Source organism: Sebastes umbrosus, chromosome 13 (genome assembly GCF_015220745.1).
Source record: "Sebastes umbrosus isolate fSebUmb1 chromosome 13, fSebUmb1.pri, whole genome shotgun sequence".
Classification (NCBI taxonomy): Eukaryota; Metazoa; Chordata; class Actinopteri; order Perciformes; family Sebastidae; genus Sebastes; species Sebastes umbrosus.
In genome coordinates, this window is record NC_051281.1 from 31,004,589 (window position 1) to 31,058,242 (window position 53,654).

The 53,654-nt window shown below is 40.2% G+C and overlaps 1 long non-coding RNA gene across 1 annotated transcript; it reads left to right on the forward strand.

Moving 5' to 3' along the window:
* The first annotated feature begins 9,306 nt into the window (after positions 1 to 9,306).
* On the forward strand, positions 9,307 to 27,506 carry LOC119499879. Its single transcript, XR_005209468.1, has 3 exons — positions 9,307 to 9,460; positions 27,013 to 27,152; positions 27,260 to 27,506. It is a non-coding gene; the product is annotated as an uncharacterized LOC119499879 (long non-coding RNA).
* Positions 27,507 to 53,654: the final 26,148 nt, after the last annotated feature.

Genomic DNA, 53,654 nt, shown 5'->3' on the forward strand with positions numbered 1-53,654 from the left:
GTGACAAACTTCTGAAACAACCAACTGTGTCAACCATAAACGTTAAACTTTACCGCCTGAAGCCGACTCACACATTAACTCTTAGCGGCTGTGTTTGAGTCTTTTAAATTGAAACCAGTCCTGCCTCAAATACTGTACATTTCCCAAAAGACAATTATAAATTCACTCTGCACATTCCATGTTAAGGAATACATTATCAACATCCCCCCTTTGCATTTCAAACAGTACTTTCATCCACTACAGTGTAGGACGGATTCGTACCCTCTGTTTTGATCCTTTTTGTATACATTGCAGATAAAGTTAGGTCATATTTACTACTAATCTAATTTTTTTCTTTTTTAAATTTTGTATTAAGTTTTCCAATAGATACACAACATAATGCAACATAACATATCACTCAATCAATATAGAACGAGTAACAAAGAAAACAGATCAAAACAAATCTGAGCTACAAAACATGTATTTCCTGATGATTGATTGACGAGCACTTTGTAAACGACATCCTTTCCTTTCCTACTGTAACACCCTCATTTTTATTTTTTTTTCCTGTGACAGATCCAGATGTTTTCCACTTTTCCACTATCAGTTTGTCATTCGGGCAGTCAGCAAAAACTGGTCAAAGGTAGTCCAGAGTCACTTTATCACCTCCCTCTTCCCCAGAGGAGCTCTCTGGTCCTGCCAGGCCATGGTAGTAATAATGCCTATTTCATTCACACGGAATTTACTCCAGCTGTCTGCCTGGCATTTATGAGTTTGTGAAGCAAAATCAAAATTAGTGAGCAATGAGCTTTTGCTAAAGTAATTTTTCTAACTCGATGAGCAGATTGCTGGCACACAAATGAGGACATGTGTAGTGATTCATTGTTTATAGCTGAGTAAAAACACATAAGACCATCAAAAACTCTTTAAAAAAATACATGAAAGCTGACCCATAGCCACATAATACTTAACTTTAAATATCAATTCACTAAGAGTAGCGCTCAGAGCAGCAATGTTGTTTAGCTGCTGCTTAAGAATTATGTTTGTTGGTTTGATAATTACAAATATTATTATTATATTAATTTATTAGCAATTAAAATACTGTAAATGCTTCATTTAATATTTAATATAAAAAGAATACAATTGCCATTCCAATATTGTGAATTATTTATTGTTTTGTGCCCCCAGACAGTTTTCCTTTGTGTTGAACTGTTGCTTAGTTCCATTGAGTTGCATGCATAATCTGTATTTGCTTGTGATAACCTGCACACTGAGCCAGGTGTAATTGTATTGGGAGCAGGTGTGTGGCACCCCACACCTGCTCCCAATACTCTCAAATGGGAGTGGGTGGAACCCCTTACCATATATATATATATACTATATATATATATTTATATATATATAGTATATATACTGTATATTGTAAGGTTGGCCGAGTGGCTAAGGCATACAAACTGAGAAAAATTCCAGTTAAAGGGACTGTTTGTAACTTCTTACAAGTATAAATCATTGCGGGTCGGTGTCCCATGCACGCTTGCGTGTGTCTACGCTGTTCAGACTCAGACTCCAACACAAACTACAGTGAAGCACCAAAACCTCTTGGTTGTATCTAGTGAAGCCCGTCTGTTAAACAGTGTTGGCCGCGGTCGGAGGACGCGGGGGAGACCGTAGCTTTAGTCTCCAGGACCGGAGTCTCTGCTGTACTCTGCTCCTCTGCTCCTCTGACTGCCTGCTTGCCTTCACTCACACACACACTTCGTTGACTTAATGGCCACAGGTGTCGCTGTTAACAAGCAATTTCTGATTCTCACAAGCAGTCACTTTAAGCAGTCCAGGTGTATTTATTTACAAAAGTGGAAACTGACAATCCAGAACAGAAATATGTACACTGCAGGCTTGGCGTTGATGAAAACAGTTTTTTTCTAAAATAATTAGCAAATTCAAAAAAATCGATAAAGATGCGGCATAGGCCAGTGTGGCTTGTTACTCACTGAGGTCCGATCTCCACTGAAAACCTCCAGGTATTCCAGCCTACTCCTTTATTAAACTGGGTCCTACTATAGCACATTGATAATAATTAGTAATCAATCACCCAACAGGAGAATAACATCTGGTCCAAAAAATAGGACAACATTTACAGTTAAATTATAAAGCATTCAATAACATTTTGAGGCAGGTCCTTATTCAAAAAACAATTAAAATGGCATTGCCTATTGTCACCCCAAAAACACCCCTCCAACTCTACCATACTTGGTACCTTCCCCGCGAACCCCCCTTGCAAAAGCCAATGGTACGCTCCTGTGCGGTTTCGGCAGTTCCGGGTCTAAACCAAAGAGCGCAACTAAAGCAGAGGAGAAATGGGTGACAAACAATTTACTTTTCTGACCAAACATTTTAACAATAAATGGAAATGTTCAGTAACAATACTTGTACCTGTGTGTTATTCAAAAATACATTTATGATTTGTTACACTATGACCCACGTTAAGAAATGTAATACTTAAGAAGATAAAGTACTGATACTCATGTGAAATCATGCTACGGTAACACTAAACACAGACACCTTCAAGCCGGCTTGATTTAATAATTGACGGATGTGGCGTTGCAGTGTGTGTGCGTGCATCTTACTTCATAGGGCACGGGCTAACCCTATATATAATTTAAGATACTATTCTATTCTTAGACTGCCTTTTTAACATCTGGCCAGGGAAAACAGATGGAAATTTGCCTTTGAGGCTAACTGTTGCTCAATAACAGTTAATTTTTCTGTTGATCAATGAGCACTGTCCCTGTCAAAATAATAAACTGAATAACCTATAGTGCAAATCAGAGATTTACAACTTGTATCTTTAGTTAAGTAAAAAGTACAAGATTAAATGTCTACTCTATGTGTCTTGTAATCCGAGCTTCTCCTTGCTATGTTTTCATTGCCGGGCCGGTCGCACGTTTAGTGCATGTGAGCTTGCCCCAATGGCTATAACTAATGGCCGCCGCTCTGCTCTGTGCACTTAAAGCAGTTACGGTGTCATTGCGTAAAGGTAGCGCCCACCCTCCGGTTCAATGTTAAAACAACACTTCCTGCTTTCATTTCAAAATAAAAGCCCTCAAGCTTTTTTTTTCTGTGGACAGAATTCCTTCATTTGTTAACACGAGGCTTTTATTCTGAAATATGTTCCGGACAGTGTTCTAGAACATGCAGTGACTTGGAGAGCTCCATGAATGAATATAATACGGAGTTTTAATTGTGGATAATTACTATTATTTACAAATTACCACACGTTTCTTAACCTTTCTTTGTCTAAAAAAAAATATTAATGACATTTATCATGAAATGAAATGGCCATTAAAAGCCAAACTATGTAGAAAGAAAGGGCTGACAGCAGCTGCAGAAGCAGACACGCAGCTGGTGTGAACACCCGACGCATGAATCACGCAGCCACCATGCCACGCAGCCATCATGCCACGCAGCCGCAACGCTTTCCTGACGTTCCCTGTATGTCCTGGGCATAAGTTTATGTGAAAAAAAAGTCTTTTTCGGCCCGATGACATCATGTGACGGACACAGAAGTTGTAGTACCGCCGTTTAGCCCACCGCTCTAAGTTTGCTTTAAGTACGGTACTTGAGGAAATGGACTTAGTGACATTCCATCAATGTGGTAATGCAAGGCAAACAAATGCAACAATTATAGAATAATGTTGAATTATGTAAATGAAACACGTTAATTATACATTTTACAAGCAATTAATTTGAACGTGATTATGGAATATAATGTCAGTCATCCGTACTGACCTGAAGAGTATTTGAGTGGAAAAACATGTAGCGGACACTTGGCGAAGAAAGGCCAGGGATAGATGGCATTCAAATGGCACCACAGTAATTTTCCAATTCCTGTTGACATTGCATATGTCATCACCAGCAATCTGGTGGTCTGGGCTCTTTCTATTGGCCAAGTCATTTTCATCATGCACCATGATGACTGGCACAGAGGTGTAAGTGGTGTACACTCCACATTGATCCTCTCAAGTAACAAAAGTGGCTTGGATATCCATACAGTGTCCATGCACACCTGATGCAGCACACCCATGAGTCATTATGATGGGGTTACAATGGAGCACGAAAAGATAGAAGGCAGCATCCGAATGCTTTGTCAGTCCATTCTCATGTTGAAGTCATCATTTCATGACTCATCACAAAAAGACATTTGCTGTATTCAAAACCACCTACTACATACTACTGACGGACGCAGTATGACTGTATACTGCAGTATACAGTACGAGAGTCAACCAAAACAGAAAGGTTGCCACACACCTGAACAATGAGTTAAAGCTTGCTATAAAGCTTAAAGACAATGACAGCTGCATATTTGATTCATAACTCATCACTATGAGTGATGCCCTTTCACACAGTCACTGTTTTCATATTGTCATATGTAGGCCAGTCTCCTAAGAGTTACATTCCCATACAATAAAACTGCATTGTGAATTACGTTTCGTAACGTACTTTGTCGTGGATTATGTTTCTTTTTGACGTATCACAAATATATTTGTGTATATTGTTTATTTTCTAACATAGAAAGAAATCCAACTTTACTAATTGATGAAGACCGCCTGAATGCCCCATTTTGTTTGCTCTGTTGGCCAATAGAAAGAGTGAAATCCAGACCCCCTGCAGCCTGCTAAGTTCCATAAACACCAGTCTGTTGTATTGTACTTTATTATATTGTCCTGGTTTATTCAGGATCTGTTGAGCAGAGGTTCTCAAACTTTTTGGGGTCAGGGACCAAGCCCCCAGGAAGTGCGCCGGTCGTTGATCTGGACTTTCGTAGCGGCAAAACAGTTGTACCGCAACTTCCATGTTGTCGTGATGCATTGGGCCCAAAAATACTTCTTCCTATAGACTTACATTGGGAAAGAGACGCTTGTGACTCAGTGGATATTTTTTTTTGAGGTGAATCAACTTCCCAGTATGAACACTCTAATAGCCCTTATTTAAAAAATATTTTTTAAAGCCGTAAAACGCACCAATTTCCTTTCCTCCATTCATGTGAATGAGACCCAAACCGTGGAGCACAAGCCGTGACGACGGCGTGACGTTGGGACCCCCGTGACCAAGTCATGTGACCGAGCATACCCAAGATGGCCAAGATCCGGGTACTTTTCCAGATGGAAGTCGAGCCATTTAGGCTTCATGTGCTAATGAGCAACTTTCATAGGAATTACCGGGGCCCCGCCTCCAACGCTGTATCCAGTTGTTTTAATACACCCATGTCAGGGACCTCTTACAGGGTAGACATTTTTTTTTTACAAGGACCCCCTCATAATCGAAATAATTAATCGACAATCATAATTAAGCATAATGCTTACTACCATTTGCCCTGTCCAATGAATCCAGACATTTAAAATGAAAAAGTGCTTCAATTTTAAAACAATAAATGCACTGCTCCTTTTTCAAATCACTGTCAGAAAGCTCTGAACAAATCATCATTTTCATACATCAGAAAATCTGTGATTGGAATGTTTGCCTTGGAGTGAGTGACGTGACTGATTCATGGCAAATTTGTTTTCTTTCAACTTTGTAGGAGGCTAAATTCTCCCATTCTACACCTGCCCCAGAATCCTTTTGTTTGATGTGTTTCCCATTCCGTCTGCATTTATTTCCCCTCACCCCCCCCCCCCCCCCTCCCTCTACAACTGTCTTGGTACCTGCCTCCTGTGGTGCTGCCCTTGCCCCTGTTCCCAGCAGTCCCCGCTCCTGACAGGTGACCTCACGGAGCATCGGTCACACACGGCTGGCTGTGTCCACACAGATGTGTCCCCACTCGTCCTTTTCTGTCCCGCATCCGGTGACGTGTGCCTCTGCCGTCTACCCGATGTCGCCCCGTGGGTTGCTGCCCCTCTTCAGTTCTAAGTCCTCTGCTGTCATCCTCCTCCTCCTCCTCCTCCTCCTAACTTCTCTTTACATCATTTCTTGTTCTTTCTTCTTCTTCTTCTTGCTTTTTGCAATAACTTTTGATCTGCTCCGGCTCACATGAAAATCTTCCCGCCATGTCAGCTTCTCAGGCTTCATTCTGTTCTACCTCCGTCACAATCCTTTTAATCTTTTCAAATCCCACCCACTCCCTTTCATTGTCTGTGTTCCCATTGTTTCCCAATTCTTTTGAGTGTTCCTTAAGATCTCGCTGCTCTCTCTCACCTGGTCTCTCCTCAGTCCAAAGATGAGCATTTGGCAGGAAACATACGATGATTTTCATTTGAATTTATAGAACATGCATCTCAGTTATTAGATTAGATTACACATGAATGGCCTTTGGGAATTTTGCAGAATGAAAAGCTTTTGGATTGTTGCAGATTGGCAAAGAGGAAGTTATAACTACATCTCATAATAATAATAGTCATAATTCTGTCTCGATCCACAGATTCCCTCAAGACCCAAAGTTATAATCAGTGAACAGTTCAGGTTTAAATGAGCCTCAAGTGGCTCCCTGTCAAGGATAAACAGCTGATGGAACACATAGAGCTCTCTGTATATTTGCCTCTGACTTTATTTTTTTTATTTTTTTGTTGTTCAATTTAATTTAAGGTTTAAGTAGGAGGTAAAGTTATTCAAAGCCAACATGATGTCAGTTCCATGATTATGCACCCCAAAGCTTTAATTTGAAATCTTATCTACACATTTAAATGTAAATTGTCAAAAACTCACAAATAAGAGCAACTTGTTGTCCCCATATTAGAAGCTATTAAATGAATCAGTATTTCTTTTATGATAGATGATATAGTGGCTAGAATACATATCGTGCAGCTCGCTGCTCTGCAGCACAAATCTGAGAGAAAACTAGGCTTCTGCTCCTCCTCATGGTTCTGTTTTCAGGCTTTAGAAAATGTAGCCTAGAGACGGGAGACTTTGACCAATCACAGGTCATTTCAGAGAGAGGGAGCTGTCAACCACTCGCAAACTCCAATCAAACGGTCAAACTAAGCAGCGCTGATCAAATATTAATTAATATTCTGTTACTGTAATGCTTATTGCTCTCCTCAAAAGTTTCAAGAAACATCTTGTAGTGCACTGTTTAGCTGTAAAATGAGACAGTTTGCTCCGGCTGGTGGGCGGTGCTTGGTATTTCCTCAACTGATCTCAACATTGCGGCCATAACTATGTTTTCATTGTTGTATAATCACCTGAAACTAAGAATCGTTGTGTTTTCGTTATCTTAGAATGAGTCCTTCATATCTACACAGTGAGCGGGTCCTCTTCACTGAGTCCGCCATGTTGCTCCTCCATGTTTCTACAGTAGCCCAGAACGGACAAACCAAACACTGGCTCTAGCGAGAGCTTTTCACGTTTTTATGTTACCTGCACCACTTGCTTGTGAAACTGCAGTTATACGAGCTGCAGAGGGCAAAACCGTGGTACCGCCAGCCGTCTTGACGCCCAGGACACACAGGGAACGTAAGGGGCGCGTGGCGGCTGCGTGATTCATGCGTCGGGTGTTCACACCAGCTGTGTGTCTGCTGCGTTTCTGCTGTGTGTCTGCTGCATTTCTGCTGCTGCTGCTGCTGTCAGCTCTTTCTTTCTACATAGAGTGTGCCTTTTAATGGCCATTTCATTTCATTATAAATATCATTTATATTTATTTTAGACAGAGAAAGGTTAAGAAAAGTGTGGTAATTTGTAAATAATAGTAATAATCCACAATTAAAACACCGTACTATATTCATTCATGGAGCTCTCTAAGTCACTGCATGTTCTACAACACTGTCCTGCACATATTTCAGAATAAAAGCCTTGTGTTAACAAATGAAGGAATTCTGTCCACAGAAAAAACGCTTGATGGCTTTTATTTTGAAATGAAAGCAGGAAGTGTTGATTTAAAAATAAGTCTTTACTTTTTTTTCATCTCTCTAACATATTCTACTGATAGACATGATGTCAATGTACAGTCAATAGATCACCTTCACTGTCCGTGACATATCCTACAGATGTCTAGACATGTCAACTGTAGTAATGTAGCTGATATGATGTTAATATACAGTCAATAGATCACTTTCACTGTCTGTTGTTGCTGTGAGACCTCTATTCTCTAGAAGAGACGCAACTGAGACGCGCGTGTGGCTGCTCTAACCTGTTAACGCGGACAACAAAATAAAAAACAACAGGTAACGCATCTGCCACGTTCTCCTGATGTTCCTGGTGTGTCCCGGGCTTTAGAAAGGGAGGAGTTAGCAGAGGAGTACTCAGTCGGTTGAAATCTGCAACCACTAGATGTCGCCAAATCCTACACACTTTACCTTTATTGATATAAAATAACATTTTAAATGATACCGTGTAGTTTATATTAAACATTTGAAAATGTTTTCAAAGCACCCTGACTAAACACTGAAGGAAAAAACTAATTAAGAATCCTTTAAAATTTGCTCTTCTGGTCTGAACTAGTCCAACTAATGAAGCATTTGTGGTTCTTTTATTCTACTTAAAGGGAATGGTGCAGTGTCAAATAAAAGCTCAAAACCATGATCTCTGAAAGAGAAGTATAAAACTTGAACTGAAAACGATGTGGATGAGAAGGTCTTTGTAGTAGTTTTAGCTTAATTTAATTTAGAACCATTTAAAAGCAAACCGCACATTTTTCAATGCAATAAAAAGCCACGAAAGAAACCCAGCATTCCTGCGAGGTCCCCACTTATACATTAAAGTACACTGATCATTGTTCAATAAACTAAGAGCCATGACCTCTCTGCCGACCCAAAAATGTGTGTTGATAACCCTCCAGCTGTTGCAAATGGATTGCACAAACAGGATGATAGTCAGTCTCGTTAGTGCTCGACCTCATATTCCTCCAGGAACACACACACACACACACACACACACACATACATGCACATTCCCTCCAACCTTGCTACAAATGGTACTTTTCTATAATTAATACTTTGATGCCAGTTTTAACAGTTGCCTGTGGTGCTGGTGGTGGTGGTGGTGGCGGCACGGAAGTCTAATCTGATGAACAAAGAAGAAGACAGGCTTAAGATTTTAACCTCCACTGCTCCAGTAAATATCCAGTGGCATAAACACAACCCCTCTCCCAAACAAATATTGAACCCCATACCACCATGCCTAATTAAATAATACCATTGGAACCCAAGGCAAGTTCATTGCTCAGACTCAGATTTGCATTTTGGAAAAAAACACACCGCGGTTCCCAGGTAAATAATCGGCATCTATTCTGTTTACACTCTTATTGGTTAGGAAGAATCTGAGAGCGACGACAGAGCTGGAAGGTGACCTTTTGAAAATCAAACACTTGGCTGGATTTGGAAAATAGAGGGAGAATGGTTGTGATTGTGGTGGTGTTGGGTGGGGGGGGTACATTGTGGGTAAGAGGGCGGAATTAAATTGCCCACAGAAGTCATCTCTTCCTCTCATATTTTCACTCTCTGCCTCTTTTGGAGCCAGGAAGACAGGCAGCCAGCAGCAGCAGCAGCACAAGGTAACCTTTCTCTAATTGATGTCTGTGTGTGCCCAGCGCACCAGGCAGCCATATTGTGAGGGAGTACAGAGTAGCCCAGGCCTCAGCATGTGGCAGGGTTCGACGGGAGGGGGTTGATGCAGCCGTGCGGTTTGAGTGATGCACCACAATCAGACGCCAGTGTAACAGGCACAGTCTGCAGAGGCGGCTTTAAATTCTCTACAGACTGTGAACTTTCAGTGTTTCACTTTAAACAGTGATGTTGCCACCCACCACCACTGTTATGTCTGTTTCCATATAGTCATTTGGGTTAGTCTTACAGCATGATGAATAGAATATATACTAGCACTGAACATATTAAACATACTGATTTAAGCATGTTCTTATTGCACTACAAATGAACAAAGTAGGCTGTGTGCAAGAAGCTGTTGCAAGACACTGCATTTAACGGTGCTAAAATATACCCTTTTTACACCAATAACCAGGGTTAACCTACTCTGGTCCAACCCTCCTTTTGTCAAATCAAACCAAGCCAGTCAACCTGGGTTGAACCCTGGTCAGGACAATTCAGATATGACCTGGGTCAGACCTGGTAGCAATGCATACCAATTAGCTCAGGTGCTAGAAATGGGCGGGGGGGTTACACCTCTGGAGGATTACAGAGAGAGGAGATGATAGTGACATCATCAATTTGTTCAAAAACATAAAATTTCACAGATTGATGCATGTTTTTGGGATACAGTGTAAATATAGTACACACAGCATTTTTAGCTTTATAAAATGTTTAACTGTGTTGTATATATGGAGCTGTAATGAATGCAAAAAACATACAAACATACAGATTTACAGTATCTATTCATCAACATGAACCTTTTTTCCTCTGTCTATCTACAGCACCCATTTATCATATATTAGACTACATTGTGTTATCTAATGTGATAATATAGGCTACATTTAACGGATTAGACACTTCTGAAGACTGAAATGTATATTTCACTCACTCCACCATCCCAGCAAAGATTTACTACATATAGTAGACCTACTAAAGTTTTTCAGCTGGACATGTGTCAACTGTTGGATAATGTAAGTTTGTTAGTATGTTTGCCTAACATAATAAAATAATATTATATTTCATTTAGTTTGCTAATTGCTTGATAATGTAATGAACTAGGACTGGGTTTCTTAACAGAGAGAACAGGCAACAGATGGATCTTTTAGCAGATTTATTTTGAAAGATAAAAGTTTAAAAAGGTAACGTAACAAATAGAAGATGTGTAAACACACTTTAAAAACAGATGCGCGTACAGCTGGCGGTACCGTGAGATATTATTAACACGGTGTGTTTCCGTGTAACGTAACGGCGGATGCCTCCCTCATTCGGCAGCCTTGTTATGTTCGTTACACTACGTTGTCCCTCACCATTCCGTCATCTACCGCTTTTTTCTTCCTCACCACGGACGTTCAGGACTAGAGCTCCCGCACCTCGATGTCTCGCCACACATCCGTGTAGTTCTCGCCCGCCGGTCACCTCCGGTGTGTCTGAAATCATTCCTGCTGCCGTCCTACAGTTTGTTTATGAGCTACGGCGACCTGAATAAATGAATGAATGAATGAATGAAAGACTTTATTTCTAACATATAATAAATAAAAACAGATACAAAATAATAACAAACAAAACAAGAGTTATAGTGTCCGAAAAGGAGTAGGTAGAAGAAAAACTTATATTACCCTACCCCTTTCACTTCTCCTCTATTAACTCATATATCATAGAATGATAATATAATATAATATAAAAACTATCCCAGATTTATTTACATCCCAAGTTGAATATATGAACAGCATCCCAAGTTTATTTACAACCCACAAATCCATACGGAGTTAAAAAGTATATAACCAACCTTTAACACAACTCTTCCTCAACCATATACCTCCCAAAAATATCTTTTTTGTATAGCTTTTTAAATTGATTTATATTTGTGCTCCCCTTCAACCCATCACCTAACCCATTCCACAAATCCACCCCACAGACTGAAATACACATACTCTTCTTTTTTGTACGAACACAATGCTTTTTAAAATTAAGTTTTCCTCTTAAATTATAACCCCCCGGGCGCCTGGGTTAGCTCAGTTGGTAGAGCGGGCGTCCATGTATTAAGGCTTGGTCCTGACCGCGGCGGCCCGGGTTCGAATCCGGCCTGTGGCCCTTTCCGCGTCCACTCTCTCTCTCCCCCCTTTCAAGACTCTATCCACTGTCCTGTCATAAAAATGGAAAATGCCCCCAAAAAAAATAACTTAAAAAAAAAAAAAAATTATAACCCCTGTCACAAAACATTTTTTGAATATTGCCCGGAAGTGAATTATGTCTTGCTTTAAACATAATTATTGCGGTTTTAAATTTGACCAAATCCATAAATTTCAATGCATGTGACTTCAAAAACAGTGTGTTCATGTGTTCCCTATATCCCACATTATTTACTATCCTGATTGCTCTCTTTTGTAGTATGCATAATGGTTGTAAGTAGTTTTTATAAGTTTTAATAGACCTGTGACAGTTACGTCACGGACTGTGCGGGATATTAGAGAGGCGAAGTCCCGCCCCTTACGGTGAACTTCATGGGACCTTATTTAAGAAAAAATATGTATGGTAGTCAACTGTGAGAGAGAAATATTTTTGATGTTTGAATGAATCACAGATTTGATGTTTGTCAACTTAAAACATAATTTTGCAAGTCAAGAAAGTCCTAGTTTGTCGTAGGTTTGTCGTAGCATCGTTTAGCGTTGTTTGAAACCGCGGAGTGATGAACGTTATCTGACCTGGTGTGTTTTATCCAGTGACTCCTGGTCTTTCTATCAGCCGGGAAGAGAAAGAACGAGCGAGACTCGTTGCTCATGTGAGTACATCGCAGAACGACACACACAGACATCGTAGCTTCGGAGAGAGATACGTCACTTACGCGACTTTTGGGTGTGTAGTCTTTCTAATTATATATTTTTACAGTCCAATACTTCAACAGTTTTACAACAAACTGAGACTTTCTTGACATGTACAATTATGTTTTAATTGACAAACATGTGTGTTTCATGACGCAATTCAAACAGGATCAAAACAAATATTTGTCTCTCGCCGTTGACTATTTATTTTCAAATGTCCATCTGTAGAATATGTTACGGAAATGAAAAAAGTAAAGACTTATTTTTAAATGAACACTTCCTGCTTTCATTTCAAAATAAAAGCCCTCAAGCGTTTTCTCTATGGACAGAATTCCTTCATTTGTTAACAATGACAACAAGTTTTTACTCTGAACTATGTGCCGGACAGTGCTGTAGAACATGCAGTGACTTGGAGAGCTCCGTGAATGAATATAGTAAGGAGTTTTAATTGTGGATTATTAATATTATTTACAAATTACCACACATTTCTGAACCTTTCTTAGTCTAAAATATATATGAATGATATTTATAATGAAATGAAAAGGCCATTAAAAGGCAAACTCTAAGTAGAAAGAAAGGGCTAACAGCAGCAGCAGAAACGCAGCAGACACCAAGCTGACACGCAGCTGAAATGCAGCTGATGTGAACGCCTGATGCGTGTATCACACAGCCTCCACGCCACGCAGCCACCACGCGCTCCTGCTGTTCCCTGCGTGTCCGGGGCATAAGGGCCCTATTTCAACCATTATATGCTTCTTTAGCATATCGTTATTAAATAATGTTATAATAAAGTCATTTTCGATCAATTTTGAGGTAAATATTGGAGTAACTCGGCAGTAATTCCAAAGAAATTTAAAATAGGTTCCTTGCTAATTATCACCTAATTACCATGAAATTTGTGGACCTGTAAAATGAAGTGTTACCTAAAAAACGGTTAAAATAAAAAACTAAACTGTTAATCTAAGCAGTCAGAGAGGTCCAAACTAAATAACAGCCTAACCTGCTACAGTACAAACTGTGACCAAACTCTGGTGCTGTCCTTGGTGCTGATCCTCTCTGTAGATGAGTTCTAGTACTTTAGTGGAAGCTACTGTTCAAGCAGGCAACAACATGAACTGTCCTTGCAGCTGTTTTCTGTTTAAACCCCTTCGTTTTACTCCAGGGATAGATTACTGAACTTTTCTCCCACAAGCGAAGGCTATGGCAAAAATATGTTCGCTCCAAAGCCACTTCAACTTTTATTAACCCAGGGAAGGTTTGCTGAATGCGCTCTTTTCACTAAACACTTATACTGATGCAGCAAACACACAATCATACCTCAGAGCATCTTGGGCCAACCAGTGTTTCACTGTGCGTCAATTAGTTACTCAACTGGAACGTGTGTGCCTTCCCCAACAGCACCTCGGTGACAGTTGTTTAAGGGTAATGTTTCGTCATTAACATTCTCCACCCAAATGTTCCAGCCAGCCTGAAGATATGACTCAGCAATGCCCCGGTAACAACAATGCTTGGGTAACAGACAACTGCAGGTGCAATTATGGCTTCTTTTTCTTTTATTGCTTTTCTTCCATTAAAATATGACAATTCTAACTACATTTGAAACCCATGAAAGAAATGTAGGTAGACTGAGTTTAGCTCAAGGACATGTTGGCGTGAGGACAGAAAAAGCAGAGATTCAAATCTCTCCACTACAACTACAAGTACAACTCATGGCCAACCCACTTCAACACTTGAGCCACATCTGCCCCTCTCAATCACAAGTCCATCTCAATCAAATTGTTGTGCTCTTTTTCAATAATTCATACAGCCTGTTTATTTGTATAAATGTAGTGTGTGAGTAACAGTGTGTGACTAATACCTACTCGGACCAGGGCCCTATCTTTAAAACGTGGTTTAACTAATATAAATAACTTAAATAACCCTGTTTACTCTCAACCAGCTAATTTGGTTCTTTGAACGCAGTTCAGAAGATTGATTTTAACAGTGCACTCTTATTTTGAAATTAAGGCAAATGAATAGAAAAATCACGATCAGCATCCAAATGATTATATGAGCGATCATGTGATTGCCGTGACATGAGATAGGTGTGTTGGGAGTAGGGCTGGGAATCGGTACTTCAGGTATCGACCGTAATAACCCAGTACCAAGCAGTATCCAATCTGCGCTATCAGCGGTAACTGCCATATCAGCGCAGTGCAAAGCGCCGGCAATAGAGTGCTCCAGGGAAGATGTACATTTGTAAGCTAACCAGGAAGTGAGCATCGCCATCTGTTCCCTCGACAAAAAGCCAATGGGATTTTTCCATTGGGTTTTGTATTATTGCAGAAAATAAGCTCTGTGGGAAACAAATGTTTATGATACTGACACGTTTTGTTCTGCAAGATAATCTTCACAAATGAGAAGCACTTTTAAAAAGCTAACGTTAGTCTGTAAACGAACTACACCCCGGTCACATGAGCGCGAGTATATGTGACGCCCACTAACGTGTGGTCACATTTGTGTAATATTTATTTTGTCAAATCATATTTAATTCTGTGTATCTGCTGGTAATTTAAAACAATGTAATCAGTTAAGTTGAACACAGTTTTCGCTAAGAAAGTAAACGTATCTGATGTTCTGTCTACTCTGTAACAGTAGGTGACAGTGTAAGGCTGTGGTTTAGCCAGAGACTGTAGTTACAGGTCCGGGAGTTTCTGTTTCCTCCCTTATTACAGGGGACTTTGGTGAAACTAACCACGTCTCGCTGACTCATCTCTTCTTCCCTGAATTTCAGGTTAGAGAGGTATAAAAGCAGCCGAAATGTCAGTGTTCAGTACGTTGATGGTAAAGTATGTGTTTTAAAGCATGTAAATGATTTTGCGACAGTAAAAGCTGTTGTAATGGCCACGCTGCTAATGTGCTAGCGGCTATTTTTAGCTCTGGCGACTCCGCGATAATTTTGCATGGGTTATTTTTGGTTAATTGGCTCCAACATTAGATCGGTTCATGTTGCAAGTTATCTCGGCTTTGTCTTTTTGTAAGTGCATGTAATAGTTAACCAACAGGGTTAAATTAGAAAAGTCTTCTAAAAGATGAGTTTATCTGCTACAGTTTAAAGTGTAATATTTGCAGAGATATGTTTAGATACTACTGAGACGGTAGGTCATGTTTAAATGGATGCTGATTTCATGGGTGTATCCATGTGGACATTATAATGGAATTTATATTTCTTTCAGAGAGACATTGAATGTGCAGAGATGCAAAAGAAAAACAGATGCACTTGGAACGTGTGAAAATAAGTAATTCAATTATTACAGAGGACTTTGGTGAAACTAGCCACGTCTCACTGACTCATCTCTTCTTTCCTGAATTTCAGGACTATAACTGTTATATTAGTGCTGCCATGCGGCACCTGTAACATATACACAATGAGGCTGTAATGTAGACGTGTCGGCGTGATGACGTTTAGTAGTCTCATTTAGCCACTTGTTAGCAACCGCCTCTTTTAAAACACATACAGGCTTCAAAGATCATGAGTGGGGTAGTTACTGATGTAGTTAATGTCTTATAACACAATGTTAAAATATCTTCAGCTTGTGTTAACCACAGACCTTATTTCAGGCATCTAACTAAAAGCCCATTCAAAAAACACATTGACTTCCAGACGAGGGAACCGGAAGTGATAAAATGCTAACTCCTTTCCGGGTTTTAGGACTCATTCCTGTAACACTCTATTAGCTAGTGGGGCACTCACAGATACCATTCACATGATGGGTATCAAATTAAGTAGTAAAAAAAAAATACAAAGTACTCTATTGGTATTAGTATATCTTTGAAGGTACAGGTAGCGCAATTTTTTTAAAGTACACCAAGCCCTGTTACTGGTGCTATTTATTTCTACATCGTGCACCAATGTTTCCACACTTTCAGCACTGTTGAACAATGACATTACCAGTTAATGTGGTTAGACTACGAGTGATGTTGGTGCATGATTTGTGAGGTGGACGTACAATAGACTTTGGGCTCAGGGACTTGTGGCTCTTACAACAATTCCAGATTCCAGATTTTAAGCATACGTGACATCCTCCCAATTTTCCCGGGAGACTCACGTTTTTCATTGCCCTCCCGGTTTCCTTCCAGAGTCATTTCTCCCAATTTATGGCAATTTTCCACACCTTTTTTTTCCTTTCTGTTAGCGTGTATTAGCCATAAGCCATACTGTTTCCACCCGGACGACAATAGTGCTACACCAAATGTCTTTTCCCAGCGGAGGAGAGCTGCTCGCGACACCACGTTTGAGCTATGCTCGTCAGACATCACAGCAAAGCCAGCGTGGCGCGGCACAAGCCATTGGAAATAAGGGGTTTCAGAGGTCAGTGGTGCCGTTGTTGCGTTGTGTCTGAAAAGGCCCTCAGGGGGTGAGAGAAGGGAGAGTACTAAGAGAAAGAAATACTAAAGCAGGGGCAAAAAAATGAATGAACGAATGAAAACTGATGATTATTAGTTTATACAAGAGTCACACACAAGTTCACGCTAGAGGGGCAAATTATTCAGTTTTCTGTCCTTTGAATTATAAGTAAAATTACAAGTGGGCATATTTAACAAAAAAATAAAATGCAGTGTACTTATTATTTTGTTATTTTCATTCTTTAAAAGTCACCAGAATGCAGGAAACAAAATCTCTAAAACTCAAAGAAAGAACCAAAAATGACAGAGAAATGGTCAACATTTTGATCTGCATATCTTTAATCATCCATGTAGGAAGAACGGAGCCCTGCTGTAGACTGTTGAGATCAGCTCAAAAGAGAAGCAATGTAAGAAGCAAGAATCCTGTCGAGCACGTTTCTACTCGGATGTGTGTGCAGTAGAGTAAGAACATGAATTGAGCTGATTGATTGCAGAGTGTGTGCGCGGTGTGTGAGACGGCTCAGTAGACATTGCATTCTGTAGGAACATTAAATGGGTGGAATACCATCTCCGTCAAAGATGCAAGAAGGTGAGAAATAAAGTATAAACCCGCCCTTGCTAGCCTCCTCATTAGCTATAATGCAACAGTGTTCCTTGCACATCTCTCCGAGTCTCACGCGTGTACTGCATGCTTTTGATTAGTGGGGTCAGAGGACAGTTGCAACCCAGAGTTGGTGGTACAATAACCGTCACAGGTTTTTTTTTTCTCCAATTCAGTGTCTGATTTATTAAATCTAGTTATGCAAATCAAATCAGTCACAATGTGGCAATTATCTGAAAGTCACTGGAGAGTGCATGTTTTGCAGCTGACAGATGTATGGCAAGGTGTCGGGTCAGTGTGTAGTCGTCAGTGCCGGCGTTGTGGCATCACTCCTCCTAGTGTGCCTGACCTGTCAGAGGTGGGAGGCAAAATTAGGAGAGCAAATTTAAACATGTTTGTGTCGCTGTTTGTGTCAGTTGTTACACAGAGAGACAAGCAGAGACTGTTTGAGCTCATGCAGGAATTGCATTGTCAGAACAGCTGCCAACTCAGTTTTAAAAGCCCCGTTTGTTTATGTGCAAGAGAAGGTTGTGTTAACCACTGATACGGTCTCTAACTTGGGGTGGTGAAGGTAAAAGAAGGGGGGGGGGGGGGCCCAAAAGCAGGGAGGTTGGGAGAAACAAGCAACCAGAGGCCAAAAAGGAAGAAGGTGCACTTCCCAAGGTGCCTGTTAAATTGCCTGGAATGACTCCCTGTTAACAGCAAAACATCCACCATCCGCCCGAGCAGCTTTTGTTCCGAGTGTAATTTACCATTTACAGTTCCTGGTCTTTACAGACCTCCTGTGGTTTGTGGCTGCTGTGCTTTTTCCAGCTAAAACCCGCCATGTTCAGCCGCAAGGTCATTTGTTTGCAGAGACCTAGAGGGAGTCACAACCATCATTGACACCGAAAATGGCTCCACAATGTGCATCATTTCCACAGCTCTCACAGCCGTGTGAGTGCACCGGTTAACGCCCAGCACCAGTTAAATTGTTATTGTTTTCTACCTCGGACAAACAGGGTTGTTACTGAGCTTTGATATGTGGCAATGTGTTTCATTTTGAAACACTGGTCGATATCAACATTTGTTGGTTAAATGTACACCCCCCCGGTTATGGTCTGTTATAAATTCCAAGGTTACCTCAAGGCTCATGAAGCTCTGAGGATCCTTCAGCTCAGGTGAAAACACTGAAAACACCATCCTTGTTGGTTGTCTAAAAGCTGTGAGAAGAATAAATCAAGTATATGATTTTACCAAGTTAGCACAAAATACAGTATCTAAGATTTACACAAGGTTGTAATGTTGTTTATGTCTCTCCCCAAACATCTCGACAACTGGGAGAAGTACTGCAGACTGTCTCTATTTTACTCTGATTTGTGATTTGAGTGTCAAAGGTTGGCTGAACACTGTACAGCTCTCTTTGTGTGCTGTTGTTTCCTCTAAAAGCTCCTAGTGGGAAGGATACGGTGTCTCAAGCTGGAGTTATTCCCATCATGATGGATGACTTCCCTTTTTTTGTCACCATAACATGTCCATGACACCACAAATCACCCACTCGGGTGGATGTCCTACCTATGCCACATATTGAGCATGTGCACTCATGGAACCTTTACATGAACATGAAGGTAAAAAATAGGGCTGTCAACGTTAACGCATATTAGTTTTAACACCACTAATTTCTGTAACGCATTAATGCAATCATTCTTTTAGAGGTTGTAGCGGGGGCAGTTTTAAAGCTATAGTGAAGATCATCATATATCATTATATTTAATATGATGCCATCATAATAGATGGCATCATATTAAACTAGATAACATAAGGAATCTATTGAGTCCAACCATGTCATACTAGCTAGTCGCAAAGGAGGTTAAATAATGATACAAACAATCATGCAATTTTATTGCAATTAAATATTTGAATCCATTGACAGCTATAACAAAACACACTCACATTAACATGTCTCAAACACAGTCTACAGCTACAACACAACCCTGTTTCCTAAAAAATACATTGATATGATACTAATTTGCAACAGCAACTACATTTTGAACAAAACGTAATGCCTTCCAGATTGTTTTTTATCAACATAATGAGGAAACATTTTTAATTGTATGTATCTACACAGTCACAACATGTTCATACTGAACGTATTAGCAAAATGTTCACTGAGTACATATTTCAACTCATTATTATTAGAGTTGTTCCGATACCGATACCAGTATTGGAAATGTGTCCGATACAGTCCAAAATTCTGTATCGGAAATCAGCAAGTACTCCAGTCTATGCAACAATCCGATAGCATCATTTATTAACCCAGAAAAAATCAACCTGTTTAACCGCAAATCAATTTTTCTTCACTGCTCCAAAACAGTAGTCTTCACTGTGCTGTGTCCCTGGATGCATCATAGCTGCCACTAGCAACTACTGATTTAGAGCAGCGAAGAAGAACTGACTGCAGGTAGTTTGTCATGTCAACAGCGCGGCGCTAGTGGAGAGTGTAACGGTAGTCTGAGTGAGGAAAATGTCAGCCATCTGGCAGTATTCCGCTGTGGAAAATCCAAGAAGTAAAACAGCGATATGTCCAGTATGTGATTCTTCCATTTCGAGGGCTGGCACTAGTGTTGCCAATTTCAACACCAGCACCATCTTATAAAACATTTGAAAATACATCACGCGAAAGAGCATGGAGACTTCACCAAGGCAAAAGAGGGGAGTTGGTACCTTTAGTCAATACTAAGGATGCTTATTTTGAAAAAAATTCTTAACCGATAGCCTAACCGACCCTCTTTAACCGATTATTAACTGTGAACCGACAAGATTTGTGCCTCGCGCCAGCTGCAGTGTATGATCACAACAGACAACTGAGTCTCCAGTTCACCGTCCGAGAGCGTTAACTTAGCAGCTATGATGCTGCGTGTAGTGTCGCGGACATGCAGCCACTTTCCCAGTAAAAGTCTCCACCGCACATTTAGTTTAGTTTAGCAGGTTGTCAGCTGTGTGTCTGCCCGGCGTAACAACACTCTGTCTGCCTGGATTAACGATAGCGAGTGGCCAACAAACAGTGTGTGTGTTTGTGCTATGTTAGCAGCTCTAGCATTGCCGGAGGCTTCTTGCGCGCCGCCACCGCCACACACATACAGTCTGTCAGCACGACTTAACATTAGGAGTGTCCGTGTGTGTGTTGGCGGTGAGTGTGAGGTTGTTGGTGGTGTTCTAGCTGTGATCGTAGGTGTAGCAGTGTGTGTACAGTTTATTTGTCAGTGAATAAATGCTACGAAACTACAACTCCTCCACTCCTCTCAAGCGAGCTGGAGAGACTGGAGCTGACTTCCTTTATCCTGCAACTCCGGCTCCGCCTCTTAAGGTGGGCTGTTAAGGTGGACCAGCTTTTCTCATTAAAGTGACGAGTCGCTCCTCTGAGCTGCTCAGCTTTTTAATTAATTATAAATATTTCTTTTAACCGTTTTAACCGATAGTGTTAATCGTTTAAAATGCTTAATGTCGGTTAACGGTTAAACGGTTAAATGGTTAATTATGAACATCCCTAGTCAATACGTCTGCCTGCTTCACCAGTCTCGAGGCAGGTCTAAAAACCTTGAAACAAACTGTTTTATTTGTTTCTCGTTCTCCCTCAGATAACTCTAGAAGAACATGTGTACGCCTGGTCTGTATGAGTGAGGTACATACATCTTCACAGCATGTTCTTCTTCTATAAATACCAGTTTATGGAAGGGAAATGGTGTTTTCATGATTCTTGTGCGTACACATCATTTATACATCTGGCCCCAGTACTTTTTTTGCACTGTGGTTTTGCTATATATTGCACATCTTAATAGAAATATTTGTAGATATTTCATATGTGTTTATATATTTTAATTTTCTTATTTTTCATTGTAGTACTTCTATTTCTCTAAATATATTTTTCTTATATTGTAGCATTATGTATATAATTTACATGTTACATACTCCTTTATTTCTATTTTCTTACATTCCTAATCTTTAGAGCACCCCAATTTCCCCCAGGGGATCAATGGTGTATTTCTGATTCTGATTCTGATGTAAGGCCTGTGACACATGCCCACAGAAACAGTTGTGAGCACTGTGACTCGTGGCTCGTCCATTCTTTTTTACATACACTCTTTTTAAATAGAGTTTGCCTTTCATAATGGCCATTTAATTTCATTATAAAGCCTCATCCACACCAGGAACGTCAGCAGCGCGTGGTGGCTGCATTACCTGTTGTTTTTTATTTCTGCGTCCGTGTTAACAGGTTAGAGCAGTCACACTGTCCGCATGACACGCTCCTCAGCTGCGTCTCTTCTAGAGATTCAAGGTCTCCACTATTTTTGACGCGTGCCGCGCGGTTCACAGCAACAACAGACAGAGAAAGTGATTTACTGACTGTATATTGACGTCACATCAGCTACATTACTACGGTGTCAATGTCTATCTGTAGAATATGTCACGGAGATGAAAAAAGTAAAGACTTATTTTTAGATTAAATAAATAAATCCTGCTTTCATTTCAAAATAAAAACCCTCAAGCTTTTTTTCTGTGGACAGAATTCCTTCATATGTTAACACAAGGCTTTTATTCTGAAATACACACGTAGGCAAAATTGTTGGTACCCTTCCGTTAAAGAAAGAAAAACCCACAATGGTCACTGAAATAACTTGAAACTGACAAAAGCTATAATAAATACAAATTCACTGAAAATTAACTAATGAAAATCAGATATTGCTTTTGAATTGTGGTTCAACAGAATCATTTTAAAAAACAAACTAATGAAACTGGCCTGGACAAAAATGATGGTACCCCTAGAAAAGATTGAAAATAATTTGACCATAGGGACATGTTAAACTGAGGTGTGTCCTGTAAATAGCATCACAGGTGTCTTCAAACTTTTAATCAGTCAGTCTGCCTATTTAAAGGGTCAAAAGTAGTCACTGTGCTGTTTGGTATCATGGTGTGTACCACACTGAACATGGACCACAGAAAGCTAAGGAGAGAGTTGTCTCAGGAGATTAGAAAGACAATTTTAGACAAGCATGTTAAAGGTAAAGGCTATAAGACCATCTCCAAGCAGCTTGATGTTCCTGTGACTACAGTTGCACATATTATTCAGAAGTTTAAGGTCCACGGGACTGTAGCCAACCTCCCTGGACGTGGCCGCAAGAGGAAAATTGATGACAAATCGAAGAGACGGATAATACGAATGGTAACCAAAGAGCCTAGAACAACTTCCAAAGAGATTAGAGGTGAACTCCAAGGTCAAGGTACATCAGTGTCAGATCGCACCATCCGTCGCTGTTTGAGCCAAAGTAGACTTAATGGAAGACAACCGAGGAGGACGCAAATCATAAAAAAGCGAGACTGGAATTTGCCAAAATGCATATTGACAAGCCACAAAGCTTTTGGGAGAATGTCCTTTGGACAGATGAGACAAAACTGGAGCTTTTTGGCAAGTCACATCAGCTCTATGTTCACAGACGCAAAAATTAAGCATCCAAAGAAAAGAACACTGTACCTAATGTGAAACATGGAGGAGGCTAGGTTATGTTATGGGGCTGCTTTGCTGCATCTTGCACAGGGTGTCTTGAATCTGTGCAGGGTACAATGAAATCTGAACACAATCAAGGCATTCTGGAGCGAAATGTGCTGCCCAGTGTCAGAAAGCTTGGTCTCAGTCGCAGGTCATGGGTCCTCAAACAGGATAATGACCCAAAACACAGCTAAAAACACCCAAGGATGGCTAAGAACAAAATATTGGACTATTCTGAAGTGGCCTTCTATGAGCCCTGATCTAAATCCTATTGAACATCTGTGGAAGGAGCTGAAACATGCATTCGGAGAAGGCACCCTTCAAACCTGAGACAGCTGGAGCAGTTTGCTCACGAGGAGTGGGCCAAAATACCTGTCGACAGGTGCAGAAGTCTCATTGAGAGTTACAGAAATCACTCGATTGAAGTGATTGCCTCGAAAGGTTGTACAACTAAATATTAAGTTAAGGGTACCATCATTTTTGTCCAGGCCAGTTTTATTAGTTTGTTTTTTAAAATGATTCTGTTGAACCACAATTCAAAAACAATATCTGATTTTCATTAGTTAATTTTCAGTGAATTTTTATTTATTATTACTTTTGTCAGTTTCAAGTTATTTCAGTGACCATTGTAGGTTTTTCTTTCTTTAACGGAAGGGTACCAACAATTTTGCCTACGTGTGTATATGCCGGACAGTGTTGTAGAGCATGCAGTGACTTGGAAAGCTCCATGAATGAATAAATATATGGGGTTTTGAGTGTGGATTATTACTATTATTTACAAATTACCACATGGTTCTTAACCTTTCTCTGTCTAAAATAAATATAAATGACATTTATAATGAAATGAAATGGCCATTAAAAGGCAAACTCTATGTAGAAAGAAAGGGCTGGCAGCAGAAACGCAGCTGGTGTGAACACCCGACGTGTGAATCACGCAGCACACGTTACAGAAGAAAAGGCGGGACTTCAAGCGGCCACGCAACCCTGACGTTCCCAGTGTTGATGAGGCGTAAATGTCATTTATATTTATTTTAGACAGAGAAAAGTTAAAGCTGAAATAGGCGAGATTGGAGCAAATATGATTTTAAAGGTCACCTATTATGCATAATGCACTTTTCCATGTCTTTTAAACATCAATATCTGTCCCCAGTGTGTCTACAGGCCACCATAGTATCATAAAAGACCATCCTCTCTCTTTTTCTCCTGCTCCATCTCTCAGAAAATGGGTCTGAAAAAACGCTGAGTAGAACTTCCTTAAACTGGTGACGTAGAAAACATTTTTCAGGCCATATGAGAGTTTCCTGGTGGAACGGTTAGAACTAGGTAGAAAAACCTCCAGCTAGGTGACCCTAGCAGAGTGGCTCTCTCACCATCCGCTTCGTAACTAAACTGGAAAAACAAAGTTCGGAAACTTGTGTTTGATGGATTATTTCTCTGTTGTTACAATGCTAATTGGTATTGTATTTTACATCGTTGGAAAGCCTGTTTATTTACCTTCGCAATGATGTCCAACTTGTAAGGATCATGCATTTGTGGGATGAGCAGCACAGCTGATTACGTGGGGAGCGCCCAAAAAAAATTTGCCAAAATGCTCCGTCAATGGTAAACAGTGTATTCTCCTGCTGGTATTGACTCTTGTTTTGAGTTGTTTGGTGGATTGGATGATTGAATTCTCTATCAGTAACAAGGAACAAACAAGACATATTGGCAATTTTACACTTTATTCATTTAATACACCGTCAGGAGCCTCAGTAGCGGTGGAAGATCCATACGCAGCCACAACAGCCTGGCACCTCCTCCTCATGCTGGTCACCAACCTGGTCACACGTTGCTGTGGGATGGCGTTCCATTCCTCAACCAGGATTTGTTGCAGGTCAGCCAACGAGGTTGTGTTGGTCACTCTGTTTAATTGTGTTGAGGTCTGGACTCTTGGCAGGCCGTTCCATTCTCTCTACTCCCACATTGTGGAGGTAGTCTGTGATAACCCTGGCTCTGTGGGGGCGAGCGTTGTCATCTTGGAAGATGAAGTTAGGTGCCAGATTGTGGAGATATGGGATCGCCACTGGCTGCAGAATCTCATCCCGATATCTCACTGCATTGACATGGCCTTCAATGATGACAAGCCTTGTTTTGCCAGTGAGGGAGATGCCCCCACCAAAAGCTGTTACTCAATCGGTGCAACAATCAGCATAGCGTTCTCCGCGTCGTCTCCATACTTTGACCCTGCAATCCAACTTTGGCAGACAGAACCTGGACTCATCACTGAACATGACATTCCCCCACATGTTCAGGTTCCATTGTCTGTGTTGTCGACACCAGAGCAAATGGGCCTGACGGTGAAGGGCAGTCATTGCAGGCTTCCTGGTAGCCTTATGAGAATACACTGTTTACCATTGACAGAGCATTTTGGCAAATCTTTCTTGGGCGCTACCCACATAATCAGCTGTGCTGCTCATCCAACAAATGCATGATCCTTACAAGTTGGACATCATTGCGAAGGTAAATAAACAGGCTTTCCAACGATGTAAAATACAATGCCAATTAGCATTGTAACAACAGAGAAATAATCCACCAAACACAAGTTTCCGAACTTTGTTTTTCCAGTATATAAGCAAAGTCTGCTCCTACTTCTGTTAGTCTGCAAGAACCAGCAGAACAGTCTTCATGTACTCCCATCATCTAAATATAACATGTTCTTTCACAAAGGTTTTATGTAATTACACTGTTTAAACAGGTGATATGAAAAATGTATTTGATGTCATGCATGTAGAAGAGTACAGGTAGTAAATAGTGACTGTAAGCAACACAACACATTTCTGTTTCACAGTCAAACTTTATTTGAGTAGACAGATGACAATATTGATATACACAGCATTTTGAATGTGAACAGATAACCTGCAGCTTTGACAAACATTTCACAGCATAAATATGGCAATAACTGTCTGACAAGTAAAACCATTACTCTGAAACATAACATAACGTAAGTCCTCCCAGTAGCTGCTGATACAGTGGTTACTGAGCAATTTTTAGATAAGTCTATTTCAGCACGGTAAGCTATGGTGAGTGTAACGTTAACCGGTCTGTAGTCATGGTAACACAGAGACAGCTTCTGCAGTAAATAATATACCAGTACTCTGATTACTTTACTACGTTTATTAGGTGTCTTTTACCAGAAATAATGAACTGACTACTGTTTCACGTCTTCTATTTTCCACCCTGATGTTCGCTGTGTTTACACACCGTCTCATAGCGGTAGCATGTAGCTACATGCTAACGGGTTAGCTCTGTATCTCCAATGTAAATTTAACTATCTGCTCACAGCAAATGTTTTCTTCTCCACTGGGATGATTCTGTCGGTCATTTCTCACAGATGGATCTGTAAAGACAAACGTAAAACAGAGTGTATGTTTACGGTTTACAGAGTTGATGCATAACGTAAATACTGAGCTAACGTGATAGAGCTAAAAATAACATATTTACCGGAGCAAAAGAGTCAGGAAAACCTGGAATCTTGGCCGCATATGTTGTTAATTTCTCGCCGATTTCGGATCAGATTCCTCCGGGAAGGAGCGCTGGGTGAAGTTTCTGGTTTATAAACTTTTAAGTAGTTTATTATTCACGGTAAAAAGCAGTAGCACCGAGATGAACGTCACTCTCTTCCTGCTCTCTCTCTAGCTGCAGGGAGGGGAAGAAAGTGACACTGTGTTGAGGGCGTTTGATTGACAGCAGAGACCAGGAAATGCTGACCAATCAGAGCAGACTGGGAGGAGACAGGCTCTGAATCAGAGTTTTTCAGACAGAGGGTGAAAGAAGCTTCATGCAGGCAGACTGAGGTAGACAGTATGAGAAGAATAAAGGTTTTTTTGAACATTACAGCATGTTAACATGTTCTAGTACAACATTAAAATACATCTGTGAACCTGGAAATGAGAATAATATGAGACCTTTAAAAAAAAAAAAAATTATGAAACAGTCGCTATATCCCGACAATAGTACATGAAACGGATAACCTGAAAAAAATCACGTGTCTCTGTGTTGTGATGATTCTGTTTGTTTTTGTTTTAGATTGTTGGATTTTTTGTGTTGCTTGCTCTCTCTGTTCCCTTCCCCTCTGTATTTTCCTCCTGGCAGGGCATGTGTGTGGCAGGGGATGTTGCTGGTTCCGCCTTCAGCAGCAGTCGAGGCACACCATTGTCCAATCGCCTCATCAACCTCCCCATAAAAGCCTGGTCACCTATCCACTACGTTGCCAGATAATTCCATCTCGTTTGGTAGTGCACTGCGTTCCTCCTTCTGAGTGTTTTTTCCAGATTGAGATTTTTGTAGTGTTCGCTTGTGATCTTTTTGACTTACTTGTGTTTTTTTGTCCTCTTGGCAGATCTTCCGGTTTGCCTCACTGCTGCTGCTGCTTCCGCGTCTCCAGTGACTGAGATTTCCCATGTGCTCGGTCCTCGTGTTTTCATTCTCTACTAGCCACAAGCCGACCAGCTCCCTGCCCTCCAGTTAGTGTTTTTTCCTAGTTGTTGGAAAAAAAACTTTGTTTAATTTTTTACTTACCTGTGCCAGTCTCCTTTTTGGGTTCCAACCTAAAATAAAAACTAGCATGTGTCCTCCGGTGCTCCTAACGGCATCTGCAAGATTTCACAAACCCAAGGAAAACAAGCAGTAAGAGCTGATCCGAGGTCTGCTGTCCAGCTGCCGTCTATGAGAGCCGTCTGTCAATCATTCGCGAACTACGACCAAACGGTCAAACTAGGCAGCGCTGATCAAATATGAATCAATATTCTGTTACTGTAATGCCTATTTCTCTCCTCAAATGTTTTCAGAATCATCTTGTAGTGCACGGTTTAGCTGTAAAATGAGAAAGTTTGTGGTGCCGCCGCCATTGTGAAATCTGGTGAAGGAATGCCAAGTTCCAGTCACATAACCGGAGCACAGCCAATAGGAACGCACTCTAAATGAAATGACCTGTGATTGGTCAAAGTCTCCCGTCACGGGCTAGGTTTTGCATGTGGGTAAATTAAGTTATATCAATTAAAAGTATATATTGGGGTCTCTGTTGACATCCTAGGTGATCTCGAGCTGGAAAAGGTCGGTGATCATTGTTCTATAGCTGGTGAGATCATAGGTGACTCAACACAAGAGCTCAGCGAGCTTAATGTTTGGTGCTTATAAGGATTGTGTATGAACATTCAACAGGGGAGTCTGTTTGCTAGCAGTGCATATTGCATATGACTTGTATTTCATATCCCCAGTGACTGACTGAGCTCTCTGTAAGAAAGAAATTGAATTAGTTATAAAATACAAAAGCCCTGTAGGCTGCGTTTACACAATAAAGAAGTCTCATTTTTACTCTTTGTAGCAGAAATCTGACTCTGGCTTTCACAAGAAAGGGGGACATCTGAGTCCAATTGTCGCCTACTGTTTGTTACAGCAAAAACACTGAAACTCAAGGCATCAACTCAATGCCGTTCCTTCAATTGATGTATCATTAAGATTTTTTAGAAAGTCAAATGTTTTATGGAGTCCATTTTCATTTTTTTAAGGGGTGTTCTCACCATTTAGATTTCCACTTCCAGAAAGTTGGAGGACTAACGAGTCAGAATAAAAAAGAAAGCGCCAGAGGGCAAGATATTTGGATATTTAGTGGCTAGTAAGAGTCAAACTCCAAAAACGCTGGATCTTACATCTCCCATGATGCAGCTGGAAAGCATCTTTCATTAGACCATCCCTGCCCCTTGTATTCCCATTTGAAAAACTGAATGTTTTTGCCCCTCTAATTAACTTTGCGCAATAAAATAAACAAGATCTTCAACTATTTTGTCCCACAATTCCTATGCTGTGGGTTCAGAGAATGACTAAACATTCTATACTGTGTGTTGTGATTATAGTAATTATTCAAACGTGACAAATTATGTGTTAAAGGTCTTTTCTCTGTATTTTCATGTGTAGGTAGGTATTGATTCTGCTTGACATAGCGGAATGTACAAAGTACCTGTGAATTTCTATTATTATAAGAAGGGGCAGCACGGTGGTGCAGTGGTAAGCACTGTATCCTCACAGCAAGAGGGTCGCTGGTTAGAATCTGGCCTCGGGCTCTTCTGTGTGGAGTTTGCATGTTCTCCCTGTGTTTTCTCCGGGTTCTCCGGTTTCCCCCCACAGTCCAAAGACATGCAGGTTGACTGCTAGGGTGGGGGAAAGCAGGGAAAAAGAGCGGGGAAAGAGGTCTTGGCTGGACCGCAGAGGGCCAGCCCTGCAAACACAAAAGTCTGTCACTGAGTGACTGACTGAGTGATGAAGTTACAGGATCGGTCGTCCAACAGTTGGAGTTTCCTCATTGGTCGATGCTCTTTCAAAATGAAAAGGCGGAGAACAGTTCTGTGTTTAGGTTTTCTGGGGAGCGTGTCAGCGGTTCAATGTATCATTACATAGTGCTGTTGTTGTGCATGTGCTATTGTTTATGTTCGTTTAAGTTATGTTATGTTGTTGCTTCATATTGTTTTACCATACATTCACACCAAGCGTGAAGCAAATTTTCGCCTCGCTTTCCTCCATTTCCTCGATCAACCATGGAAGAAATAACCTCTGTTGCTGCTTTGTAAATGTTGTGGAAGTCACGGATATGTCAGAAAACCAACGCTGTCGTGTCTGGGTTCATAACGTCACCCGGCGGCGAGCTGTATTCACATGTTTCTACTGACTGTATCTAGCAAGCCACACTTTGCTACTGCGGTATGAACCCAAAATAAACTGTGATTTAATTGCAATAAACGGATAAAAATGATGCGGAAATACCTACATTATGATGTTGATTTGTAAAAATGACTGAATTCATGCTTTGTCAAATGTGTCAGCAACACAACAAGCAAACAACTTTTAAAATGCTTGTTTTCTGAATGGAGTTTGGATGGATCAGTGCCAGGCTATGCTCACATTGTAGCAGCTCCATTAACACTCCATCTAGGAATAAATACGGCAGCAACAACGTCAGTGATGACAGCGGGAGAATCTCAACGCTGATAAACTTTCGCGACGTAGGCCTATGCATATTGTTACACACCACTTATATGATGAATGCTTTTGATACACATGCTTTAATAAAAAACTAAAATATTTTTAACCTTGCATACTGTATGTCATGCTAACACCTTTTCACCTTGTATAAAATGTATAATATACTGACTAGTAAATGTTACCATTTACTATTACTGAATGTCATTTGCTTCATTAAAACGTTTCTTTCAATCAAACATTAAGATACAATATATACAACTTAATTTACAACATTTCTTGACTTTTTTTATGCATAGCTTTACAATGTCATCATATGCTACTTTCAGCGGTGTAGTGGAGGGTGTACATGAGGGTGTACGGAGTATACCCACTTCTTTTTCTGACAGTTTACAGTATATCCACTTATTAGCCAAAAAGCCATCGGAATATATAGGAGAGTATACCTACTTCCTCCTCTGTAACCTACCCATCTCTACCCAGTAGTTCACCCACCTTATCGACGACCACACTGGCTACTGCAGTACATTAAGAAAGACTTACTGGATTTAACATTATAGACATGACCACTGACTATTTGTGTAACAATTTAGCCACAAATTCACAGACTGACCATATATGGTCTAGACATATACTCGGTTTTGACCGAGTCTTGTTCTTAGAGAAATAACACATTGACAGGTAAACTGATGCTTTTCAGATTTGTATTGTCTGGAATACCATAAAGCATTGCAGTTTGTTATATATTGGACTTATATACACCTTTCATATACATAAATACACAACAGGACCATGAAATTATTTTTCAGAGCTGCCAGAGACAAACCGGAACAATAGTAGGGTTGTCCTGAATACCATTTTTTTTTTTATTCATTATTATTATTTTATATATACAGTGTGTGTATATACAGTGTATATATATATATATATATATATATATTACCCTGAATAGGATAAGCGGTTACAGATAATGAATGCATGAATATAATGTAAAATATGAATTATATTATCTCTCATACAGAAGAAAAGCACTGCGATCTGTAACCAAATAATATCTGCGCTGTAATGGTTTATGCATGTGCTGTATGTGTAGCTGTTGTTGATGACTTTCTGTTCTTATGTAATTATCTTGCAACACACCCCGTTCATTTTATGATCAGTTGCTCAACTATCAATTTCATTCTCGGTGAGCAGCAGACACCTGCAACAAACAACAAACAGCATCCCCAGACACTCGCTGCTTGGCCAACTATCTCATAAATGTCACGCACCACGGCACTTGTTCTTTTTTATGTGACATGAGTAGGTGCCCTGACTGGCCACATTTAATCTTATTGTAACACCCTTAGGCCCCATTAAACACAAAGCCAACACCGGCAGTCTGGGAATAGCTCGCCCCTGCAGCCTAGTCCTGAGCCGTAATGACTTTAAAGGAAAAAACACCCCAAATTATAAATAGGATTTAGGTGGGGTGATACATTAGGAAATTTCAATAGGGGCTGTATAAATTAGAGGGCAAGAGCCACCAAAGTGGTGCAAAGGAATGGGTAGATCTCTGTATATACACTTTGTAGAAAAACTGCTGCAGCAACAGCTTCATATAATAATATAACAATATATATTCTGCATATCTCCTCATTGATATGACCTGCATCCTAATACAGACAGTTCTGTGGCATAATCTTAATGCTAAGTGTGTATTAATGATATTTCAAAGAACTTCCTACAGATATAAACATATACTGATTAAAGGTATGGTTGGTAGTTCTGTTCAAATACATTTTTTGTAATATTTATTGAAATTCTCATTACATCCCGACAGCTATCAATACATCAAATGCTCTGACAAAACAAAAAAGAAAATAAATCTGGTATCTGTGGCTGTCGCAGGACTGTAATTAACTCGTCCAATCATTTCATTTGGCCGGATTGAAATGATTGGACGGGCAACCTGCCCGTTTACCTGCCTGGCTGCACACACTCTGCCCGTGCACTCATTGTGCGCCACCAGAGTCTTCCACAAGCTGCTAGCTTGACAGCTGAGTACTAACGATAGCCATGTTCGTTGTTTGCGTTCATAATGATAATGTTGGGGGAGTGGCTTGGGAGGGAGGCCTGAAGCAACAGACTGTCAGTGTTGCAGACTCAGTGACTTTCTCTCTAGATTTCGGGACTTTTGAAGCTAGTGCTGCTAGCTACTTTCATTGGAAAAGAGTTGGCAACACTGGGCTGGGTTTTTCCACTGGATCATTTTTACAATCCAGAGTACTCTTGCTACTATCTCATGATTACCGACCCTGCCTTTAATACGATCTTCATTTGGGTAAGGGAAGACAACTACATACCATATCAACATATTCTAATACAGCGGTTCGTTGATATCTTATGAAAAAGTTATTTCTTGGGTCGCCCCGATAGCTCAGTTGGTAGAGCGGGTGCCCATATAACAAGGCTGAGTCCCAACCTGGGTTCGAATCGGACCTGAGGCCATTTCCACATGTTGCCCCCTCTCTTTCCCCCTTTCTAGCCTATCCACTATCCTATCAATAAAGGCTTGAAAATGCTAAAAAAAAAAAGAAAAAGTTATTTCTCCTTTTTCGTAAATTTTCCTACGAATGTCCAGCAACACGTGTCAATTTCCGCTTGTCACATGCATACATTATTTTCTAAATTAACTTCTGTCTTAGGTTTAGACAACAAAACTACTTAGTTAGGCTTAGGTAATAAAACTACTTAGTAAGGTTTAGGAAAAGATCGACTTGGTTAAGATTAGGCAACAAAACTATTTAGGCTTAGGAAAAGATTGTGGTTCGGCTTAAAATAACACGGAGGAGGCGTTACTTAAGTACTCAAGTTACGTGAGAAATAAATCAACGTTGACTTCTGGTTTCACACAGGACACGAACACCAGTCACCTGGGTTCTGAAGACTACAAGTTTAAAAAATCTGGGGGTGTGGAGTCAGAAGTTAGAAGTGACCTTACCAGACCTCTGTAGCCTGCATCTCTGCTCAAGGCAACATTAGCCACTAATAGCATCAGACACCCGCATCTCCAACCCAACTGTTGGCGGTCTAGTTGCATTGTGGGTAATGTATCCGTCAGATTTTGACATGGGAGAACAATGTGTGAAATATAAATGAGTATATCTCGTGAGTCTGAAATGCTAACCTGGTGCAGTTAAACTATGGACTAAGACTGATATCTTGTAAACATGAATGTTAACGGTCAGAATTTCATACATTTTGGTGAGTAACACTCAATGTAAACATAACTTTCGTTTGTTTACAAGAAAACTATACTGAGAACATTTAAGCCTTGTCCAGTTACACCATCAGAGAACCTGAACACCATCAGAGAACCCGAACACCATCATTTCTTTTAATTCGCTCAGAGAGCGACACAGCTATCTGATCTATTTTTTTCTGCAAGCAAATCTGGCAAGAAAACACACTGATAATCTATGAAAAACAATATATTCCTAAAGGATATATTTAATATGATATAAATTAACTAAATTAAATAAATCGGATTCTGATAAATGATAAAATATGCATCCCATGCTTGCCAATCCTTTTAGTTACCCTGCCCCGAGAGAGTGAGAGAGATGAGCAGACACACACACACACACACACACACACACCGGTATGAAAATGATTCCCTCTAAGCAATTTGAATTGTATTAAAATAGGCAAAAATTAAATTTCCACATATCGTTCTATAAATTAACCTTCTTTTTTTATGAATGTGTGTTGTTGAATTACATTTTGGGATATAGCTGCCCTATTATGATTGATTTACACTGTTTAACATATATAATGATGTTTATTTTAAAACTGCTCAATGGTTTGGTATTCCAAATACATCTAATCTAATCTATTTTCTGTTCTATATTGATTTGTAATGATTTGCTTCTGGGCCTCCTATTGGACAGGACCCATGTCAGTTGCAGAATGTAATTTTAACTACATTGTGAGATTTTTTTTTTTTTTTTTGCCTCTAAGTTTCCACATCTACTCATTGCTCCATACATCTAACTTTTTGTTAAGTCTCTTTTTAAGACATCGTTGCAATGTACCTTGCTGGGTTTTCCCAGACTTGTACATCATGTGTAGAAACTGTGAAAACACTTGATTTAGAGCAAACGAGAAGAGAAGAAAACCTCTTCTCTCCTGCTAAACTCTCCCTGCTGCTAAAGGTGCATGTGCTATACAGTGAAGCTGGTGATCTATCGGCCCAAGTCGCACAGCAGGTTGTGAAATAGTCACAAAATTGAATGTATTGATTGTGTACATGGACAGGAATTTCACATTTGTTTTGTGTGGGTCGGCACGAAATCAGTTCATAATCAGTTCATATGTGAACCGGGAAGTGATAAAGAGTTGGCACAGCCGCATAGGGAGATATTGGGTGGATGGGTGGGTTTGGACTTTTGCCCAGGAGACCTGGTGTTGGAATCCAGTGTGAAACCAGATCTCAGTTTATTTATTTGTCACGTAACTTCCGTACTTAAGTTAAGCGATTCCAGAGTTTTTTTTTTTTAACTAAAACCATGATCTTTTCCCTGAAGCTATCGAAGTAGTTTTGTTTGCCTAAGCCTAACAAGTTGACACTTTTCTTAAGCCTAACTAAGTAGTTTTGTTGCATAAGCCTAACTAAGTCAATCTATTCCTAAGCCTGACTAAGTAGTTTGTTGCCCTAAGCCTAACCAAGTGGATATTTTCCTAAGCGAACCAAGTACATTGTTGTATAAGACTAACTAAGTAAATATTTCCTAAGCCTAACTAAGTAGTGTGTTGCCTAAGCCTAACCAAGTTGATATTTTCCTAAACCTAACCAAGTACATTGTGTCTAAGCCTAACTAAGTAAATATTTCCTAAGGCCTAACTAAGTAGTTTGTTGCCTAACCAAAATCGATCTATTCCTAAGCCTAACTAAGTAGTTTGTTGCCTAAGCCTAACCAAGTCGACCTTTTTCCCCAAGCCTAACTAAGGAGTTTTTGTTGCCTAAGCCTGACCAAGTTGATCTATTCCTAAGCCTTACTAAGTAGTTTGTTGCCTAAGCCTAACCAAGTTGATATATTCCTAAACCTAACCAAGTACATGTTGTCTAAGCCTAACTAAGTAAATATTTCCTAAGCCTAACTCTAAGTGGTTTGTTGCCTAAGCCCTAACCAAGTCAACCTTTTCCTAAGCCTGACTAAGTAGTTTTGTTGCCTAAGCCTAACCAATGTCAACCTTTTCCTAAGCCTGACTAAGTAGTTTTGTTGCTTAAGCCTAACCAAGTCAACCTTTTCCTAAGCCTGGACTAAGTAATTTGTTGCCTAAGCCTAACCAAGTCAACCTTTTCCCTAAGCCTGACCAAGTAGTTTACATTGCCTAAGCCCTAACCAAATTGAGTTCAATTTCATAAGCCTAACTAAGGTAGTTTTGTTGTTAGCCTACCAAGCTCTAACCAAGTCAACCTTGTTCCTAAGCCTAACTAAGTTATTGTTTGTTGCCTCCAAGCCTAACCAAGGTGATCCTCTTCCTGAAGCCTAACTAAGTAGTTTTGGTTCCTAAGCCTACCCAGGTCGATCTATTCCTATAAGGGCTAACTAAGTACGTTGTTGCCTAAGCCTAACCAAGTCAACCTTTTCCTAAGCATAACTAAGTATTTTTGGTTGCTTAAGCCTAACCAAGTTAATCTATTCCTAAGCCTAACTAAGTAGTTTTGTTGCCTAAGCCTAACAGGTCGATCTATTTCCTATGGCTAACTAAGTAGTTTTGTTGCCTTAAGCGCCCTAACCCAAGTTGATATTTTCCTAAGCCTAACTAAGTAGTGTGTTGCCAAGCCTAACCAAGTTGATATTTTCCTAAACCTGACTTAAGTAGTTTTGTTGCCTAAGTACCCAAGTTGATATCTTCCTAAACCTAACTATGTAGTTTGTTGCCTACACCTAACTAAGTAAATATTTTCCTAAGCCCAACCTAAGTTGTTTGTTGCCTAAGCGTAACCAAGTCGATATTTTCCTAAGCCTGACTAAGTAGTTGTTGCCTAAGCCTAACCAACGTCAATCTTTTCCTAACCTAACGAAGTAGTTTTATTTTGAAAAGACTAGAGCAGAAATTGACACGTGGGTCACGCATCGCTAGACATTCGTAAGAAAAAGCACGAAAAATACGTTGTTGAAAGTCGTTGCAGAGCGTCATGAAAAATAAAAAAGGAAATTTGTCTCTATGTACATGAATGAAATGGATTAAATTTGTGTGAGACTGTTGAGGCACTCTTCTTGGCCCTGATGAAAAGCAGTATCTCCAGAAGTGTTGCCTGGGGTGTTAACTCAGCTTTGATAAGGCAATAATTAAGGCCTTGTCATCGATATCTCACACCTTGAGCATTTTGGTTATTCTGTTAGTTATTTGCAAACATAGCCTTATGTAACAGATAACACATCTGTTTGCGGTTTGATAAGGCTGTGACAAGACAGATTAGAAGACTTTTTTTCTAACAAAGTGACATATAGATGTGCTAAACTACGTTAGTGCCACAATATGCCAAAGTACGTTGCCTGACCATCCTGGTGTCTTCATTACAAAGCTGTAATAACATTCTTCACACGAGATATCAGCGATGCCTGTAGCCCTCCCAGAAACCACTAACTAATAGACACATTTGGGTCAAATGTAAATTCAAGCTTTCAAGTCAAGATTATCTTTAATCTTCTAAGCAGAGAGAAGCTGGGCATTTCTGATCTATCTCATCCATGACATGTTGTATGTGTGTATTTATTTTCCCCCTTACCCAGTATGTCAATTAAGAAAACAAACATCAAAGTGGAATTTCCCCCGAGAGTTTGACAGCAAGTGTGCTAAACGGCATAAACTCAGCCAATGATCACAGATATACCACCAACAGTCTTGGGTCAATAGTATATTTAATATAAAGTACTTCTTATGACTTACATTATCTGAAATTAAGTTTATCTCTGATACTTCTAGGCATGTGTCTTGCTTATGGACAAAGATCATCTTACCACCACCATTTTTTTTTCGACTTAGTTTTCCGCTAATCATGGTGATGCTTCTGCATCCAATGGGCCTAAAAAGCAAGCACACTAGCGTTTCCTTTAACTCCGCCTCCCAGCCCTCAGTCTGGCCTCGGTTTCATTCACATGGATGGAGGAAGGAAAATAACCCTAATGATTTAAATAAGGGCTATTCAAGTGTTCGTACTTGGAATTTGATATACCTTATTACCTTTTTTTATATATATATATATATATTGCATTTGCAGATTATATATATATATATATGCTGATTTCTCTTTCCGTTATGACTGAAAGAACTAGATCGAGGGTTTTTATTTCCCCTATGTAAGTCTATGGAAAAAAGTATTTTTGGGCTCAATGACTGAAACGTAAATTATAATTCCACCGTTATGGCCACTATGTAAAATGTGCTTCAAAGCCTGGCACTCTTCCTGGGTGCTTGACTCAGAGCTGTAGCAAATAGAGTGCTCCAGGGATGACGTATTTTTTTTTGAAAGCCAATGTTTTTTTTTTAAATTATTGCAGAAAATAAGCTTGTTGGCAAACACACGTTTATGATACTTTCACGTTTTCTTCAACAAGATAATCTGCAAATGCAATCGCCAGAACTAAAAAGCTAACAAACTACGCAACGGTTGCATGAGCGCAAGTACACATATCGAGGCTGTAAAGGCGGACGAGTCGGTGTGATGACGTTTAGTGGTCTCATTTAGCCACCTGTTAGGAATCGCCACAAATAAGGCTTCAAAATTCACTAGTGGGGTATTTATTGATGTATTTTATGTCATAGAACAAAATGTTAAAATCTCTTCAGCTTGTGTTAACCACAGACCTTATTTCAGGCATCTAACTAAAAACCCGTTGACTTCCAGTCGAGGGAACCGGAAGTGCTAAAATGCTAACTCATTTCCGGGTTTTAGGACTCATTCCTGTAGCACTCTATTCAAAACGTTTTATCTTTGAGCAAATAAAAGAACAAAGCATGGCGCCACAGTTGCTGAAAAGAATTGACCCAGAATCCAGAAGTGAAATGATTTGTATTGTCAGAACTTTATGCTCAGTGATTGGATGTGTTAGTTTGGGTTTTATTTGCTTTAGGGATCTTTTAAGGGTCATTTTTCTGCTTCAGCAAATGAAACCAAAACGAACTGCGTAGCTTGATACTGCCAAGGGTAAAGTGGGAAAATACTGTACTGTTATATATAATTTGACGACAAGCTCTGTACATTTATTCAAATTACCAATAAAAGAAATCTGACTGTTATTTACCAGGAGGCAATTTACTAAGACTCCCTTGTTACCTAAATGGCTGGGTATGAAGCTCAGTTTTCAAAGTGTCATTACTACCTTATTTCTTATTCATACAGTTTTGAAGAAAATGAAACCCTCTGGCAATAAGCTACCCTTTTCTGCTCCCAATCCCCTTCTCTCGTGCATTATAACACACTCATTTACCATTTACCAAGTGTTTCACTTCATTGGGTTGTCAGACCTGATGCTGTCAGCTCAATGGTACTGAGACACAGTCCGCACATGCAAAACGAAGACCTCTTGTAGTGATAAAAACAAAGCATAAACAATTAAATCTGGAAGAAAGGGGGCAAGCAGTACAAAATGTTCTAACAATAACGGCTGCACACAACTTCTCACAGATGTCTCTGCTTTGCTAAAACCACTCGGCGTGAACATGTACTAATGTAGGAACCATCAGCTGGAGTTTATGTGACTTTGTCCCCATGCATGCTAGCGACATGCCAGTCTACCCCAATAGACCATTGGATGGATTGGCAACAAATTTGGTACAGACATTCACGTCACCCATGGGATGAACTGACTTAACTTTGGTGATCGGACTTTTCATTTAGCACCATCAACAGGTCAGTATTTTAATTTGGTTTATGACCTGTCTCTGCAACCAACTAATTCCTATCAGCCTCAGCTGTACTTAGTGTTTGGTGCCAATAGAGTGCTATAGGAGTCCTAAAATCCAGAAATGAGTTAGCATTTTAAAACTTCCGGTTCCCTCGTCTGGAAGTCAATGAATGGGTTTTTAGATAGATGCCTGAAATAACACAAGCTGAAGAGATTTGAACGTCTTGTTCTACGACATAAAATATGTCAGCAAATACCCCACTTGTGAATTTTGAAGCCTTTATGTGTCTTAAAAAAGGCAGCTGCTATCAAGAGGACTACTAAACATCATCACGTCGACTTATCTGTCTTTACAGCCTCGTTGTGTATCCCCACGCTCGTCCGACTGTGGTGTAGTTTGTTTATAGCTGAATTAACATTAGCTTTTTACTTCTGGCGGTCGCATTCAAAAATCATAGAAGTGGTGTTCATTTTTCTAAGATTATCTTGCTGAACAAAACTTGTAAGTACCATAAACATGTGTTTGCCTCAGAGATTATTTTCTGCAATAATACAAAACCCAATGGACAAATCCCGTTAGCGTTTTGTTGAGGGAACCAGGGCGATGCTAACTTCCTGGTTGGCCTACAAAAATATGTCATCCCTGGAGAACTCTATTAGCAAATGTTACCATGCTAAACTAAAATGGTTAACATTGTAAACATTAAACCTGTTGCTGATGATAGCATTTAGCTGGATGGACTGCTGTGCCAAAGCACAGACTCACAGAGCCGCTGGCATGTCTGTAGACTCCACACATTTAAAACAAGTCTTAATTTCCTCCTCTGAAAAAAGGTGAAATGTAATGGCTAATTAGTAGAAAATCATATTTATAGATCTTAAAAAATAATGGCACGGCACCTGGAATATGATGCATCATATAAAGGACTTATGATAGCTCTGCAGCCATTGATGAACGCATCCCATTATTTATGCAGAGCAAGAGGCAAACTGAGGCCAGAGTGGGCACATTTAATTTCTCAGCTGATCACGGAGACAGATTCTATTTACAGCCTGCACAGGGGGAAACTGAGAAAGATGGAGGGGGTGAGGAAAGAGGAGACAGAGAGTCCAAGGGAAAGAGGGAGCAGTCTCAGGGTGATGGAAGGTTTTAATCGGTGAGTCTGACAAACCTCATTATAACTACTAGGGTGCAAAGCCAGAAAAAAAACCCTTGTTAAACAAATAGCACTTTCTCTCTCTCGTGATTCTTGTTTGTCAGTGAAAAATGGTAATATTTGTGGTGTGGCCTACTTGCCTGTACACAGATACAGATAGTAGGGCTGTATGTGTGGATAGCTTTTAGTGTTGTTTGCAATACCACTAAAATCCTGGTTGGGTCCTTAATCCAGGTGCAACTAGGTCTTTGGATCTGCACCTATACTTTGTGTAGATATATATGTTAACAGGTGTGATAAGTCTTTATGTTTCTATTGTGAGACCGCCCATTCGGATAGACTGCTGTCATACTATTAGGGCGGCTGTGGCTCAGAGGGTAGAGCAGGTTGTCCACTGATCGGAAGGTGGGTGGTTCGATCCCCGGCTGCTCTGGGTCACATGTCATGTCATTTACATAAATCAGATTTTGATATAATAATAAATGGGGATGCACTGGTTGTAAAATTCTAGGGCGATACCAATGTTTTTGTTTATTTTGCTGTTATTCATTCCCCTTTTGTGCGGCTTCATTGTTGGGTTGGTTAGGTTTAGGCATGAGGATTGAGATTAGTTAGGTTTAGGCATGAGGACTGAGATTAGTTAGGTTTAGGCATGAGGATTGAGATTAGTTAGGTTTAGGGTAAGAATATCTGGGTAAGCCAACCAGAGGCAGAGTAGGGCAGGTCATGCCATCGCCATGGTAGGAAATAAAATATTGTGATCGGGAAGGTCCGATGATGTCATTTTGCATAATAATTAGCAATGTGCTTCTATTCGGGATAACAGGTTGTCGGGACATCCTCCGGACAATTGGGTTTTCGGAACAATGGCATATTTCTGTGAAATCATGTTGGGCTGATGACAAGGTCCCAGGTTGTAGCCTAGTTCAGTAGGAGTCAGCTTGGCTCCAGCCAGAGAACACAAAGAAAACTGTTTTTCTTATTCAACGTATGGATTGTCAGCTCAGAAGAAGGTGAGTCCTGACATTGTAGCCAGCTGAAGGTTTCCAAAGCATCGCTTTTCAGCCCCAGCCTCGGGTAAGAGCCCAATGAAATCTCTACTTATAACTACTTACTTAAAATATGAAATTTCAGAGCAAAACCAAAATGATTTCAGTGGAATTAAATCTGATAAATATGTGCAGGGCTTTTGCATGAGCTCAGCTTTGGTGAACTTTTACATACATATTCATGCCATTGACCAATAGCAGACCAAACTTAGATCCAGTGAATGGAGAGTCCAAAATAGAGGAAGCCATATTAACTATGCTTCACCATCCAATTTTATATAACCCCACTTTGCTGAGCATAAATTGTTCTACGAAAGACGCATGGTTTGCACATAGTTCTGCAGATAGTTGCAGACAGAAGTCAATAATCAGGTTTCCAATTGACCTACGCTACTTATACAAAAGCTGGCTCTAGAGAAGGACATTTCAGTTTTTGCATCGGCCAACGTAGCTCTCGAACCAGTGGGCACACGGTTTCAGGTGGTTGCATTCTCCTCACCTCGCTGCTAAATACCGCCAGATCCTACACACAGCACCTGTAATGTGCATTTCCATCCAGTACGTCATGTGAATATTAGGAGTTGAGTGCATTGACATAAACAGTTGGTGGGAAATCATGTAGAAATATGGCATTTGTTTGTTTCATGTATAAGACCCTTTCAATCTTCTCCACACTTATTGCACTTCATATGTCTCTTAAAGGTGCTGCACACCCACACAGGTGATTTCACTTATTTTGGATGATCAGAGCTTTTCTCAGGAGTGACTGGGAGTGTGAGGACTGTTTGATTGTCATCTTCCTCACTCTTCTGTTAGCACAAGTATGTTGCACCTGTCAGGGCTGGACAAATGACTCTTTATCATTCTTATTGGAACATAGAGTCCTGACTGATCCTCTCATTTGCAAGCCTCCATGAGCTAACCCTGGCTGGCTGGCTGGACCTTATTTTAATGGCTTGTGGATAGGGATGCACCGATACCAGTATCGGGTAACGGGTCCGATACTGTGCTCATGTACTCGTACTCGCAAAACGGCACCGCTGCCACTTTATGGCGGCGTGACGTTGACCTCTCGTCACCATCTTTTGGGTCCTCACGCTCCACCTCCCAGACAGTGCAGGCGAGACGGGCCGGTGGTGCACCCGACCCCGCTGTGCCGTGATCCCACCTCAGCCAGTGCACGCCGGCCCTCACTTTCATTGCGCCACAGGGTTTTGCTTGCACCCTCTGACTCACGCGTGCGTTAGACTCCTCGGTCCGTGTTTTTGCATGGGCCACAGCACAACGCGGTTGGGGCGCACTGAGGACAGTCCGCCCTGACAGTCACAGCGGGAGCAGGGAGCCCCGTCAAGGTGCGGCAAGGTCCAGGCGGGGAGCGCTGTAAAGCTGCGGCCGCGAGCCACCTTCGCCCCGAGCCTTCCCAAGCCGACCTAGAGCCGGTCGCGGTGCACCGCCTCGTATGCGGGACTCCCCAGCCTGCCGTGTGTCGCTCACACCCTCCAGCTGGCTGTTAACGAGGGTCTTCTGGCACAGAGAAGTACTCGTATCGGTACTCGGTATCGGCGAGTACCAAAATGTAAGCACTTGTACTTGTACTCGGTCTGAAAAGAAGTGGATCGGTGCATCCCTACTTGAGGGAGTACCGCCCTGTTCGGAGAGAGAGGACGTCACTTACTTCCGCTAAACTAGATATGGATGTTCTCCACTGGGAAGTTCACAAACTGTTACTCTTTCTGCATGCCTTTAAAGAAGGGTTGGTAGCTGATCCAGCAGGGTGATTGGTTCACCACAACAGTAATAAAGAAGGTCACTTTCATGTTTCAGTGATTTTCAACAGAAAGTTATTGAATATCCAGCTCAGGCTGTCACCCCCACAGTCACATCCGACTGCCTGATAATGGAAAATGTATTGCCTGCTCTCCATTTTAGTCTTATACTGTATGTGCATTTCATCTTTAAAATCTTGCTGTTCTTGGGAAAAACGTTAGTGTATCCACCGCCGGTTAAATAAAAGTTGGACTTTTTATATTGGCCGTTTAATCATAAATACACATTTAGTTCAAACCACTTTTCCTATCTGTCTTTATGCTCCAGTTTTGGACCAGGTTGTAAGCAGGTTTATCATTGTGGTATTCTATTAAGTCAGTTTTAATGGAATTATCAAAATAATAGAATAATTGTTTTTTACGTAACTCAGATTTTGATATAACAGTAATAATAATAAATAGGGATGCACTGGTTGTAAAATTATGGGGCGATTCCAATATTTAGAATAACAATTTGACAAATACCAATGTTTTTGTTTATTTTGCTGTTATTTATTCCCCTTTTGTGTCAGGGAAACAAAGACCTCTTCATTATAGAAGAAATAACTGAGCTGTTTTAGAGTAACTCAGCATTCCATTACACTGTCTTTAAATGAGCCCAGAATCAATCATACAAATTTAGGAAACAAGCCTTAATATAACCTTTCACTTGAAAAATATTTTTCTTTTTTAATAACTGCTTCTTGTAGTGACACATTACGCACACACGAGGTCCGTTCCCATCAAGACCGCAGTGATTGGTTTCAGTAAATCTTGTAAGCCATTGTTTTACTGCTTAATATTTCATTGAACATAACAACATTCTTTTCGCTGATCTTTATCTGAGACAGTGTAATACTCCCACATGGCCGACTTTTTACTTTTATTGTAAACAAACCCCAAATGCACAAGGCACCCGCCGTCATGCCAGAGATGTGTCCAGCCAGTGGCTTCTTCTCTAAATCAGCAGCTGGATACTGATGTTACTGTGAGAACAACCGCAAATAACCAACACGACATTTACTTACTTACTTAGTCCTTGTTGCGCCTGGTGGCACATCGGGCAAGGACTAAGGATCTCCACTCATCTCTGTTGTTTGATTGCAACGCAATGCCACTTTTGTCATGTCATCAGATGGTTTCCTTAATACATGTCCAAGCCATCTCCATCTTCTTCTTATCAATATTGTTTCCATGTCCAAGCACCCTGTTGTTTGGTGTAGTTCATGGTTTGTGATCTTTCTAGGCCAGAATATCCTCATGATCTTTCTGAGGCGGGTGTTGTGACACCATTTAGAACACAACATTTAGCCGGCGCAAAATAGATGCAACACAACAGATAAATATCTTTTATGCCGATAGGCCGATGTCCGTCAACAAGTCAGTAAACAATATCAGCCAATACCGATGCTCGCCGATATTCGCCTTGTTGACATCGGCACATCCCTAATAATAAAAAAGTAATTCAGATGATTACATGGGACTGATGAAGAAATGTGCCTGTTTTTTCTTAAAATGTCTTCATATGTGGGCTTTTTAATCATAACACATATAGCTAAATGACATAATAATAGGCTTGTATTGTTTCTGTCAAAATGATTGTCAAATCTGCAAGCAGACTTTGAAGTGAAGGAAGTTCTCGACATCTTAACCAGCTTTTTTCTGTTTTACAAATGACAGTCCTCACGATGATAGTTTCCGACTCTGCGAGCCACTGCCCTTGCTAATTCACCCGTGTGCTTGTGAGTTTTAGCCCACTGTTTATGGTGCAAGTGTGTGGTCGGAGTGAGACGTGTGAAGTTGAAACCAGATAATTTGTCTGGCGATGCAGATGCAGAGTCCATCACCATAGTGACATTATTGAATCCCTGAAAGAAAGAAAAAAAGAAACCTAGGGGAAAATCTAATTGCCTGACCTTTATCGACTGCTTTGGAGGAGACACAGACCAACGTGCACCATCCCTCGTTACATCCGCATAATTAACGTCATCGATCTGGCTCCCCTTTTTCTCTCCCCTGATGCGGGCGGATGTGCCAAGTCGGAGAGTGACAGCTGTCGTGCAAAGTGACACAAGGCAAATTCATTAGCCGACGAGTCAATGGCCACTGCTAAGCGGGGGGTGGGGGGGAAGGACAAGACAAGGAAAATCCATTGCAATTCACAGACAGACCTGGGACGTCAATCAAAAGCGGTATTGACTATCTTTATTTGGATATCAATGGCTTTGTTCAGCACATTGATTTTGTTTTGTTGTCCATTTCTGATGTATACTCGACTAGTGGATCAAGTCAAATGGACGTGTTGCAACACACAGTGCTTTAGAAAAGATCCTGATCCGAATGAAAACCCAAGAGTGACTTTATTCTGTGCTAATAATAGAAGATCAGAAAGAGAGCATGTATGCTCAGCAAACATTCACCTGATAAGAAAAGGTCAAAAATGTATAAGTTCCAATACTGTTGTACATTAAAGCAGCAGTAGGTAAAAATGCAGCAAATATGATTTAAAAAAGTTATTTTCATAAAAAACATTAGTACATGACACAGGTAATCTGAAAAAAATCATGTGCCTCTGTGTCCTCCAGTGCTCCTAATGACATCTACAAGGTTTAACAGACCGGAGGAAAACAACCAATCAGAGCCGAGCTGGAGCCGTGTTGTATCTGAACAGCTGTCAATCACTCACAAACTCCGATCAAACGGTCAAACTACGCAGCACTGATCAAATATGAATCAGTATTCTGTTACTGTAATGCCTTTTCAGGCCTCAAATGTTTTCAGTGTACTGTTTAGCTGTAAAATTAGAACATTTGTGACCCGGCCGCCATGTTGAAATCAGTTGAGGAAATACCAAGCACCGCCCATCAGCCGAAGCACACTTTCTTATTTAACAGTCACAGAATATTGATTCATATTTGATCAGCGCTGCCTAGTTTGAACGTTTGATCAGAGTTCACGAGTGATTGACAGCTGCCTCCATTGAATGAACAGACAATAGGAACGCTCTCTCTCTGAAATGACCTGGGATTGGCCAAAATCTCCCATCACGGGCTACATTTTGTAGTTGAAAATAGAGCCATGAGGAGGAGCAGAAGTTTCTTGAATTACAATATGCTGAAAGGTTTTTAAGGAATTTTAGCCCAATGATGCCAAAAATCATTCTGCCTACTGCTGCTTTAATATTGATTATTACTTTACTACTAAAGTAATATAACAGATCATTAAAAATGTTTCCGTTTATTTAAAATAAGTTCAACATTACTACCCGTAATGGCTATCTACATCTTGTATTAGATGAGAAACTGCCATGCAGAACTGTGTCCTTATCAACCACTTGAAGTCAAACATTAAACATTTAATCATAATAGGGATAAAATAAAGTGCAAGGCATGCCTCAAGCCTCTACATTGCTCCAACGTCCAAAAATGCTTATCGTGTTGAAAAGCCCATCCAGAACTTAATCCTGCCTTTCACCACCTGAGGGGAATAACAGCTTTATTTCCTCCCAGGAGCCCAACTCCTTCTTCACTGTCAACCCTCACATGATTTGCATACACGGTCAAGAGGTCACAGACTCAGCGGCAAAGTCTGACATTTTAATTCTGTGCAGACAGCAGACAGTGTGCCCTAGTCCTTTCCTAACCCATCTTCACCGCCTTGTCTGAAAGGCGAAGCGATGCCAAACTTGGTTGGCATTCATCAGCCATATGAGGCGCAAACAAAACTTTACTTGTACAGGTGACATTAAATTACTACTTCAATAAGAGACTTTGTCCCTGAATGGTTTAGCGTGAGATTTCATATATTTTTAAAAAATATTTTTTCTTCTAAAAATCACATTAATGGAGGTGATGAAAATGCATGTGAATTGAGAAATGGAGCCATAAATTATCAAGTGATTTGATTAATTTAAGGCTGATTTGACTAAAACAGTCTTGATATGATGAAAACGGAGCCATGTTTCATCATATTTACCATCATCATTTACCATTCATCATTCACAAAATTGGCATTTATCGTTTAAGGAAAGTGGCCTCGAGTGGAAATAACAAAAAATAATTGAAGAAAGGGAAGTGATGAAAATGTATGTGATTAGAAAAATAGAGTGATAAATTGCCAATTAATTTAATAAACTTGACTGACATTTTATTTGAAATTGTTGATCTGATAATCAACTGTTGACCATTCATCATTCACAATACCCGACTGACATCTATCGTTTACAGCACGCAATTTGGTAACACTTCATTTTGCAGGTCTGCAAATTTCATGGTAATTAGGTGATAAATACCAAGTAACCTATTTGAAATTTCTTTGGAATTACTGCTGAATTACCCCAAAATGTACCTCAAAATTTATCGAAATTTACTTTATTATTATCATATTCCGCAATTTCCCAATAGCTGGTAATTTATTTAATACTGTAGCATCCCAATATTACAGACACCAGGTTCGGATGCCGTGTACAGCATGTACACCCAGGAAACTTTGTTATACTAAAAATATAATTCTTTATTAGTACAGAAAATATTATTGTCATTTCAATCCATCATTAACAGGTTGGTTGGCGTTGGATAACAAACCACAGTGCAAGAGCGGCTCAGAGATTATGTGCCGGGGCGCTTACTATTGCCGACAATGGGCCGGCCCACAACGGCACAGGGTGGACAAACTAACAATTAAATCAAAACCAACAAAATAAATGCATCACCAAGGCAGCAGCTCACTCACTATAATAACAATAATAACTAAACTATAATAGACAAATACGAAGAAATTAAACACTTAATCCAGACTAAAAGTAACACAGTTGAAGCTGCCAAATGCAGGAAGGACAGCTGGCAAAAGAAAAAACTTTTGATGTGTGAGTGCATAAAGTAACAGACTTATTCATTTAACGGAACACTCAAAAGTCAGATATAGTGGCTTAGATATAAATAGCATTACTATATGTAAAGGATGGATGGATTACACTTCATTATATCCATTTATAACGATATGGCATGTATGACTATTTCATCCTTCTTCCTTCTACAGTTGAAGCTGCCAAATGCAGGAAGGACAGCTGGCAAAAGAAAAAACTTTTGATGTGTGAGTGCATAAAGTAACAGACTTATTAATTTAACGGAACACTCAAAAGTCAGATATAGTGGTTTAGATATAAATAGCATTACTATATGTAAAGGATGGATGGATTACACTTCATTATATCCATTTATAACGATATGGCATGCATGACTATTTCATCCTTCTTCTCCAGCGGTGTGAAACGGACTCAAGACCAAGTAAAAAAATAAAATATAAAAACCTAATTCAAAGCGGTAAACACCCACAACATAAATCCAGCTGTCCTTCCTGCATTTGTCTGTTTAAACTGTGTTGTTTTCAGCCTGGATTATGACTGTAACTTTTTCGGATTTGTGTTATATTATCATACGATCCCCGCACAGAGCTCTGATTGGTCAGTAGGCGGTGCTTTCATACGAGTAGATCTCTTATCTGGAACATAACCTGGGGTCTCATTTATAAAACAGTGCGTAGGATCCACACTAAAAATGTACGTGCGCACAAAAGCCGAAAATGGCATGCGCCAAAAAAAATTCAGACTTATAAACTGTGCGTACGCACACCTGCACGCAATGTTCCCTTTATAAATCACAGTCCACCTGGAAATGTGTGCACGTGGATCCGCCTCATATTCCGCCCACTACACGCCCACATTCAACCATAAATGGTCGATGCAAAACACCTCATGAATGTTTCTGCATGTGAATGAGCCTGTTTGATCTTTACGGTGAATCACGGCAACTCCCGAGAGGAAGACCGAGAAAAGGAGTTTTTCTGACACAGAGATCAAGGTGCTTGTAGTTGAGGAGGTCTCTGAACACTCGTTCCCTCTTAATTCTGTTATACACGTCATTTAGTCCTCAGTGCCGGTATATTCACCAGCACCATGCAGCATGTTACCAGTGTCACTGCTGTGTTTAAAGTTTTACAGCGACCAAGTTCATCAATTCACAACTTGCCAAAATGATCAAGACAATCAGTAAAATCCACCACGCTGGATATCATTAGAAAAAAGAAGTTTAACAGGTGAACACAATTTATTTATTATTTAAGTTTTTATAGTGAACTTGTCCTGCATTATGATTAAGACTGATAATGATAATGAGGATATGGAGAGTACCGATTGTGTGAGAGCTGTCACTGGCTTTATTTACACACTTTGTTAATTTACACAATCCATACTGGTGGAGATGTGCCGGGCGGAGGTGACTGGTGAAGATCTGCTGGGTGGAGGTGACTGGAGGAGGCAGAGTGGCGCACCGCGGTGGCGCACTGGAGACAGTCTGATAGTTGCATCGGATAGCCGTTTTCATTTTGTCTATATGTATACTGTATCTGTCCCTATCTAATAAACCATAAATAAATTAATAAGTCACGTCATGTTCACTGCAGCGATTTTACACAACAACTTTATGAAAACTAATATGGTACTTGGTGATATCTGCACACTATTAGAAGATATTATTAAAACTATTGGCGCTCTGTTTTGCCATTCTTTAATGCTAATTGATATAATCTTGGATATCTAAATGATGACCAATGATGATGATTTCAACAGCTGCTCCACAGCTGACTGCGAGTGTCGGTGAGAAATTGAGCAGAATTTGAGTTGGCTGATATCTTTTACATTTGTAAGGTGCTTATGGAATAGTTATGGCTCACTAGCAAAGATAGCACTGCGGTTTTAAATGTTTATGATAAAGTGGATATAAGTATGAAGTGAAGTTAAATGTGTGAGAAGCATCATTAAAGGTATAATGACATTTAATGTCTACAGTCTGGCTTCAATTCACCACCTCACCGTCTGCTTCTCCAGTTTCCCCTGTCTCGCTGTCTCCATAATGTGCGTACGCACGGGTCAAAGTTTCCGTACCGGTGCGCACATTCTCCCGTCAAGTTTGTTTTTATAGATCACAACTGTTGCGTGGGAAGTGGCGTACGCAGGCCCCGTTTTGTGCGTACGCAACGGTTATAAATGAGACCCCTGCTCTGGAGCAGGTTAGCTGTTCAGCATCAGTTACCATGGCGATCTACCCCAGTAAGAAATGATCCACCTTTGTAGGACGGAAAACCCTGAAAGGTTATCCCCAAAGTCATCACAATGCCACTTTCAAGCACATGGTGCGCTGTGTGGTCGGAGTAAGATGTGTGACGTTGAGACCAGATAATTTGTCTGGCGATGCAGATGCAGAGTCCATCACCATAGTGACATTATTGAATCCCTGAAAGAAAGAAAGAATAAAACCTGGGGGGGAAAATCAAATTGCCTGACCTTTATCAACTTGGTGAAGAGGCTGGAGTTGTGGGGGCGCAGCTAGCTTCCGGTAACTCCGATGTTGCCTTATAGCTATCTAGCAACTTGTCGACCTACTTTCAGAAACCAGCTAGTTTTATTCAGAGTTGGATGATGAATTAAGTCCGCTGCTTTATTGTGGGGATGGGACTATTGGAGTGCTGCATGGGGTCAGCAGGGATAAGCTAGCTGCTGAAGCTCAGTAGCACCTCTAAACTGTAGGATAGCTGCTCATTAAAACACAATGTCTTTTTCTCTCTTTTTTTAATAAAAACAGAAGTTGTGCATGTGGGTGAGGCATCAGAAGTTTGTTTTTCTGAGGAACAATTAATACAACTAATAACTTTTGCTGATGAGTGATTGGTGAAGTAATGACATTAGTTTCCCGATGCATAGCAACTAAGTAATATGTTTCAAGTAACTTGTAACTTGTAACTTGTCCTACATACATACTACCAATTTTTTTTATAAAGTAAAGTCTTTGGGGGGGGGGCGGGGGGTGGACCTTTACTGTGAAGTTACATTTAAATACAGTAACTCTACAACAGCATACCGCTTAATCACAGTAATATCCTGGCATAACTACTGTGAGTGTATGTACAGTACATAGCTGTCATTTCATAATATCTTACTGTAAAAAGTACAGGCAAATCATTTAAAGTGTATGAATGATGAACTGGTCAGTGCTCTTTGCTGTAATTTGCCTCCAAAGTGATATAAGATCACATGAGTGAACAGATAAATATGAGCAGTTGAGACGGCAGTTTGCTGTTTGAGATGCTCCATAATCCTCTTGAAAGTAGAGCAGCTCTCAATATTTCTATAGACATTCTCATTCCAGTCGCTGGTGTGCACAAAAGCTACAATGACATTGTTCTCACCTCCAAAATGAACCAAATGAACAATCAATCAGTGTGAATGAGTTTGTTGATGGGTGTGCATGTAGCAATACGCATATTGATCTCTCCACCATGCAATACTGTAATTTATGATGTTCTTTTATATACGATAAATGACACTGAATGCATACACACGCTGTATTTAATTTATTATGCCATGTTTTGAGAAATGATTGTGCTCAACTATTGCTTCTGGCAACGAGTAAATGAGCTACAGAGGCTATCAAATCTTCATTTGCCACCCGGTGAGGATTTATCTCACCCAAAAACGTATGTGTAATACTTGATCTCAGATTTTGTTTTCAATATAATGTTCAGCTCCACATGAAATGTGCCATGTGCCCATAATTACTGTGCAACTGCTACCTAGTCTAGAAGAAAAACAAAGGAACATCTCACAGATGTTGTCCCGTGGGATGCTGGCTCTTCTGATCAAGGCTTTGTTTCCCATCCACATTTCATTATTTTGTAGACTTCGATTTTTCTGTATTTCATAGTTTAATGTGTTGACAGATGTGCTGAAGTTACACAGTGTGCTTGTCACTTCTCATTAGCTAAATGTAACTATCTATGAGCATATTGAAGGGACACACAATATGTGATTTTGTGGATATACCATATCTAGGCAACAGGAAGTACACAGGACAAGCATCACAGGCCATTACAGCACAAAATGACGGAAGATATGAGTGGAAAAAAAAAGATCAATTAAAATGGTGCAGCTGTTGAAAAACATATTTTCAATCAGACTTTGTGTAGACACTCGTCTGCTCATCTTACATTAGCAAATTTCCAGTTTATGTTTCTATTGGGGCTGTCAGGGTTAACGAGATAATAACATGTTAATGCAAATTTGTTTTATCGCCACTAATTTATTTAACGTATTAATGCAAGTCGCAATTTTTAGGTTGTAGCAGGCTCAGTTTTGAAATGACAATACTGGCATCATATGAAACATGAAAGAATATATATGAAATAAAGAATCCATCAGTACCAACCATGTCATACTAGCCTGTTCTGAAGGAGGTTAAATAACACTCCAAACTTGTGCTAAATATTGGCGAGGAAAAACTGTCATGGCCATTTTCAAAGGGGTCCCTTGACCTCTGACCTCCAGATCAGTGAATGTAAATGGGTTCTATGGGTACCCACGAGTCTCCCCTTTACAGACATGCCCGCTTTATGATAATCACATGCAGTTTGGGGCAAGTCATAGTCAAGTCAGCACACTGACACACTGACAGCTGTTGTTGTCTGTTGGGCTGCAGTTTGCCATGTTATGATTAGAGCATATTGTTTTATGCTAAATGCAGTACCTGTGAGGGTTTCTGGACAATATCTGTCATTGTTTTGTGTTGTTAATAATAAAATTAATAATTGTTGTTAATTTGTAGATTTCCAGTAATAAATATGTCCATAAGTTTGCATAAAGCAAGCACATTTGCCCTCTCCCATGTTAATACGTAGTAAATACTTGATGAATCTCCCTTTAATTGTACAGTCTCTTTTGAACGGATACAAAAAATGTGTGTTTTTTCTGCGATAAATCATGATTAACTATGTACAATCATGCAATTAGTTGTGATTAAATAATTTAAAGTGGCAGTGTATTTGACTAAAAAGACTTTATTAGAAAATAGTATGACTTTCCAAGACTGTTTACCTTTTTATGTCACGTAACGTGCATTATTAAAAAAATCTCACTGAAATCACGGCGGAACGAAATGCCTAATAAGAGATTTGGAATTCATTTTCAGGAGCATCCCAGATAACACCACCACTCTCGATCTCATCTGAAACAACCCAGCCATAAAATGATGCCATTCAGTGGGCCATTATACTCTAATCAGCACCGAGGTGCTGAGAGTCTTTTACTCCGAGTCTTTAACTCATTTTGAATTGAAAACCACACAATGAAAAGTAAATTACAGGTAGCTTTCAATACGTCCGGTGTGCAGTCTTTAAACAGGAACAAAAGTCAAACAGTCAAATGGTTGGTGTATGGTGTTGGAATGAATCAGCTCTTAAGCACAATACATGGGACTACATCTTCAGTGGTTGTGTGTGTGTGTGTTTCTTGGGATTCTGGAAAAGACAGACAGATATTGTGCAAGTCATAGGTGACTTTATGAGACAATTTTTCTTCTATTCTCAGCTCTCTGTTGAGATAAAAGAAGCATTTGACTGATCTTTCAACAGCCTGGATGGGAGGACGTGGTTCGAGTTCCAGGGAGTTTTACCCAGGGGGCTCAACAGGGGCCTCTGGGTTATTACAGAGAAAAAATAATTACAAAGAATAAACTTGCTGTTCTCCATCTTTCTTAATCTCTCCCTACCTCCCCTTCTTACAGCACTGCATAGCACTTTTACAGATTTACAAGGTGTGTTGTTTTTCATAGGTTACACTAACCAGAACCCTCCAGAAACCCTGGAAGTCCACTAAATATTTGGGTTTCTTCTGTAGAAATGATGGTTAGATATTGCAGAGTCCTCAGTATACACTGCTGATTGCTGATTTTAATGGACTCCATGCTCCTTTTTTCCTATTTTAAAGGGACTGTTTGTAACTTCTTACACGTATAAATCATTGTC